General features: G+C 44.1%; 1 protein-coding gene across 1 annotated transcript; it reads right to left on the reverse strand.

The window, feature by feature from the left end:
• Positions 1-25,202: 25,202 nt before the first annotated feature.
• On the reverse strand, positions 25,203-57,292 carry ERGIC3 (ERGIC and golgi 3). Its single transcript, XM_044298831.1, has 13 exons — positions 57,170-57,292; positions 51,945-52,015; positions 43,745-43,832; positions 41,113-41,232; positions 38,417-38,513; positions 38,174-38,339; positions 38,033-38,090; positions 32,240-32,271; positions 31,285-31,381; positions 27,438-27,502; positions 26,586-26,722; positions 26,446-26,501; positions 25,203-25,826 (listed from the first exon to the last, which is right to left on the reverse strand). Exons 1-13 carry the CDS (start codon positions 57,255-57,257, stop codon positions 25,747-25,749), a joined length of 1,155 nt encoding a protein of 384 aa, XP_044154766.1. The 5' UTR covers positions 57,258-57,292; the 3' UTR covers positions 25,203-25,746.
• Positions 57,293-60,948: the final 3,656 nt, after the last annotated feature.

Consider the following 60,948-nt stretch of genomic DNA (forward strand, 5'->3'; position numbering starts at 1 on the left):
CTTCTACGTTGACCGCTGCCACTGCTGAGTAATCTTTTTCACATTTTAAACCTTTAAGGGGGTTCTACAGTACCATTGTGATATTTTTCTCTGTACCAAATAGCTCAAACAATGCATATTTATTCCCCAATTACCTCTTTTTAATGTCTGTGCTTTCCTTCCCCTGTTCTCAGCATCAGTGCACGATATTTACATGGCTGTACCACGTCTGTTTCTCCAGCTTCCTGCTGGGTTTGCTAACCAAACCCAGAATGCTTTGCTCTGTAATGTTTCTCAGGGCTTGCTCCAAATACCACACTGTTCCCTCTGCATTAGTCTTGCACGATACATCTCTGTTGACCATGCAAGTACCCTCATGCATTGATTCGGCTGGTCCCTCTTATTAGACTGCTAGATCACATCTCAGTCCACAGAAGCTTACCTCCAAATCTGTTACACAATTTCTCTTACAGTACAGAAATACCCTATATGTGGTTGTAAAGAGTCATTTGTAGTGTTGGGCACGAATATTCGAATCGTGAATATTAATCGCGAATATTGGCTATTCGAGAATTCGCGAATATTTAGAATATAGTGATATGTATTCGTATTTTCTAATATTCTAGATTTTTTTTTCATCTGAACCCATGATCCCTCCCTGCTTCTTACTTGTGGGCCAATGAGAAGGCTGCAATGTCTTTGTCTGAGCTTAGCAACATCCCTAGCAACCAATAGGAAAGTTGCCTACCCTTTACTATATAAGAAACTCCCCAGCAGCCATTTTTAACAGTTTTTTAAAGTTCTGAGAGAGAGAGAGAGCAGTGTCATTGCTGTGCTCTGTACTTTACACTCATTACATTAGATAGATAGCAAGATAGCTTATATATATTACAGATAGTGGGAGATAGTGTAGGTTAGATAATAATATAGTGTAGCTGTTGCAGTGCAGGGTGTTAGGTAGTGTGATGCTGTCCATACATGCACGCTACAGACATAGTGCTGTGATGTCACAACAATACGTGCACCAGTCAGTAATATGTAGTCAGACCTGCTAAAATGTGGAGTTTCATGCATTGGGCCAAAATATTAGCATCATTAGTGCCGATTAGCGCAATCGCGAATATATTGGAGCACTCCATCTGCATATAAAGCCATTTTTAATGTTCTGCCGTGCCAATCATCTTCTCCAGTCTCAGGAAACTTCGAGCTGCTTGGAAAATTTAGCAAAAGTGACCCACCCCTGTATTGCGCGCACATTATGCGAATATTACATTTAAAATTTTTGCAATCAAGAAAATAATCGTGACTTCTTGAATTCGTGAATATATGACGAATATTCTACGAAATATTCGTGAAATATTGCGAATTCGAATATTGCCCCTGCCGCTCATCACTAATAATTTGGAGTTTGCAGGGCAAATTTTTCTGAAATGGTTTTCGGGACTATGTTGCATTTGCAGAGCCCCTGAGGTTCCAGTGCAATAGACAACCCCCAAAAAAGACCCCCCCCCCCCATTTTGCAAACTACACCACTAAAGAAATGTATGAAGGAGTGTAGAGTTAGCATTTTGACCTACCTATTTTTTTTTTTCAAAATTTATTAAAATGGGGCTGAAAAATTTGCAATTTTTCCAATAATATATTTTTGCAAGAAGTTATAGAAGAAAATGCACCTCACGATTTGTTCTCCCAAGTACAGAAACTTCCCATATGTGTTTGTGTAGTGCAATTTAAGCACACAGCAGGGCTCAGAAGGGAAGGACCTCCATTTGGCTCTTGTAGCACAGATTTTGTTGGAATAGTTTTGGGGTTAATTGTCACATTTGCAAAGTCCCTGAGGTACCAGTATGGTAGAAATCCCCATGAAGTTAACGTCTGAGATGGCATCTGCAGGAAAATGCAGACAAATTTATACATTTGAAGAACAGTAACATTCACCGATTACACGCCATACTTGAGGGTCCTGTGCCAGTAGTTGAGACTATAGTAATCTTTGCTAGTAGCCGTAGCTCATGTGTAGTAATATCAAGAACTTGTTTCTCTTGGGCCAGAACAATGTGATAACTATTGCACAGACCTTGTATACCTTGATTTTTCGACAGCACTTCCATGGGCATCCTCTGAAAGATATACTGGCCCAGGCTCTGTTTCTCTCGAAGACACTGCCCCCTTCTGAGCTATTAAGCAGCACTGGCGTAGCTATAGGTGTCGCAGTTGCGCCCGGGCCCCTAAGCCAGGGGCGCCCAGAGTTGCAGTATATTTCCCTTTATAAGATGCACTGTATCATATAAAGGGAATGCTAGTGAGTGCTTCCATTATGGAACCGCTCACTAGTATGCAGGAGGCTGGGAAGAGAAGCGCTGTGAGCGCTGTACTCACCCCTCCTCCTGCTCGGTCTTCTTGAGTCCTGCGCTGCTGTGTCCTGGCTGCCTGCAGCATCAGGGCATACAGAGCGCACTGTGACCCGATGCTGCAGGCAGTCAGGCGACTGCAGCGGGGGCCCTGAGAAGAGATGAGAGCCGGGAGAACAGGAGAGGTAAGTTTATTTATTTATTTAATCTGATCTGAGGTCTAATAGTGGTCTGATATGGAGGTCTTGTCTGAGGTCTGATAAGGGGGTCTGAAAGTCTACTGGGGGTCTGATATGGGAGTCTGGAGGTCTAATGGGGGGTCTGCAGGTCTACTGGGGATTTGGAGGACTGGTCTGAGGTCTGATATGGGGGTCTGGAGGTCTAGTCTGATATGGGGGTCTTTAGGTCTAATGGGGGGTCTAATATGAGGTCTGATATTGGGGGGGTCTGATATAGAGGTCTAATGGGGTCTGATCTGGGGTCTGACACAGAGGTCTAAAGGAGATGGGGGGGTCTCATCTGAGGTATGATATGGGGGTCTGATCTGAAAGTTAAGGGGGTATTTTTGTTCTGTCGCACTGCATCTGTGTGGTACCAGTATTTTCAGGGGGACTGTTTCTACAGGATAGTATTAGGGGGGCACAGCTGTCACAGTAATGGGAGTGGCATGATGGGGTGTTCAGAAGGTGAGGAGAATGATGGAAAAGTAGGAAACTAAGGTGTCTGTTTGTCAAACTCTGCAGAGAGAAGAGATGGCTGAAAGAAATCATCATGGTGGTCTGGTGTGAATAGAGAAGATGAGGACAGAGAATATCTACATCAAAGGAGAAATCACTGGATGTATGAGGTACATATGTGGGGCTGTATTATCCTGTATGATCAGTAGCGCTGTATGTAATGTTTTCCAAGTACGGTATGTCTTTAAAGGAGTTGTCCGCTTTTTTTTTTCCGTACGAGCGCTGCATTCTCTTCTCTGTTTACCTGCTCACCACTACAAATGCTGTGGCGAGCAGGAAAACAGAGCAGAAAAAGCAGCTCTCATATGAGCGCTGCCTTATCTTCAAACAGCTGATCAGAGGGAGTGCCGGACCCCCCGCCAATCTGATATTTATGACCTATCCTGAGGATAGGTCATCAGTAGTAAAGAGGACAACCCCTTTAACAGTAGGACTGGAGAGAATGTATTACGGTCCATTCACACGTCCGTATGTGTTTTGCGATCTGCAAATTGCGGATCCGCAAAACACAGACACTGGCAATGTGCGTTCCGCATTTTGCAGACTGCACATCGCCGGCACTCTCATAGAAATAGGACATGTTCTATTTTTTTGCGGAACGGAAGTACGGATGAGCTAATGCGGATATGGACAGCACATTCACATTTAAAATGAATGGGGTCCGCACCTGTTCCTGCAAAATTGCGGAACAGATGCGGACCCATTTTGTGAACGTGTGAATGGACCCTTAGATTGAGGATTTGGCAAGGGGGCGGAGGTGCATTTCAATTTTTACCTTAGGCAGCAGAAAGGCTAAGTGCACCCCAACCCCTACCAAAAAGGAGGGAGCCCAAGCTGAACTATTGCACCAGGCCCATGAGCCTTAAGCTATGCCCCTGTTTAGCAGTTATGTTTTGTGGACCCATTCACATGAGCTGCTATAAAGGCAGCAAACCGCTGTTGTGCCACAATCATGATGGGAGAAAGTTGACATCGGAAGATATGCAAACCACAGGGGTACATCTGTGTAGATGTTTGCCCACTCCTCCATCCTAAAGGATCTGCCATTGGTTTGAGTCTCCCATCACCTCAGTAATGATTTAGTCTCCTGAGATTGAACCATGGTCCTGTTGCGGGATACATTCTTGTGCTAATAGGAAAAACTTTCTGTTACAGGGGCTTCAGGTGCCTCAATTGAGGCTGACATAAGACCTAGTACCTTTTTCCTATTAGTCTAGTCTCACTATCCTCTTGGGAGTCAGCTGGCTGCTGGAGTTTTTGGGGCTGGAACTCAACTGGATTTCTTCAGATATACAGCACTACCTATACCTCCCAACCACCCTGGATCAATTGGCTGTTATGTCGTCCTGGGAGGGCTACATCCCAACTCTATCTGCATCCTGAGGACACAACTACAGTTGAATACAATGGTGAAGCTGGGAGGTGTCAGCCCACATTCCCCTGATGAATGGAGAACATAATGTTTCCCGCAGAAGCAGGCACGATGCAGTGACATCATCATGCCCGCTGATCTGAGCAGGCTCTCTCCTATTCAGCAGGTGTGCTGACATCACGGCATCAAGCCTGTTGCTGGGGATAGTATTACATTTTTTATTTAATTACCACTACAAATGCAGCATTACTGTAAGGGGGCAGCACTGCTGTAAGGATGCAGGAATACTGTAAGGGGGCACTAAGGCATACCTCCCAACTGCCCCAGATCCGACGGGACAGTCCCGGATTTCATTGGCTGTCCTGCAATCCTGGTACGTGGGAGGTATGTCCCGCTTTCAGGCAGCTGTCCTTACTTCTATAGGAAGCAGAGACCGCTGCCTGTAATGATGAAGCAGAGAGCCATCGACTCCCTGCTCCATGATTCCTCCCCCTGCAGTCTGTGCACGGGGCGGGGCCAGCCGGCAGTCAGCCTCTGCTCCTCCTCCTACACAGACCAGAGAAGCCGATATGGATGCTGCTGCTGAAGGAGAGTATGACATTTTTTTATTTCTTACTTTCTTTGAAGCGGCACAGTCCTGGGCATATTTCTGAGGGGGCATAGTCCTGGACAAATTTCTGAGGGGGACACAGCTTGGAATATTTCTGTGGGGGGCACATCTGGGCATATTACTGTGAGGCGGCACATAACTGGGCATAATCTGTGAAGGGGACACAATGCTCAGATAAATACTATGTGGTGGCATAAAGGGGGAATAATTACTATGTGGTGGCATTCATGGGACTGGGAGGGATTGGGTGTTTAGTTATGTTTTGGGAGGAGTTAGAGGCGTGGCCTAGTGCAGAAAAACCTGTGTCCCTTCCTTCTTTTCAAAAGTTGGGAGGTATACTAAAGGGGAGAGAACTACTGTGTAGGGGCTGTAAAGGGGCCTTTTTACTGTGTGGGGGCATAACTACTGTTTAGGGCACTGAAAGAGCATAAACCACTATGTGAGGCCACCAGGGCGTTTTTGACTGTCAAGGGGAACTAATGGGGAATAACGACATAATGACCGAGTGGGGCACAAAGGGGACTGGGGGATTGCGCATTTATAGATGGGCATTGGACGTGGCCTAGTGTAAAAAAATATTTGCTCTCTCCTTGGGCTTTTCATAAATTGGGAGGAATCATATTACCTATACCAGATCTTCCAGGGTTCTCAACACTAATTTCATTGCTTTATTGTTATTATTCTGTTTATTGCTTTATTGTTCTCCATGCCGGTGTCTGTGGTGCAGGCTATAGGCCTTCTCCTCCTCTGGCCTTGCATCCCAGGCTGGTCACAATGTTGTCATTGCTTTGTGACCACCTGCACCATTTTACTGCCTCATTGGCATTAGGCCTAGTAGCCTAAGAGGGTGAAAAGCAGAGCAGGGAGCCATCATCTACTGTGCCCTTCACAGAATTCAACTGTATTGCAACCCACAAGCAAAAAAGCAAAAGTGTCAAGCATGAATACACCAGAAAACAGTCGCAACAACCTTGGTAAATGTGTCTTAATTTATTTATTTTACCCCCATATACAGCGCTTTACAGACATTACCACAGTTTGCTGTCCCCAATGGCGCTCACAATCTAAGCTCCCTATCAGTATGTCTATGAAGTGCGGGAGGAAACCCACACAAACTGGGGAGAACATACAAACTCCATGCAGATGTTCCGTGTCTTAATGTCCCAATAACAAAACATGAATTGTGGTCTGGAGAACACAGAGTTATAAATGCATGAAGTGGCAACTCTAAGAACCTTTAATATTTTTTTTTTTTTTTTTTTTAGATTTGACACAATCAATATTCATTGCCTCGAAAATCAGTACATGTATATATTTGTTTGATTATAGGTTTCACTGATGCTCCCAGGAGTATTTCAAGAGAAGTATGTTCGTGTCTACTGTACAAAAACTGATCAGAAGGATCTGGACGCTGCTGAGAATTGTTTTAAGGAGTGGTGCAAAGAAAAAGGGTTCGAAATATCAGGTATGTGATTGCATGCTCCAGACCTTCTGATTCACAAAGAAGCAGTAAATAACACTGATCCCAACATGTTCACAGAGAATAGTTGGGATCCGTGTTTTATTTTGTTTTTGGTTTTTTTTTGTAAGAATAGTTAAACTAAGATTGGTGTTCTGAGGTTTCAAAATTGAAAAAAAAAATTATAATAAAATCTTAAAGATCCAGTCCTTTATATATATAAAAAAAAAAAAAAAAAAAAAAAAAAAAAAGAGAGAAGGTAAAAACAGCTTTGTCAGTTCTTATTTGCAATCAATTTGTTCAAAATACTGTGGTTATTAATATTTATATTGGTCGGAGTGCCATTACTTGATACACAGCTCAAAATAAGCATAACTGTAACCCCTTTAGGACCAACCAAGTTTTGGTGGAGACATTTTAATTTTCCTCCCCACTATAAAGTTCTTATTTTTATTTCAATCAACATAGCTGTATGTGGGCTTGTTTTTCAAGGGTTGTATTTTTTTACAGCACCAATTAGGGTTCCATAATATATTGTAAAACTGTAAAGAAAAATAAATTCTATGAGGGGTGGGATGGGATAAAAACACAATTCTGCCAGTTTTTTTAGTTTAGTTTTAGTGCATTGTATATGCTGTAATAATGACATCATAACCTTATTCAGTGGGTCAGTACGATTATGGTGAAAGCTAAATGTTACTGTTTGTTTTTATTTAAAACTTTGCTTTGTGTCACTATCTTCTGATTAGCAAACTTTATAAAATCTTTCCATCTACTGAAATGTGTGAGAGCAGGGCCCGTTTCTTTTTTATGTGTTTGTGTGTTGGGGGGGGGGGGTAGGTGTAGACTTTATTGGTAGTATGCCTCAAATTGCAGGGACCCTGGCGATCTTGGACAGCAGGGGACTGACGAGAGGACGGAAGCTGGAGCACTATGCAAACAACAGTTGCAGTGGAGATGACTTTCTTGGTGATCATGTGACTGGTCAGACCCTGCACAGACCTAACAGTGACAACTAGGGCAGTTGTGTGGCCACAATTATACTGGAAAAGTATAGTGTAAAAAAATAAATAAAAAAAAAAGGTCTTTGCTGACCTCTTAATTAAGAGCCATAAATAATAAAAAAGTTAAGAAGAATGCACAAAAAATAACCCATACCCCCAAAAAATGTTCCCTGCTCTAATTTATGTTTTATTGCTAGCCAAGTCCAGATTACCCAATATTGGACATGTAATATTTCCAAATTTTGTTTATTCAAATAAAAAATAAATAAAAAAATAAATATATCTACTTTCGAGTAATACTGTATTACTCAAAGGGTGAAATCTGCAAAATGAATTGACATTCTGTGCTTTCAAAATTCATACCACAGGTCAATCTGAATGTGGAGATTTTCAAGTGTAGATGGGATTTTTAAAATCTTATGAATTTAGCTAGTACTGTATTATGCTGCAGATTTTTCACATACAAATCCACATATAATATGCAACGTGTACATGTGGTCCAAGCCAAAATAAAAAGCTTAATTTGTGTATAAAAATAATATGCAAAGAAACCTGCTTTAAAAAATAATAATCTGTTAGGGCTCGTTCACACGAACGTTTTTTGCGTTCTATATACGGAACCATTCATTTTAATGGTTCCACAAAAAAAAAAAAAACGGAATGTACTCTGTAGGCAAAAGATAGAACATGTCCTATTATTGTCTTCCGTATCCGTTCCATTTCTTCTGAACCATCTATTGAAAATGTTATGCCCAGCCCAATTTTTTCTATTACTGTATATGCCATATGGAAAAACGGAACCTGAAACCCTACTGAAAAATAAAAACCGGAACGGATACGGGAAAAACGGCCAGCAAAACACTGAAAAAGCCATACGGTCGTGTGAACGAGCCCTTAAACTAACACCAGGCTGTGTCTGGTCATGAAGACTGAAATGATTCTGGTCCTGAACTAGTTAATATTTTTTATATTCTTAAAAACTTTATTAACCCTTTTTTAAAATACTTTGTCTAGCGGAGTATATGAGTTTAACACACACTCCTTAGTCTAGGTTCACATCACCATTTTGTTCAATAAAAAACAGATCCTTTATTTTGTGCATCCGTTATGCTCAATTATGCTCATTTTGCATCAATTTTAGCCATTTCTGTCTGAGATCGGTTATTTTAGATGAAAAAAAAAATGTACTTCATCCTGGATGTTTTTTTCCTGTCTAAAATAATGGATCTCCTAGGAAATGGGTAAAATGGATGTGAAATGAGCATAACTGATGCACAAAGTTTTTTTTTTCTTTACTGTTTATTGTTCTTCTGAAGGGTCAGAAGATTGGAAAACAAAACTGTGCGGTGAACCCGGCCTAACATACCAGTATATAGTAAGCCCCCATGCTCCCTCTAGTGGAGGCTGCAGGCTTCTAGCATGCTGATTTTGAAATCTACCTTTAGGGCATCAGATATATGAAAGCAACATGAAAAAAATAGTCAACATAGAAATGTGGATCTAGAAAAGCATAATAATAAAAAGTGAAGATTCACTTATAAGGGTTTTGTACTTTTAAAGAACTTCCAGGACTTCAAGGGAATCGGTCACCAGTTTTAGGCCTCTTTCAGACGGGAAATAAAAAATAATTTAACTCACCTTAATCCACTTGATCGCGCAGCCCGACATCTCTTCTGTCTTCTGTGCTGTGTGCAGGAAAAGGACCTGTGGTGACGTCACTCCGGTCATCACATGGTCCATCACATGATCTTTTACCATGGTGATGGATCATGTGATGACCGGAGTGATGTCACCACAGGTCCTTTTCCTGCACACAACACAGAAGACAGACAGAAAAGATGCCTGCTGCGCGAGCAAGTGGATTAAGGGGAGTTAAATTATTTTTAATTATTTTTTAACCCCTCCAGCGCTATTGTACTATGATTCAGAATTCTATTATTTTCCCTTATAACCATGTTAGGCTACTTTCACACCTGCGTTTAGGTGTGGATCGGTCTGGTATCTGCACAGACGGATCCGCACCTATAATGCAAACGCTTAGATCCGTTCAGAACATTTATTTATTTATTTTTGTTCATGATAATGCAAACGGATCCGTTTTGACTTTACATTGAAAGTCAATGGGGGACGGATCTGTTTGAAAATGGAGCCATATTGTGTCAACTTGAAACGGATCCGTCCCCGTTGACTTACATCGTAAGTCTGGACGGATCTGTTTGCCTCCGCACGGCCAGGTGGACATCCGAACAGCGTTCGGGTGTCCGCCTGCTGAGCGGAGCGGAGGACAAACTGTGCCAGACTGATGCATTCTGAGCGGATCCGCATCCACTCAGAATGCATTCGGGCCGTACGGATCCTTTCGGGGCCGCTTGTGAGAGCCTTCAAACGGAACTCACAAGCGGAGCCCCGAACGCTAGTGTGAAAGTAGCCTTATAAGGGAAAATAATAATGATCAGGTCTCCATCCCGATCGTCTCCTAGCAACCGTGCGTGAAAATCGCACCACATCCGCACTTGCTTGCGATTTTCACGCAGCCCTATTCACTTCTATGGGGCCTGCGTGGAAAACGCACAATATAGAGCATGCTGCGATTTTCACACAACGCACAAGTGATGCGTGAAAATCACCGCTCATGTGCACAGCCCCATAGAAATGAATGGGTCCGGATTCAGTGCGGGTGCAATGCGTTCACTTCACGCATTGCACCCGCGCAGAAATATCGCCCGTGTGAAAGGGGCCCTTATGCTGCCCTCACCTTTAAATCCTCCAGCGCATGCCAATGAGTCCCCATATTCATGAGCTCACAGCTCTCTCCTCCCACCTGCCTCTAACAGGTTTTTATTTTTTTGCAGACCCATTGAAATAAATTGTCCATATACGGTCCGTATACGGAACAAAAAAAAAAATGAACTTAAAGGAAAAAAAAACAAAAAACGTTTGTATGCAAGAGGCCTTAATCAGGACATCATAAAACGGGTGACAGGTTTCCTTTAACTATTGATGACCTATACTTTGGATTGAGAACAGGAAAGGACCCGCACTCACAAAATTGTCTGAAAAAGGTTCTTTTTCATTATCACATAATCCTGTGACGCGTTTCGACACTCGAAGGTGTCTTTATCAAACATTGCTGTTTGATAGACACCTGCGAGTGTCGAAACGCGTCACAGGATTATGTGACAATAAACAAGAACCTTTTGCAGACAACTTACAGTGAGTGCCGGTCCTTTCTTGTTCTTGTCTTGTGGGATGCCAATCCTAGAACACGAGCACCATGAATTATTTACCTGCAGTGCCGACCTATTGGACTTACTATACTTTGGATTAATCATCAATATCTGATCAGTTTGGGTCAACTGACAGCAATGTCTGCACATTGCTGTGTAATATATAAGCTCGATATAAGTACTGTAACTATAATAATACCAGACAAAGCATACATGTAGTAAATCTTTGGAAGGGCTGCAATAGGCTATGCATATACAGTAGTAACATTTCTGGGCTACCTTGATTATGACACAACCCCTTTTCCTAGAAATAAAGTCTCCACATTTCTGTTTCAGAACGCTGAGAAGATTCATATTTGACACTGCTGAACTTCACACGGATTGCCTAAAGACGACTGCAGCAGCTTATTATCTTCACTTACTTAATTCCACATATTCAGCACTTGTATCAAGTAGATACTCTACAGTCTACATAGTTTAAAGGGGTTGTCCCTCGAAATATATTCTATAGTTTTAAAACCAGCACCTGGCTCTGAATACTTTTGCATTTAATCACATATAATTAAAAATTTAGCATAGCCAATGAGTTATTCAATAAAATGGATCTGTATAGCGCCACCTGCTGTTTGTTCTTTTTCTTATTTATTTGACCTGCTCACTGAGAAGGCCACATATGTTCAGTTTCCTCCTTCACCTGCCTCCTGAGCTGTGATAGGCAGAGCTGAGACACGCCCCCTTAGCTGCAGCAGGAAAAAACACTCCCGCGGGCCGGCGGGTGACCACGGAGCGCGAGTAATAGCAAGCTCTTCACTTACGCTCTGTCACATGACACAAATTAATCTTTGATGCAAAAAATTTTATTTGATGATTTTTTTTTTGTGTCAAGTTACTCGTTTGAATCGAGTAATTGTTGCAGCCCTAAACATATACTTACACCATATGCATAAAAGCAGGTTGTGATAACTGTACTGTGCTCCCAATTCTCACTCATTCTTAAAGGGTTACTCCAGTTTCATACATTTTTTTTTTCTGTACCCAAACGCTGCATAGTTTTAACCCATACATGTTTTTCATGCCTGCATCCTGGCAGGATATTTAGATTTGGAACTTCCTGTTGGGTTTTCTAACCAACCCTAGCATGCTTTGCTCTGTAATGATTCTGAGGGCTTGCTCCACCTGCCACACTGTTACAACCACCTGCAGTAGTTACAACCTCTATACTCCCCCTCCTTGTTAGTTTGGCAAAGTAAGCCTTTGAAAAATTACAGAGTTTGGTTAGAAAACTCAATAGAAATCTAAAAAAAAAAAAAAAAAAAAGGAAGTTCTGCAAGAAAAAATCCTGAACAGAAGCTGAGAAAAGGGGAAAGAAAGTGCTGACAAGAAGAAGAAAAAAAAGGACAAAAATATGCAGTGCTTGGGGGTACTCTAGGCACATTTAAAAAATAACTATGAAACAGGAGAAGCCCTTTAACCCTTTCCCTACAAAGACAGCAGCAGCCAAGGAAGAATCTCAGACTGTGTAGGCCTGGTTTTAAAGTTGACAAAGCTTTAAAACAAGAGCCAGATAGCAGTGCTTGACAAGATACAATACACAGAGACGTTAGAACCAGCTCTTACTCATGACCTGATTTTTATAGGTTGTATTTCTCGATGTAGGGTAGCTAGCAGCCCTTCCCACTCCAGCCAGCATGGAGAAGGAGAGGGGGTCCAGTCGGGGAGGTTGCAGGAGAGGTACAGATCCTGTATAACAGTACATGGGTGGAGGACAACATGGACTTCTGCTCATGTTATCAATCCCCCTTTCGCTATCAATCAGAAAGCCCCCTATAACATATTTGGGGGAGGGGGGCTATTTTCCCCATAAAAGGAGTGCGTAGATGAGCACCTTATCATCTAATCAACCCTCTGTACGTAGTTTATGGATGCCATGACCCAGACGTTTACCAGCATCTAGATCACAGCACCAAATACCACAGACACACAATCATCAATAAAACTTACAATATACACTGTCCCTATCCCATCCGTACCCGATACTTAGAGTAAAATATGCTGAGAATTTCTCTAGCGATACCGGTTACACACCACAGTAACAGCGATAACTATTACAAGATAACAATATCTCATTTCTGACAGATGGAAATGATTTTCATCAGTCAGAAAATACATTTTTGCTCACGGTCACCATAACCTAATAGTTTCACACAACTAAGCTCTCAAGGGGAACTAGCTTTCCTTATAGAGATTCAGTAGGGGCAGGATGTAGACAGATGAGTGTCTCTCATTTGGCTGATATCTTTCAAGGCTCCTAGATTCCAGATATACCCCAGACCAGACGGATTAATGGGCTGGACATTGATTTATGGCTGTATTACACCAACAGATTATTTGACCAATTTCTGTCCAGTCAGACCAATAGTTGGTGCGTGTATAACAAAAGATCTGTGCGTGTAAACGGTCAGAATATCTGTCAGAGAATGTAATACAGCCCTTACAGGGTAGCTACCTATAGGTGGCACTAGAGCAGGGATCAGCAACCTTCGGCACGCCAGCTGCTGTGAAACTGCAACTCCCAGCATGCATCTGGCTCCCCTGTTCTTCTAACTCATGTGAGCAGAGCATTCTGAGAGTTGTAGTTTTAGATCAGCTGCAGTGCTAGAGGTTGCTGATCCCTGCACTAGAGATAGTTTTCTTCCTTCTGGAGGACAGCTAGCTAATTTGCCCATTATTGATCTGAAATCTAGTGAATGAGCATGAAGCTACATATCAGCAGAAAGGCACGTAAGGAGGAGTTTGTATTAATGGTTATTTTCTTGTACAGGTCATATGACTCAAAACAATGTCGTAATGACATGTAACCGAGAAAGCAGATGCGTGTGTAGTGATGGACACAAAGTCAACACCATTCTTGTAGTTAAATAGAATTTTAATGACATACATCCCATGTTGACATGATCACAATAAAAAAAAAATAATCCCCAGAGCATCAAATTTTTGGCAACGTTCCCGGTCAACCACTATTATATAAAAAGGAACACTCCACATTACAATACACTGCTTAAAAGATTTGTAGGACTTACGGTAACTATAGAAAAAATGATTTTGCAGTTTGTTTGCAGACTCCTTACTAATCCTCTGGAAGGATGGCAAAATGTGTTTTCTTTTAGTTTTCAAATCCTGAACCAGCCCTTTAAAATGTTCAGTTCCTTTGTGACTAGTTATCACACCGTGCCTTAAAAATTGCACTAATTCACAAAAATCAAGGGAATTTATTCACTTAACACCAAATATTTTCTGGCTATGACACCCGGAAAATAGAAATAGAAATGCACAAAACGTGCATGTATACATGTTATGAGATTTCTATGCAAAAGAAGTCAGAAAAGACAGGAGGACAATAACTGCGCACAATGCAACAGGACCTACAGAAACAGCAATGTCTGCACACAGCCCTGCCTTATACAGCTCTAATATTGGAGACGAACTGCTGTCCGTTTCCGAGGTCAACCAGCAGAACATTAAAGGGGTTATCCTGAAAATATTATTTATCCTCAGGATAGGTCATCAATACAGTGGTCTCTCAAGTTACAATATTAAAGGGAACCTGTCACCGGGATTTTGTGTATAGACCTGAGGACATGGGTTGCTAGATGGCCGCTAGCACATCCACAATACCCAGTCCCCATAGCTCTGTGTGCTTTTATTGTGTAAAAAAAAACCGATTTGATACATATGCAAATTAACCTGAGATGTGTCCTGTACGTGAGATGAGTCAGGGACAGGACTCGTCTCAGGTTAATTTGCATATGTATAAAATAGTTTTTTCCCCCCAATAAAAGCACACAGAGCTATGGGGACTGGGTATGCGGATGTGCTAGCAGCCATACACAAAATCCAAGATAATAGAAAATTAAGAGATAAGAAAAATAAGCAGATAACTAAGGCGGATAAAAACAAGTCCTTACACATAACAGTCAGGACTAGCTGTTAACTAGCAACTAATGCAACTATTTCATCAGAGAAGTGGCCTTGATTGGTTGGATCAGAGTCTAGTTTCAACTTACGATGGGTCCTGAAAGATCAATGTATGCTGAGGCCATTGTAATCTTGAGGGATCACTGTATCAGATCGGTGGGTGTCTGACTCCCAGGACCCCCGGCTTCAGCTGCTAGAAGAGGCCAGGCACTCCATGAGCACCACAGTCTCCTCCTAGGCATGCAACGTCACCGTACATCGGTCACATGGACTAGTTGCAGCTCAGCCCCACTGAAGAGAATCTGAGTTCTTGCAGAACTGAGCTGAGCTGCAAAACCAAGAACAGCCGCTACACCATGTACGGTGCTGCGTTTGGTGAGATGATGGGAGTCTGCAGAGCTACAGCGAGCGTGGCGACTCCCTAAAGCAGCTGATAGATGGCATTTAAAGGGGTTATCCAGGAAATGATAACCTATGTAAATGGAGAACGGTTTCATGTACTGTGTTGCTTCTTTAGTTCATAAGCTATTACTTCTTAGCCCAATTTTGTACATCATATTTACATGATCTGGATTTCCTGTGTCCATGGATATAGGGAAGGATATCCTTGAAATGGATATCAAGGATTGTTGTGACCTAACAAAACACACATTACAAGAGCCCGGAACCACAGTATAAAACTTATACAAGGAGCTGCTGGTATCCAGAATAATTAGAGAAATTTGGGTCAAGATTTTTCACTTTAATGGGACTAAGCTGCACCTAGGTGAAGAATTAACATGAGGTTACTGGCCTAGGGTAAGCTGGGAGAAAGCAGCGGAGCTCAATAGAGTGCTGCTGCCTCCTCAAATAGCGTATCAGTGGGCGTCCCGGGTGTCACCTCACCGATCAGAAACTATCCAAAGGATAGGTCATCAATATAAAAAAAGTCTGAAAACTCCTTTAATAATCTTCAAAGAAACCTTCCCAGGACAGGAAGATGGAAGTAATCAACCTTCTGTGTAGTGTTTTATGTACACATTACAAATACCACAATTACCCTGTAAAGAATAAAGATATCACTTTATGCCTCAAAGTTTTTACCAATTTGTGCAATCCCCCATCCTGCCACAAAAAATATTGTGCTGCAATAATTCCCCCCTCTTTCATGCAAGTAATAGGAACCAACTACGCCAACCACAAACATATTTATGAATAAAATCTTGATGGCATATGAGCGAGGACTAGAGGTCATGGGAAACACAGTTAGCTGCGGTTGCCTCGTAGTTTGCACTTTTTATTTGGTGTGTGACAATATCCCTGATAAGGCTTCTTTAGAGTTTTCACTATATTAATAATTCATCAGCAGCCCAGCTATAGAGAATAGGACAGCTTTTACAAAATCATTACACAACCTGGTTAGCGAGCATTCACACGACAATATGTATTTTGTGGTCTGCTAAAACCACAAAAAATACGGATGATGTCCTTATGACAGTGTTGCATCAGTCTTTTGTGGACCCATTGTAATGCCTATTCTTGTCTGCAAAACGGACAAAGATAGAACATGTTCTATCTTTTTTGTGGGACTGCGGAACGGACATACAGATGAGAACAGCACACAGCGTGCTGTCCAGATTTTCTGCAGCCCCATTGAAATGAATGGGTCCAAATAAGATCTGCAGATCGGATGCGGACCAAAAACACGGTCGTGTGAATGGAGCATTAAGGAGAGTAATCAAGGGAAAACTGAACGACCATTCCTGCGATCACTCGTTCCCGTGTAAATGTACTGCTGATCACCTGATGAATGATCGAAACACATGTTCATCGGGAGATCCTGTGGTTTGTGCAGGCCCTCCAACCATGTAGATTACTGAAGTAATTTCTATAAATATTAGAGTATTACGGTAATTTATTTTATAATGTGGCCTCATTAAAGTTATGATATGCATGAGCCCTGACCAGTTACACAGAGACTAGCGGAGACGAGAATTCATATGGGCTGTTGTATTTTATCTAAATACTGTAGTGTACATGCTTTCTTTGTCTTCATTATACCTGAAGAAAGACTAATTCATTGATCTTAAACTTAAAGAGGACCTTTCACTCGTATACAAACTAAAAACGAACTCTATCTGTGGGCAGAGCGGCGCCCAGGGGTCCCCCTGCACTTACTAGTATGTCTGGGCGCCGCTCCGTTCGCCCGGTATAGGCTCCGGTGTCTCAGCTCCGTCTGTTGTATTGGACTGATTTTTTGTAGGAGGCGTGTCCCTTGCTGCAGTGCTGGCCAATCGCAGCACACAGCTCATAGACTGGCTATGAGCTGTGCGCTGCGATTGGCCAGTGCTGCAGCAAGGGACACGCCTCCTACAAAAAAATCAGTCCAGTACAACAGACGGAGCTGAGACACCGGAGCCTATACCGGGCGAACGGAGCGGTGCCCAGGCATACTAGTAAGTGCAGGGGGACCCCTGGGCGCCGCTCTGCCCACAGATAGAGTTCGTTTTTAGTTTGTATACGAGTGAAAGGTCCTCTTTAAGGAAAATAAAACCAATTTTTGGTTGTTTCACCATTTTGCTAAAAGATCACATTAAAGAAACACTATTAGAAACACGGATATTATGGGTTATGACAAGCGTAGGACCTGAACATAGGGATTCCGTATACATTTGTTGTGCACCTCCCCATCAGGCCTTTCAGCAGCCATAACAACCCATTCATTTTGCCTGGAGTGCTCCTTTCAGATTTAATATGGCACAGGGGTTTGCAATTTGCACCATTATTTTAAATGCAAAAATGGGATCTCCAGGCTACAAGATACCTATCCTCAGAACAGGTCATCAATATCATATCAGTGGAGGTCCGACACCAGTACCCCCAACGATCGGCGGTTTTGGTGGCGGCTGCAGCAGTGGAAACTGTACAGTGTACAAGCTGGAAGCAGATATTTCTGTACACTGTGTAGTGGCCTTGCCAGGTGTACTGCAGCTGCGCTCCCATTTATGTAAGAGAGAGTGTACAGAGCCTTCTGCTTCAGCTCATATTCTGTATAGTTTCCATTGCCCTTGATGCCTGAAACAGCTGATCGGTGGGGGTGCCAGGAGTCAGATTGATGAGCTATCTGGAGGCCCAGACAAACCCCTTCTGCCTCATTTCTGTTCCAGCAGAGAGGTTAATAATCAAATCCGGAGTCTGAAAGCACCTATTCTGGCACAGGGGTAATTTTCTGAGCATACAGACCAGCATTAAAACAGGAGCAATGGTTCAAGACATGCAACAAGCACGATATGTGGCCAAAAAAGAAATTTTATGTCTCTGGTAGGTGAATAGGTGGTATAATAATGTCTAACCACCTGAATGTAGAACTACTAGCTGTGAGTTCATCTAATGTACAAGTATGAAAATGGTTCAGTACCTTACAACTTACTTTTACCAGTCTTCGAAGTCTGCAGCTTCTCTGCTCCAGTGTCCCATGACAACACTTCCAGGATGTATTCTCATGGTTCAGTGTCATCACAGGAACAACAAGCTCTCCCTGCAACTGCTGTGTCCTCTCCACTTTGATTGATGAGGCCAGGCAGTGTAAACGTGATCATCCTGGCCCTGACTTCTCCTAAAGTAGAGGGCATAGCAGTTGCAGACAGAGCTGAGCCTCTAGGAGCAAAGGCAAAGCCCCCGTTGCTCCTAGAGGCTCACTTGAACATATTAAAACTTTATTTTTCTCAGCAACAGGTCAGTCATTTTCATAAGTACAAAATCTGCTAAGAGATGCCCTTTAATATTTTTATTCCAATATGTTTTTAAAAGATGACAATTACTGTTACCGGTAATTTGATTTCCCGTACCCTCCACAACGGCACTGGTAGGAGCTTGAACCTGCCTCCCAAGGACAGGAAACAACAGCGGAAGCCAAAATAAAAAGACACCTCCTCCAACCTACTCCAGCTAATAACAGAACCGAAGATAATTATAACAAAAGACCATCATACAAACGGTGAACTGGAGTGTTTTTTTTTTTTTGGTTTTTTTTGGGGGGGGGGGGGCCCCCAAGTGCCGTTGTGGAGGCTACGGCAAATCAAATTACCGTTAGGAGAAATTGTCATCTTTCTCTAACGCCTCCACACGGGCACTGGTAGGAGATTCTCAGAGGAGATATTTTTAGGGAGGGACCACGGCCAAAAGGACTTTTCGTCCAAACGCCAGATCCTGGTTGGCCAAAACATCTAGTTTATAGTGTTTGAAAAAGGTCATGGGGTTAGACCATGTGGCAGCTTTACATATTTGAACTACAGAGGCAGATCACCTCTCAGCCCAAGAGGCGGACAAAACCCTAGTGGAATGAGCCTTCAATCCTAAGGGAGGGGAAACATTCCTTTCCTTGTAACACAGAATGATAGTCATGTTGATCCATCTGGCTATAGAAGCCTTAGAGGCTCCATGACCCTTATTTTTTTCCTGAAATTGGAGAAAGATTATCTGACTTCCTAAAGGATTCTGTGGCCCTAAGGTACCCTATTAGGAAACGTCTGACGTCCAAATGATTAAACAACTTTTCCTGCTCTGAAGAAGGAGAAGCGCAAAAGGATGGTAAGATTATCTCCTGTTGACAATGAAACTCAGAAAATACCTTTGGAAGAAAAGCTGTTGAGAGCTTAAGGATTACTCTATCATCTAAAATAGTGAGAAGGATGATTACATGAAAGGGCCTAGATTTTCGCCACCCTCCTGGCCATGGTGATAGCGATAAGGAAAGTAATTTTTAGGATCAATCATTTTAGGGAGATTTCTGAAAGAGGCTCAAAGGGTATGGACGTTAGGGCTGAGAGAACCAAACTGAGGTCCCAGGGGGAAACCTTAAACAAAGAAGGAGGGACGTAACCTACTAGTAACTTTGAGGAATCTACCAACTAATGGGATTTCAGACACCTTGATATCCAAAAGGGCGCTGAGGGCAGAAACCTGAACTTTTAAAGTGCTGGGTCTGAGCCCCTTGTCATACTCTGCCTGTAAGAAATCTAAAATCAGGCCTACATCCAAATCACCTTGAGGATCCCAGCGATCACCCGCAAATAACAAGAAGGCATTCCAAGTTTTCAGATATATTTTAGAAGTAGTCTGTTTTCTACTATGTAACAAGGTAGAAATGCCCGCCTCAGAAAACCCTCTGTTTCTTAACAGGCCCCTTTCAGTCTCCAAGCTGCTAGGTGAAGATGCTGTACATTGGGATAGAGGGCAGTACTCTGATGTAGTAGGTCTGGTTTTTGGGGTAGGAACTAAGGTTTCTCTGTCGCCAGGTTTTGAAGCAAGGGAAACCAAGACCTTTTCGGCTAAAAAGGAGCAATCATTATCACTTGTGCCCCTTCTCGTTCATCAGGGTCTTTGCAATCAGGGAGAATGTCTGAGAAGGTTCTCATTTATCCAGGTCATGGTATATATATCTGTAAAAGAATAAATCAAGGCAACTGGACGTACTGTAGATTTCTTGAAAACGTTTCACTCGTTCTTCCAACGAGCTTTCTCAATTCTGAGTGATTGTACAAAAATTCTGGGAATAAATATGTAACTGAATCCACATCTGGTAATTATACGCAGCATTGGGTCAAAGGTGTTGATTCCATTATCCTAATTGGAGTCAGTAGGTGATAAAGACTTCCCAGAAAAAGGTGTCAAGACAGCATTGTATGTGGCAGACAATAGAGCTGGTTCACCCCAAAGACCCAACGCCTAAACACAAGATGGACAACATTGTGTACGCAGTCCAGTGCAATGAGGAATGCTCAGAACTGTATATCGGCGAAACAAAACAACAACTACATCAGCGTATGGCTCAGCATAGAAGAGCCAAAACCTCTGGTCAAGATTCAGCCGTGTACTTACATCTAAAAGGAACTTGACACCTTTGAAGACAGTCAAGTACGTGTTTTGGATAAGGAGGCCGATTGGTACAAACGAGGCGTGAAGGAGGCCATCTTCGTAAAAAGGGAGAAGCCAAGCTTGAATAGAGGTGGGGGGGGGGGGGGGGTTAGACATCTATTGTCTGCCACATACAATGCTGTCTTGACACCTTTTTCTGGGAAGTCTTTATCACCTACTGACTCCAATTAGGATAATGGAATCAACACCTTTGACCCAATGCTGCGTATAATTACCAGATGTGGATTCAGTTACATATTTATTCCCAGAATTTTTGTACAATCACTCAGAATTGAGAAAGCTCGTTGGAAGAACGAGTGAAACGTTTTCAAGAAATCTACAGTATGTCCAGTTGCCTTGATTTATTCTTTACAGATATAAATCAGGGAGAATGGTGGAAAAGCGTAGAGAAGTCCCATGGGCCATGTTAGTAAGAGGGCAGCCACCTGATTTTTTTTTTCTCCTTGGGGCAGATGGAGTAGAATTTTTCTATCTTCTCGTTCTGTCTCGATGTGAACAGATCTAAAATATCAGAAGTCCCCACTTTTCTGTGATCTGATGGAAAATCCTCTGATTTAACGACCATTCCCCCTCTCTGAGAGAATGCCTACTGAGAAAGTGCACTTTTTTTTCTCCTCTTAAGTGGACTGTTGAAATGGACTTTAGGTTGTCCTCTCCCCATATAAATATGTTTCTTGAGATGGCCGCTAAGGATTTGCTCCTTGTTTTCCCCTGCCGGTTTAGATATGCCACTGTCGTCGCATTGTCAGACAACACCTTGACGTGGTGGTGTTGGATAGCTGGTTTCAAGGCGTCTGTGGCGACTATAATTAGATCCCTTGGTCGCCACTGTACCCCCGCTTTTAGATGGTTCTCCACCATCCACCAACCTAGGGATTTCTTTACCCGATATGGAATCTTTATTCTCTTTCCTAAGGAACTCTACATCTTGTCCCAGGATGAAAGACTGTGGGATCCTGGTGTGGGCCAAGGCCCAACTCACCGAGGATATTGTTGATGTTAGGAGACCCAGTAAACGCATGACATGTCTTATAGATGCTGTTCTGCCCGAACAAAAGATTCTCACTCGAGCTATCAGGTTGGTTAGCTTTTCCTGCGGTAAAAAGGAAAATAGATTATGGGTGTCCAATAGTACACCCAAAAAAAATGTTTTGCTGACGTGGAATTAGCTTTCACGTCTCTTGATTGATGAACCACCCTAAGGAAGTCAGAGTTTCCTCCACTATTTTGAGGTGATCCAGAAGATGAGATCGTCCAGATAAGGGACAACAATTATTCCCTTTAGATGGAGGAAACATACAACGTCAGCAATAATTTTTGCAAAAAGATGTGGAGCACTGGAGAGGCCGAAGGGCAAGGCCTAATACTGGAAGTGATTAAGCTTTTCTTCTATGTATACAGCGAACCTGAGGGATTGTTAACTCTCGCTGTGGATGGGAACATGATAATAGGCATCCGCCAGATCGACTGTTACCATGTAATAATCTTGAAAAAGGAGGTTCACTGCTGACTTTATAGACTCCATTTTGAACTTTTTGTAAATGACCAGAGGATTTAGTGGTTTTAGATTGTAGATAACACTGAACTTCCCACTTTTTATTTTATTTTTTATAAGGAATAAGGGGGAGTAAACCCCCTGACCCCTCTTGTCTTTGAAAAGGGAAGAAACTTCTGATTCTAGAGCTTCCTGTTTTTGCACGTCAGAATAAACCTTGTTCGTGAGGAATTTTGCTGGTGGAAAGGAGAACTTTATTTTGTGTCCTGAACTGACCTGTTTTAGGACCCAGAGGGAGGCACCTATAGCATCCCAAGCTTAGCTGAATTTTGAAAGCCTGCCCCCTACCGGACTTCTGGCGTCATTGTGACTTCTTAGAGGAGGCGTCGGGGTTGAATAAGAAACCCCTACCCCGGCCCCTGTAGGATTGCCATCTGCCCGAAGACTCCTTATTTTGGTTCGATTGTTTAAATTTGGTTTGAGAAGGAAAACATTTTCTCTTGTGAAAAAAACAGGGCTCAGATGGAAAGCCTTTCTTTTTATCAGATGCTTTCTCTAAGATATAATCTAATGAGGACCCAAAGAGTCTATCCCCTTCACAGGGAATAGCACACAAACAACTCTTTGAGCCCACATCACCCGACCAGGAACGTAACCAAAAAGCTCTACAGGTGGCAACTGATAGAGCTGTAGACCTAGCTGAGAGCCTCACCAAGTCTGTGGAAGCATCCACTAGAAAATTGGAGGCTTGTGTTAAAACCGGGATAGAGGAAAGTATTTCTTCCCTAGAAGTACCGGCTGCCAAATGATTTTCCATTTGACTAATTCCAACCAAAAAGGACCTGGCAGTGCAGGTGGCTGCTATCGCTGGTCTAAACATAGCAGACCCAGTTTCCCAAGACTTTTTAAGGAGACCCTCACATTTTTTGTCCATGGGGTCCTTTAGCAACCCCATATCCTCAAAAGGGAGAGAGGACTTTTTGGATATTTTTGCTATTGGGGCATCAGTCTTGGGGGTTTTATCCCATGTTTCACAGTCAGACTTAGCAAACATGTATTTACACTTGAAGGCTCTAGAAATAACAGGTCTTTTCTCCATCATATCCAGAGAATAGAAGGATCCGCCTTTTATACCATCATGAACAGGGATTACCCGTCTCTTCTTTTCTCCCAACCCTTGAAACATCTGATCTGGGATAGATAAGTGTTCTTTAACATCTTCCAATTTCATTGTTGCCCGTATAGTTTTTAATAAAAAAAAAATCTGTATCTTCAGGGGAGCAGAACATCTGAAGAATCAGAGTCACCCGAAAAAAAGTTCACCTTCATCCAGATCAAATACATCCGACAAAGGATCCACGGATTTTGAGGTAGATGGATAGGGAGCGGGGGGAGTCATACAATGCTCAATCTGAGTTCACCTTGTCCCTAATAAGGGTTTTAAGGTTTTCCATGAATGATGGTGACTCTTCCGCTACCACTTTATCAGTACAGCGTGGACATAGCAGCTTTTTAGTAGTATGGTGAAGACTCTTTCTGCACATCGCACATTTCTTTTTAGTAGACTCACCACCTGTGGGTATTACAGGGCCAGCCTCTTTTACCTAAGGAGCATATACACTAGGTTAGTACTAGACCTAAGGGGAGAACCCACACCTGCACCCTGTGGTGGACCTGGGACAGGAAGAACATCATCCCATAAGCAGAGGAGGTGTCTTACCAGGCTGAGGGCCTTGCAGGGATGAGCAGATCTGCGAGGGACATCATTATCCGCTGAAGACATCCTGGCAGTTTGCAGTTCAGCATATACCGCGATCTCTTGTGGAAGCAGGGTCGTTTTGATTCCAAACCCTTGCTGTGTCTTGGCTCCGCCTCCAAGCCAACGCAGAGAGCACGCTGCCTCTAGCCACACACCCCGGCCGGCCGAAGGGCGCATCGGCGTCACTTCCCTCACCGGAAGCGCGCTTGTACCGGTCAATGAAGCGCAAGGCCTTGGCTCTCAGGAATACTCCTGCACAGAGGATTTCTGTCTGCAGGACTGCGCGATGTGTCGATCCCCTTCTACTCGAGGGTAGGTACAGCCCGGGATGCCCAGCGCAGGACTTACTCCAAGAGACAGAGAACGAGAGCCTCGCTCCACCCGAAACCTCTGTCCCATGCTCAGCCCTCCTTAATACCGGCATTGGTAGGAAGGGGAAGGAGCCTAGGATGAGAAAATATCATCATCATCAGCCAGAGTACTGGCGGAGCTTCCACATCTCCTGAGGGACAAAAAACAACAACTGGAGTAGGTTGGAGGAGATGTGTCTTTTTATTTGGGCTTCCGCTGTTGTTTCCTATCCTTGGGAGGGGGGATCAAGCTCCTACCAGTGCCAGTGTGGAGGCGTTAGGGAAAATAGCATCAATGGCTACAGACAGGCTCGTCTCAGACATGGCCAATTAGCAAATTTCCAAATCAGCAGAATGCTATCTCTATTCCAGAACATGTGGATTCTGCTGCTGAAGTTATCCTTTTCGTCTGGACCTGACCTTACAGTGCATCACCCAGCATTTCTATACTCCTGAATAGTAGTTCTGCACTGATATGGTTGGGAGGGTTGAAATGCTGCATACTTGGGCAAATTTTCCACTCAGAAACCTGAGAAAGCTGGATATAAATTAGGAAATTTAAAAGAGTTGGGTAGAATCAGAAAAAATAATGAATTGATTCATCTGCACAGACGACCTGGTTTCACAGTATCATGATGACCAGTGCTGTGGATCAATCAATGAAACAATCAAGCACAACACTATCTCTGATCACACAGGCGCAGAATGACATCAGGGACTCAAGATAAGCCTGAAATATGTAAGAAATTACATATGGAAGGGCATAGCTGATAACAGGTGAATCAGAAGCAGAGCTCAGGAATTAAATCACATTTATAACTTTTTTGTGTGGATTCCTATTAGCATCTGTACCTGGATTATTTCCCCAAAAAAAGTCACTTGTCAAATACTCAAGAATTAAGAGCCCTGTTGCAAATATTGCACATTAAAGTAAAAAAATAAAATAATAATCAGCTCCGTACGCCAGCTTAAAAGAAACATTCATTCTGTTAATTTAATGGCTGTGCAATAATGAGATCCACAATTACAGTCAACTTCTTGTTGCTAGTCATCGGTTTAAAAAATATGGTACATCTGATTTAATATGAAGAACAGACGCTCCTGGTAACCCACTGAGAAAAGTAGCAGGTGAGCAGAGCCCCAGGCAGAGGTAGCCATTCTCAGAGCGGCTGGATGAGAACAGCAATGGAGTCTTCCAGTTATCCACCAAAGACGCCATATCTCCAGATAACGCTGGAGAGAACTGCAGTCACCATCCCCTCGGTGCAGAACAGGTAAGAAGATATTAAAACAAGAGAAGACCTCACCAGAGATACAGAGTGAATCAGCTGTAAGCTGCCTCCGTACACTGCATGTTATGCGTAAAATATTTCCGTGGGAAACAACGCAGGCTCCAGCTAAATGTACTTAAAATCTGTTTCATGGTGTTGATCCCAGAAAGATCTTCCCGAATTCCACTGTGCAGATATCGTAGTCTCTGGCCTGGAGAGGGTAGCAAGTGTTATCCCCCCATTATGTGGTTTTCCCAAGTTCAATTTTCTTCTGAATGGCACGTGTGGAGTGGTAGATTAGCGAGTCGATAAGTCCTGCAACTGTGTTGTGAAAGCAAAGAGTTTATCAGAGGGATAACATAGCCAGTATAGTATTACATTTCTGGAAGCACAGCGATAAGGGGTATTCCCATCCGGAAATGTATAGCATATTCACAGGATACGCCATTAAATCCTAGAGGTGGGACCTGCACCTATCTGAAGAAGAACGATGCCCTGTTGTGCTTGGCCAGGAATGGAGAGGAGGACGCGCATGGGCGGCGCTCTCAATTCACTGTTATGGGACATCCAAAGATAGCTGAGCTCACTATCTGGCTCTTTTTGGAAGTCCTATAGCAGTGAATAGAAAGAAATGTGCATGGGCAGCCTTCTCTCCAGTCACAGCAGTGTGCAATGTGGCCCCATAGGTGGGACCCACACCCATCAGATATTTATTGGATATTCCATAAATGTTCGGATGGGAATAACCCTTTAAAGGGGGTGTTATCTGCTGGCAGCATGTTATAGAGCAGGAGGAGCTGAGCAGACTGCTATATAGATCAGTTACTCCTGCTCTATAACATGTTCCTTACAGGTGGCACTGCATTTTCATGGTGACAGGTTAACTATAACTAGCAGCCACATTCATCGGCTGTATGATCATAATCTGGGTAGCACTTACCTGTAAACACTCCTCCTATAATGGCACATACTCCGGTTAGAAAGTGGGTAAATGATCTAGAATAAGGAATAAAATATTATACAGGTGTGGATTCTAGACCGTGCACATCATGGAGCAGGCAGGGCCAGAAGGTTTCTCACCTGTGCTTCTCCGTCAGTTTCACCATCATAGGAGAAAGCTCATAGAGGACAAATACCCCTGGAAGACCTTGATCACCAATCAAACCGTTGGCAATCTTTTCATGTCTGGTCACTGAAAACTGATTGGTGCGTAATACCTGGAAAAGAAAATGTGAATATCTAAGTAGACATGTCATCCATTGTAGCAAGAATACATTTCTCCAGGATACTTTACAATGGCAGTATTGGCTGCTACCATTCAAACAGCTGAAGATTACCTGGTCTCCCTCTGATAGGGTCCCCTATGCAGGTATGAACATATCAGTGCCTGCACGTACCCAAGAAGACCCGGTAGTTTTCAGATGTGAAGGTCGAAAAGAAAGGAAGACATCTTTTAAAGTGAAAGCCCACCCTTGAATACCATTTTACGGATTTATTTTAATATAAAAAGCTCCAGACTAGGTAAGGAGGAGTCTTAGATCTTGTTTGCATTCCGAGCTTTGTCTTTTTGACCCAGTGCTTCAAAACCCCAGCATAAGCACAGATCTACAAGATAAAACTCTGGCTATCAGTTCACTCCACCTTAAAAAAAAAAAAAAGAAAACTGCTTTCTGCAATGCAAGGTATACAGAGAAAGCTGTCAATCAGTGGTGGGATTGAAGGGGGAGATGGCAGCTCATGAAGATTAAGGAATCCACTGCATACATGCAGCATTGTGAGGACTCCAGCAGATACACTGTGATTTTAGAGCACTGGAATCTGGTTCTTTACCACTGCTCTAAGATAAAGCAGATTCCCTTTAGAAAACCCAGACAGAATGGTCTGCATGTCGATGTGCAGAACTAGTCTCACCACAGTAACTTCGTATCTTACCTCTCCATCTACTTTCACATATATTGTAGGAACAATTTTCACAAAGTACTGGAACATCATCGATGCTATAAAAAGAAATAAAAAAATAATTAAAAAAAAGACAATGAAAATAGGAAAACACTTGTAGATGCATCTACTCCATTGTTATAAAAGCAGTTCTGGCACCTGGATGAACCCTGCCAGGCATAAAGCCTGAAAAAGTATATGGTCTGTTGGTATCAACCCTATATCATATGTCATTCTAAGAGACCTATATTTTCTGTTTGCTAGCGGCAGCACCCGATACGTTCCATTGTGAACGCACCGGCCAGCCAGCCATCGAACTGGAAATAGGAAGCGCTCATATGCGCTCCACGCCTGGAGCGCATCGGTAGGCACACGATCTACCCAGCCGCAGTGTGTAGGGCTGATTCGCTCCACAGTGGAACGCATTGGCTCCTCTGATTGGAAGGAGCCTGCCCTTTGTGCTGAAGCGCAGGACCAGAGGCACTGTTTTTGGCGGTTCACCAAGTCACTCTCACACCCCATATAAGCAAGGTAAGTTCAATAGAGATTTTATGTAGGTTGTTCCTGATGAAGGTTTTTTAATTTTTTTTTTAAATTTCTTTTTTTTTTTACACCCCCGAAACGCGTTGAGACGGAATTTATAAAGCAATTAAAGAAGTTGGACAGAAGCCCCATTTGGAGTTGGCTGCATTCATCCTCTTACATTCTACAGGCGATTCAGGCAAGGGGGTTCATTGGTAAACCGGTGACTTGAGCTTATCTGGTCGACCCCCCCCCCCCCGCTGAAGTGAGTTAACATCTCTTATATTTTATCCATTATTTTATTTGTTGCTGCCCCCCAAATTTTTTAGATTAATTATTTTAGGTGGCAGAACGCTTTTAATTATCTAACTTTACTGCACTTACTGGGTAATTTAGCCCACAAGGTAAATTTTCACATTACTGGGCACTTCGTATTGTGTTAGAAATTTTTGGGCTAATATTGTGGAGAGGGCTGGTGCTCGAACATTGTATTTTTTTTTTATGGTCTAAGGGTCGTGGGTTGATCCCCACAGACCATAGACTCTTTCACTTGATTGCACAAGTGGATAGGTTATCCACTTGGTTTTTTTCCCCATAAGCTGCCCCCTCTCCACTCGCAATCTCACTCCAATCCCACCCTTCACTAAGGTGTATATAGCCAGTTTTTTTATATCCTTATTGACAGCCACTTTATCAACTCTCCGCACCCTTTGGCGCCTCACGTTGATCCCATCGCCAGGATACTCTTTCCTTAAGATCTGATTAACCCTCACCATTGTTTCTTTTTTATATAGGCATAAAGCCTGGCAGGGTTGAGGACGCAGATTAAAACGATACCTGTCTTATGTCTGTCGGTGGCATCATTGCGGAGAAAACTTTACTTTTAAAATGATGCAAATGAACTATTCGAGCACCAGGAGGCGGGCTTCCCCTGGTGCTCCATAATGACGCCCCTCTGCTTTTCATCACAGCCCCTGGCCTTTAGATTGACAGCGCTAGACTGCATTCGTGTGCAGAACATCTCGTGCACACATCTTCGGCTTCGACCCGACAAGCGAAGATGATGTGCACACGCGCCATTCTGGACACGAGTGCAGTCTAGCGCTGTCAAAAGCAGAGGGGCGTCGCTGGATAAGCCTGCCTTATTTGCATAATTTCAAAAACATGTTTTTCTCCGCAACGATACCACCAACAGACATAAGATGGGTATCTATCAACAGCCACAGCCAACAGTCCCTTAACCACTTACCCCCTTCCTGACAGAGCCTAATTTTGCAAATCTGACACGTGTCACATTATATGGTAATAACCTTGGAACACTTTTACTTATCAGAGCCATTCTGAGACTGTTTTCTCGTGACACATTGTACTTCATGACAGTGGTAAATTTGAGTCGATATATTTCACCTTTATTTATAAAATAATCCAAAATGTACCAAAAGTTTTGAAAAATTAGCACTTTTAAAAATGTCAACTCACGCATTGCACCCGAGCGGAATACTCGCCTGCGTGAAAAGGGGCCTAAATGTGTAGCCGGTAGAGCAGGTGGTCACATCGCCTAGGCAACTGTACAATGCCATACATATCCTTATCATCTAATCTGTTTTTATTTTCCAATTGCAGATTTTTTTGTTCTATTCCTGAACATGATTATGGGGCAGCCATCTTGCCTGAGCTATATTTAACAGCATTTAGAAAGCATTAAGGAAATTGCTTTACGGCAGTCCCATGAGCCATAGACACAATGGTCTGGAGGAGACCCTATTGACTTCTATGGGAGAGTTTTCTAGACATGCTCTGTAACCTGTGCAGAGGTCATTGTACAAGGGAAGACTAGATAAGATTTGACAATCGCCTATTGTGAATGAAGAAGTATCCTGAAATATCTATACATGGAGATGGTATCATTACAGGCAGGATTAGAAAGACAAATAAGCAAATAACTGTGATAAGTGATCTGTACAGACCACGAAAAGGCACCTGTTATTAGGCTTAGTGGCCAGTCCGAAAACTGCAGGATTTTAAGGTTTTTGTTTAAAATATAGATATTGACTCGGAGAATTTAAAATAACAAAAAATTATTAAAAAATATGTTAAAATGCGATTTAAATAGGTTGTTTTCTGTTGACGAATTCCCTTTACGGGAACAGATTTTTTTGCGACTGTCATGTCGCAGCATGTCACATTGCGATACCACCGAAATATATTTCATGAAAAGTCGCCATGTAACAAAACCCTTTTGTGTCGCAGCATGTCAATTTTCTCTACCCTTTGCAATGCAAAGGAAAACTGCAGCAAATCTGTGAAGCAGATTATTTGTGTCCCACGTGGACAGAGCCTAATAGTGGGCTGTCTCTTCACAGACCAACTGTTGGTGAATTGCAGACGTCATCAACTGCAAGCACCATTTAGGTTTTCACTGCGGGCAACGTAGTGGGGGTTTCTCAAAGGCAGGATGTCACACTGCATCTATACTCGATTATTGCCATGTTCAATTAAGTAGACTGGTTGTTTACATCTCTGCTGTTTTTGTGTATTTAATGCCATCATTATAGTAAAGTTTGCGCCATTTTATAGGAATCTGATTCAGTAGTGTTGCTGTAAGGTGTCATACTTTTATGAAATTGAGATTTTCCTACATCTCTATATGATAGAAAAATATAGGACTAGTGATGAGCGGCAGGGGCAATACTCGAGTTTGTGATATTTTGCGAATATTCGCCATATATTCGTGAATTAGAGGATTCATTATCTCAGTCATTATTTTCTTGAAAAATTCGCAGTACGAAAAGTCGCAATCAACACTACTCCTAAAGTCAAAGATATTGCAGCCTTCTCATTGGTCCACAAGCTAGAAGCAGGGAGGGATCAGGTGTACTGTTTAAAAAATAAAAATAAATCTTGAATATTTGAAATTACGAATATATATCACTACTGTATATTCTAAATATTCACGAATTCTCGAAGTGCCGATATTAGCCCAAAAAATTTGCAATTTGAATATTCGTGATCAACACTATATGGGACCTACTTTGTTTTTTAGTTTATGTACCAAGTGGGGAACAGCTTCTACAGTTGCTTGCGTGCTCTTGGAGGCACCAAACCTTACTTAGTACATGGTTGCAATTCACAGTATCGGCAGCTACTCTGTGGAACAGAACCTTCAGTGTGCACTACAGACTTGCTAATGTATAATGTACTGACCGATGTGACAGAAGGTGGACCCATCCCGGCAAGGTCAGTGAGCTGTATTATCAGTCCTATAGGTGCAAACTCAGCACAGCAAAAAATGCCAACGACAAAGAAGCTTTTCACTTACATTGTAAAGTGGACACGCTTGTCCCATCGAGAGGATTCACTAGACCTGGATAGTCTCTTCCAAAGGAGAGATGTTTAATATGATGCGTCATATTAATCTGTGGGGGAAAATTACTTTGGTTTAGGATCTTTTATTTTAAGTGGAATGACTTGGGGTAAAAATCCATAACAGATTACAGTACAAGGAAAGTGGATGAGATTTTACAAACGTTAGCCACATGCTGTGAACAATTTCTGCACAAAAACAGGAACATGCTACAAATTTTTAAATGCTCATCAGGTTGTGGATTTACCGCAGATCTAGCCATGGATTTCACCATTTATCAAGGGAGAAAACCATGGTGAGACCACAGCGAATTTTACAGTAAAGTCTGTCTAACACAATTACAAATATAAAAAGGGACATTTGCTCAAGTAAGCAAAGGACTGTCAGGAGGAAAAAGCTCAATTTTCATGCAGCGATCTCCTCCACAGTATGGGGAGGAGCGTTCATGAATGCCATCGCTCGTCCCCATACAGAATCATTGTTTGCAGGAAGCAGAGGCTGTTTAGACGGCACAATTTCTTACCGTCAAGCGATGATTTAGGTAACCGCACCAACGATCCTACTACCCGATGAATGAGCACTTTGCGTAATCTTTTACACAGGCAGATTATCACTAACAAGAGTTCATCTGAACGCTTATTAATAATCTGTCTGATGGTCGGCCGGGGTAAAGGGGCCTTAACTTACCATTGTGATCCATCTTAATCTGTCTCAGTCTGACACTCAGTTTGGTTTGCTGAATATAATACATGTGTTAGATATATACTTATTGCCAAGGACAGAGTAGGCTCCCTTACTGTCAGGTCATCCAGTCACTGGCAATAAATATACTTCCCTAGTATAATAAGGTTATGTGCATGGAAACTGATATTAGTATCAGCACAGCAGCATATACAAGAACAGAACTTACTGTGTCAAGTCCAAAGCTTTGCAGGTCATGGACTGTTGGAGAGAAAAAGAAGTAAAATTAGCACATTTAAGATTAAATGGGAGTACATTCTGATGACCCAAATCAGTGCTCTTTGTGTAACTTTTCCTAGCAACACGGAGTAAAAAGTTTCTTCATATGTTGGATACAGCAAAATGCTTTTAGCACCTACAGTCTAGAAGCAACACCAGGACCCTCCATCTGAGCCAGACTAAGGTCATCAAAAAGGGTGGGGGGGGGGGGGGGGGGGGGTTCAGCAGCACTGCAGCGATTGTGGTTGTAAACCAGCCACTAACATTTGTTAGTGTTACAGCTGTCTGAACACTGCCCTACTGTATGTACAATGCTGTTTTTGGTGTCGTTTTTTGAAGCTTAAATGGTTTTTTTTTTTTAGAGATTTTTTTAACTGAACACCCATCCTCTGAATAGGTCTTCAGTAGTGTTGAGCGTGCAGTATTAGAATGTATGGGCTCTGATGAGCCAAAGTAAGGTATTCGCAAAGTCGAGCGGGACTTCGTTGAATAATATCGGTAGTTGATTTTTAAAAGTGGAAAACCATTTTAAAACTTGAAACTGAACTCAGCTTTGGTTCCAAGTTTTAAAATGGTTTTCCACTTTAAAAATCAACATCCGATGTTATTCAATGAAGTCACGCGCGACTGAGAATAACTTGCTTCGGCTCATCGGAGCCCATACATTCTAATACTGTACGGAGACTAATCTCTGTACAGTATTATTGCAAAGTTTTGAACAAAGTGACTTTGGATGAAGCATCAGAAGCTCACTTCACTCAACACTAGTCATTAGTATCTGATCGGTGAGGGACTGACACCCAGAATCCCCAATCAGCTGTTTGAGAAGGCACTGGCACATGATGTAGACCCCCGGTCCTCCACAGATCAGATAGTGATGACCTATACAAAAGGATAGTAGAGAGATATATATGAATGAAATATAAGTTTAACTGAACCTTTTTCCATAAAATTATCATCTGCTTAGCTCCTTCTGTTCTATGACCCACTGCCTACAGATAGGACATCATCAGTTCCCTTTAACTAGTATAAGAGCCATGCCACACAGTGCAGTTTTGTAATCGTTCAGATCATCGCTAAGAAGCATTCGTATAAATGCTCGTTAGCGATTATCTGGCAGTGTAAGGCTGAGTTCACACGGGCGAGATTTCCGTGAGGGTGCAATGCGGGAGGTGAACACATTGCACCCGCACTGAATCTGGACCCATTCATTTCTATGGGGCTGTGCACATGAGCTGTAATTTTCATGCATCACTTATGCGTTGCGTGAAAATCGCAGCATGCTCTATATTCTGCGTTTATCACGCAACGCAGGCCCCATAGAAGTGAATGGGGCTGCGTGAAAATCGCATGCATCCGCAAGCAAGTGCGGAGCGATTTTCACGCATGGTTGCTAGGTGACAGTCTATTCACTGTATTATTTTCCCTTATAACATGGGTTAAGGGAAAATAATAGCATTCTGAATACAGAATGCTTAGTAGGTGGTCAATTGAGGGTTAAAAAATAAATAAAAAATTAACTCACCTTCTCCTCTTGAACACGTAGTTGTCGGTCTCTTTACTTCTTTAATGATGAGCTGCCGGGCTAAAGGACCTGTGGTGACGTCAGATCACATGCTCCATCACCACGGTGATGCATCATGTGATTGGAGCATGTGATCTGACGTCACCACAGGTCATTTAGCCCACAGCTCATCATTCAAGAAGTAAAGAGACCGGCAACTATGCGATCACAAGGAAAAGGCGAGTTAATTTAAAAAAAATTAAAAAAAAATTAACCCTCAATTGACCACCTACTAAGCATTCTGTATTCAGAATACTATTATTTTCCCTTATAACCATGTTATAAGGGAAAATAATAACATCTACACAACACCGAACCCAAACCTGAACTTCTGTGAAGAAGTTCGGGTCTGGGTACCACAGTCTGTTTTTTATCACGCGAGTGCAAAACACATTGCACCCGCGCGATAAAAACTGAACATCGGAACGCAATCGCAGTCAAAACTGACTGCAATTGCATACCTACTCGCGCTGGTTTGGCGCAATACACCAGGACGCATCGGGACCCGCTCGTGTGAACCCAGCCTAATACTGCCGCTGATTACCAGGTGGCAGGCAATTGGAATCTTCACAATCTGTTGATGGTAAACAATCATTCATTAGCGATCGCTCCTCCCCATACTAAAGGAGGAGATTGCTGCATGTACGGTAATAACAGCGGTCTCCTCCACTAGAGAGCCAGCAATTGCTTCCCTCCCGACAATCGCCTTAAAGATCTGTCCCTCTAATATAAGCCTCAGACCTATTCAAATGAATTGGGCTCAGCACAAAACACATCCTACTGATAAGAATGGCGGGGTTTCTGAATAAAAGGCCGACTATTTTCTGTAATCTCAGACACTATTTTTTATTTTATGGTTCTGCTCAGTTAGAGGCGCAAAAAAAAAAAAAAAATAACAGAAGCGCTGGGTCCACAAAATGATGGACAGACATTAACAGCGAATGGACCCCACTGACTAATGTGATCCATGGTATTTTACCTAACAGATGTGAACAAAGTCTAATGTCACTTATGGAAAAAAAAAGTCATGACATTTTATATCTTATGACCCTTTTATTCTTCTATACACACACCAACACTATTCAGGAACATTTATTACCGACATGTCACAAATCGATTTTCGCTAACTCCCAAAATCATTGCTTCATACAGGACACTGTAGACTGGAAGACTATGTGGACCGAGAGCATGACAACTATAATACAGCGACACAAGCACGACTGATGGGTGTTGTGATGAAGGATACGAGAGATAGAATAACTTACTCTCAACTGCGTGCACTGCACAGAGGAGAAGGCAGGAAGAGAAGAGAGAAATGGTTTCTTTATTATACAGCTTCTATCACACCGAGCTTTCCCTGCAACCTACTGGTCAAAGCTGGAGCTCCATAATGTATTCCCTTTCACTATAGATTAGTTGCGACCCCCCACCCAAACACTGAAATTGCAGAATGTTGATTGACCGCTTCATTCAGAGAGGGGGCCCCTCATTCTTGATAATGCAAGGGGTCAGAATCCGCCCCAATGATTTTTATTACCTATCCTGGCGATAGGGATAACATCTTTATAAAGGAGTCGTTAGACGTGAAACTTATTGGTTGTTTGGACATTACAGGTAAAATAGCTCAGTAAGAAAGGTTCCATGTGTACTAGTAAACTGCACAATACACTCTGATCATTTCTTTAACCCTATTAATGCAGAATAAATTGTAATTCAGCAACCACATATATTCAGTGTCCTGTACAACTCCTCGGAGGTGCAATATGGCAGCACAGAGGTTATCTACTGCTCTGTAGTACCGAACAGTAGGAACTATGGGGAATATTTACTAACTGATATACAACGGGTTTTCTGGCATATATCTGTTGCAGATTGCGGCGCAAAGGTTTCTTTTCACCACCATCTGCAAAATTTTCCCCACTCATGCCAGGTCTAAAAAAAGGGGGCGGGCGTGGGCACGGAAGGTGGCAGGCTGCCAGGCCCATCTCATGTATCATTTTCTATGCATAAAACATTCTAAGGAATTTGGTGAAGATTTAGACCGGTGGTGGATGTGCCGACGTTATGTAGAGGCCTGTGCCAGGGGCTTATTAAGACCGGAGTCTAAAACGCTGGTCTTCATAAATGACACCCTCGAGTTAGTATCATTAGGGAACAGCTGCTGGAGACTGGGGTACCTCAAATGGAGCGGCCTGCACTTTCTCCAGACCTGAATCTCATTGAAAACCTATGGGATCAGCTGAGTCGCCATGTAGAGGCTCGTAACTGTACCCCAGAACCTTAATGACCTGAGGGCTGCCCTTCAAGAAGACTGGGACACCATGCCTCAGCAGACAATAAGTCGACTTGTGAACAGCAGGAGACGTCGTGGTCGAGCTGTAATTGATGCTCGAGGCCACATGACAAGTTACTGAGACACTGACATTTTGTGGGGGTATACCCACCACTGGTATTGGCTTTTGTTTCAATAAATTATTTGAGATGAGGAAATCCCCATACATGCTTCTACTTAAATGCCTGACTTTCAGGATATAATATCACTGTAGTGTGAACTTTTTACGTTTTCCATAAATTTCACCTGAAAGCCAAATATCCCTAACTTTTTGTGAGTAGTATATATAATGGCCCCAAAGAGTGCCCCAGTGTATATATAATGCCCTATTTCTCCCCCCCCCCCCCCCCCCCCAAGTAAGGGCTCATGTACACAAACGTATTTTCTTTCAGTGTCCGTTCAGTTTTTTGTTTTTTTTTGAAGACCGTATGCTGAACCATTAATTTCAATGGATCCGCAATTAAAAAATTAAAGAAGAACGACATGTCCTATTATTGTCTGCATTACGGACAAGGATAGTACTGTTTTAAGAGACCAGCGGTTCCATTTCTCAAAATAAGGAATGCACACAGATGTCATCCGTATTTTTTGCGGACTGCAAAATACATACGGCCGTGTGCATGAGCCGACAGATCCTTTGTTTAAAAAAAAAAAAAAAAAAAAAAAAAAAAACACACACACAGAACTCCTCCTCTTGGCTGCTATTCACGGAGAGAAACCCCATGGAAGCACGCCGTAGTGCTTCCATGCCTCCGTTCTGCACCGCTCTTTTCAGATTGCGGACCCATTCAAGTGAATGGATCTGCATCCATGACACGTTATGAACACGGCCATTGCCCGTATATTGAAGACAAGCTGTTTGCGGACTGCAATACAGGCATGGCTGGGCAACAGCTGTGTACAGGACGCCTAAAAAGTATGTAAACTCTTGCGTGGCTCAAAGAGAGGCAAAGCAAGGGCCCTCAACATTTCAGAGACTGAGGGAACCCTGACAGACCCCAACACAAGGCAATGGGGGACTTGGGCACATTCTGGATTAGTTGTAAAAGAGACCCAGTAGAGCGTTGTGGTTTGGTGTAGAGAGGAAAAAAAATATATATAATAATAATTTTTTATAGTTTTACTTGCACAATACAGTACAAAATGCACACACTCGACAGAAAATATTAGTCTACAAGTTTAGCAAGTTGCACAGAGAGCAAACAGAAAGCATGCAAACAGACAATGCACATTACGCAGAGTACATCTTCTCTTCAAAGAGAAATTTTAGCAACTGTAAAAGAAAATGTGCTAAAGAAACAGAAGTCCCCATTCTCCCAGCCCACATAGTCTCCTCGTTTATCCTCCTGTTCAGATGCTGTTGTACTGTGCTCTGGGCATTCAACCATGCAAAAAGCTCTGAATGCTCTAAAAAGGGTTGTGGCAAGTTTTCAAGTTATCCCCCTATCCACAGGATAGGGGATAACAAAGTGATCGGTGGGTGTCTGCTCATACCCCCACGGTCCCGCGAACGGGGGGGTATCTGATGGAGCAGCAGGTTGGCCATGCGCCCTGTCACTCTATTCTCTATAGAACCGCCGAAAACAGCGAAGCACTGTACTCGGCTATCTCCAGCAGTCCCATAGAAAATGAATGGAGAAGCAGGTTCTCGGGATCGGTGGGTATCCTAATGTTCAGAACCCCACTGATCAGTTCATTATCCCCTATCCTGTGGATAGGGGATAATCTGTAAATTTGGCATAAGCCCTTTACATCCAAAGTGGGATCCAAAATGATTTTGCGATCACAGTGCCAATGACATGATGAAAGAATCTGATTTCTTACAGTAAAGGACATGCAACACTTACCATGGACATGCGACTGCTGGAAGCTTTTTCCAGGGGCAAAATGAAAGTTTCCAGCCACCTACATCCAAAGAAACAAAGTCAACTGACACCAATACCAATTTGGTCAATGAGAGCAAATCAGAGCATCTCCAAAGACATTACCTTGTTGACTTCTAAGAACCCATACACCTTGCATCCCTCATCCTTTTGCTCCTGCATCTTCTGACTGAACCCTTCCCGTTTGCACTGTTCTATTGAATCTGGAGTCTTGAATGCCCATCCTTTCCTCCGGTAAGCCTCTCGCACATCATCACATGTGTTACAACACCTGCAGGAGATAGAAGAAGAGTTAGGACTGCGCACACACAAAAAACATCTAAATATAAATTATTCTATGTAAAATACCTAAAATCCTCAGTTTCTGCACCATAGCAGCTTTCACAACGGTTTGGATCTAATGTTTTTGGGTCAAAAACTACAGGTTCTTCTGCTTGTCCTAGATCTGAAAACAGAAAATGACGAATAAAACATGGGTTAGAAATGAACATTTGGGAATTTCATAGCAGGATCGCAGTAAGAGCGCGTTTGGATTAAATACCTTGAGAAACACTGGTACAGAAACATACACTGAATGGCCACTTTGTTACGGACAACCGCCAAGTAGCACCTTAGACCTCCATTGGCCCTTAGAGCCGCAGTAATTCACCAGGGCACAGATTCCACTAGGTGTCGAAATCGTTCTACAAGATGATTGGCCCATGCATATCGCAGTCACAGCAATTTATATGGAGGGGCTAACAAACTCTGAATGAACCATTCCACCTAGCCCCCGATATGATCTAGAGGATTAAGATCTGGGGATTGTGAAGGCCAGGGAAACCAGGAAAACTACACATGACTATAAGACCCTTGTCGCAGGATGCATTGTGGTGCTGCCATGAAGGGATGAATTTGGTAGGCCACAATGCTTAGGTTCACCCTACTGTTGAAATTTCCATCCACTGGAGGACACAGGATGTGCCAAGAAATAATTCCCCACACATCACACCTATATCAGAATGAACTGCCGACACTTGAGAGGAAGGGTTCATTATGCTCCTTTCTGAACCTCCCATCAGCATGGTGCAACCAAAATCTGCATTCATCTGACCAGGCAATGTATTTATACACTCTTGCCAACTGGAATCTTGCCTTTTTGTTTCCCTTAAGCCCCTTTCACACGAGCGAGTTTTCCACACGGGTGCAATGCGTGACGTGAACGCATTGCACCCGCACTGAATTCTGACCCATTCATTTCATAAGGTCTGTGTACATGAGCGTTGTTTTTCACGCATCAGTTCTGCGTTGCGTGAAAATTGCAGCATGTTCTATATTCAGCGTTTTTCACGCAGCCCTGGCCTCATAGAAGTGAATGGGGCTGCGTGAAAAACGCATTGCGTCCACAAGCAAGTGCGGGTGCGATGCGTTTTTCACTGATGGTTGCTAAAAGATGTTGTTTGTAAACCTTCAGTTTTTTTTATCATGCGTGTAAAAAACGCATCAAAATGCATTGCACCTGCGCTGAAAAAAACTGAACAACTGAACGCAATCGCAGACAAAACTGACTGAACTTGCTTGCAAAATAGTGCGAGTTTCACTGAACGCACCCTGAACGCATCCGGACCTAATCTGTCACGCTCGTGTGAAAGAGGCTTTAGGGCTTATGCACACGAACGAGTACCGCCCGTTCTATGTACCGGAGACAGCAAATTGCGGTCCACAATGCAAGGGCACCATTCATGGGGTTCCGTGCCTCGGTTCCGCACTGCACTTTCCGGATCCGTGATGCAGCTCACAGACAGCTGGTGCCCGTATATTGCGGACGACATTGGTCATGTGCATGAGCCCTTAGACAGCAATGGCACTTTAACTAGCTGTCTGCTAATAGCTTATCTGTGATAGGAAACAAGTTTTGCATTCAGACATGGTAGTTGGTCATGTGTGCGTGGCAGCTGAAGGCATCTGTGTTGGTCCCATGTTCGTATGTGCCTGCATTGCTGAGAAAAATGAACTTCTGATATATGCAAATGAGCCTCTAGGACCAATGGGGGTGTTGCCGTTTAACCTAGATGCTCAGCTCTCTCTGCAACTGCCACGCCCTCTCCACTTTGATTGACAGGGCCAGGAAAAGAAAAAAAATCAAGCATGGCCCTGTCAATCAAACTGCAGAGGGTACTGCAGTTGCGGAGAGAGCAGAGCATCTAGGTGTAACGGCAACACCCCGTTGCTCCTAGACTCTCATTTGCATATATTAACACTTCATTTTTCTCAGCAATGCGGGCACATATGAACATGGGACCAACACAGATGCCTTCAGCTGCCAAGCGCACATGTAACAGGTCAGCCAGTGTCATAGGTACAAATCTGCTGACAGATGTCCTTTAAGTCCAAGAAACACAAAGACTACAGCTGTCTACAGAGAATGAAGGTCAAGCCGGTTTCTATTTCTGCTCCCATGTTAGATCGGGGTTATATGATAAGTGGTCATTTAAGGAGGTTGTACACTTTTAACCTCAGAGAAAACCCCTACGACTTAGGCCGAATGCACACGGCCGTGTTCCGCGGCCGAGAGCGGTCCGTGGTATGCCGGGCTGGATTCCTGTTCAGAGCAGGAGCGCACGGCGTCATTGGTTGCTATGACGCCGTGCGCTTCCTGCTGCCGCCGCAGTACAGTAATACACTGGTATGATCTATACCAGTGTATTACTGTACTACGGCGGCAGCAGGAAGCGCACGGCGTCATAGCAACCAATGACGCCGTGCGCTCCTGCTCTGAACAGAAATCCAGCCCGGCATACCACAGACCGCTCTCGGCCGCGGAACACGGCCGTGTGCATTCGGCCTTACACTGCAGACATGGGAACATTGTGCAGGTAGCACTATAGTCCATACAACATTACAAAGTTTTGTAACTGCCCCATGATATAGAGCAAATTAATAGAGAAAATAAAGCCTGGAACGTTCTTTCTTTTCAATGATTCATTGATACAGACGGATAATGTTTCATATACTTCAATAATGACAGATTAATAGCCATGCATTTACACCCCTGCCACATTTACCATGCTTCTCGGCTTCTGAAGTCACCGGCTTCCCATCCTTGTCCAGCCTCTTCTTGAATAGATTGTGCTCCACATCCAACTGCTGCTCCCCAGCTACGTCCATAGCATCAATACTCAGATCTGCCGTAAAAGCAAGATGCAAGATCAGGAAAAGAGAAGTCACAGCCAAAATAAATAGCACTCTGCCTGCCTGGATTATATATCACTTACAGTAGTTATGTCACCACTTTTGTAGTTATGTCACATCAACACGGCAATTCACATTCTTCCAAACAGAAACATGTGCAATGATAAATCTGTGCTCTATGTGTGTGCCTATTAAGGCATCTGGATGTCAAAGAGGAGGGTCCCAAGCTTGGGGTCCCACTCTATAAACCAGAGTAGAAAACTGCTCTGTAAGGCCTCTTTCACATGGGCGAGTATCAAGTCCTGAGCTGTAGTTTACTCTCTCCATATGGGGCTGTGCACATGAGCAGTGATTTTCATGCATCACTTGTGCATTGCATGAAAATCACAGCATGCTCTATATTGTGCGTTTTTCACGCAACGCAGGGCCCATAGAAGTGAATGGGGTTGCGTGAAAATCGCAAGCATCTGCAAGCAAGTGCGGATGCGGTGCGATTTTCATGCATGCTTGCTAGGAGACGATCGGGATGGGGACCCGATCATTATTATTTTCCCTTATAACATGGTTATAAGGGAAAATAATAGCATTCTGAATACAGAATGCTTAGTAAAATAGTGATGAAGGGGGTTAAAAAAAATAAAGGAGCACAGTGACGTCATCAAAGGTCCTTTTCCTCCCATGTCAAAGAAGAAGACAGAAGAGAAGCCAAGCTGTGCGAACAAGTGGATGAAGAGAGTTAAATTATTTAATTTATTTTTTTAACCCCCTTCATCCCTATTGTACTAAGCATTCTGTATTAAGAATGCTATTATTTTCCCTTATAACCATGTTATAAGGGAAAATAATAAAATCTACACAACACCGATCCCAAACCCGAACTTCTGTGAAGAAGTCTGGGTACCAAACATGCTGATTTTCCTCACACGCATGCAAAATGCATTAAAATGCTTTGCACTCACGTGGAAAAAAAATTGCGCATTTTCCCGCAACGCACCCGCATCCTATCCGGCCCTCACACGCGACACCTGTGTGAAAGAGGCCTAAGAGAAGTTCCAGTTCTGGTAGATTGAAGCCAGGCTTCTATGACATGCCCAGCGTGACACAGCTGCAGGAACAACCCCAGCCAACAGCTAATTTTGTTGGGGGTTGCTTCTTTAAAAAATAAAAATTAAAACACAACAGTAACCATTTAGCATAAAGCACTTGGGTCTTAAGTGAAGACATTAAATTCAAATGATAGGAAAATTAATGCATCTCATGATTGCGATATTTCATCTAATGATTGTTAATGGGATCTCACAACCTGTTGTATTAGTGGTTAGAAGTCGCATCGAGTTTGACATCAGATTGCAAAGTACGTCGGCTGTGACCTGCTTGAGCAAGTCGTGTACGTGTACATGCTGTTGTGTACCCCTAGCCTTAAAAGGATTTCATTCTTAAAATGCTGATGGGCTGTAATCCGCATGCTGGTTTAGATGCAGTTTATAGAGAATTTAAATTATGTTAGGAGTAGTCTGCTGTTTTGTGCTACACAAAAACATGCACTAGCAGATGCAACCGCAAAACTAGATCCACTGCAATATACTTATACAGTTGGAAGGGGCCACGTACAAAGAAATACCAGTTTTCCACCAAATCAAGGAAAATTAACCACCTAACTGTTTTGCCCCAGTCCAGCTCCAGCAGTGCTGCTTTAGATGCTGCCATCTCCTGAATGGTAGCAGAAAACATGTAACTGGTCTTGTTTGAAAGCTGACATTCCAAGCTTTAAGACAATGACAGCAATATGTTCAGTACAGGGGAAGATATCACTGATAGAAATCAGGATGCTGTAAAAGTAAAAACTGTTTTTTCCCGACTTGATTTCCAACAGTGATTTCTCCCCTGTTGCTTGGACTTCAGCTTTTGTCTAAAAGCCTGGAATGTCAGCTTTTAAACAAGACCAGTATGTTGTTTCTAGCTGCTACCATTTAGGAGATAGCAGCATCTAAAGCAGCCCCCCCCCCCCTCCAGTTAGCTACTTTTCCCACTGTCAGAGCTGGACTTGGGCAAAACAGTTAGGTGGTTAAAGGGGTTGTATCATCTCATACACTGGGGGCATATCACTAGGATTCCAACCTCTGGGACCTGCACCTATCTTTAGAACGGAGTCCGCAAAGAGAAGGAGGGTGCACTGCGTATATGCAGCGGCCCTCCTTCCATTTCTATGGGATTGCCGACAATAGCCAAGCAATGAGCTTGGCTATTTCAGTCAGCCCCATAGAAGTGAATGAAGCGTTGGCTGCGCTTGCCATTCAATTCCAATGCTCGGTACGCCCTCCTTCAGTTTGTGGGTTCTGTTCTAAAGATAGGTGCGGGTCCCAGACGTGGGACCCATACCTATCAGACATTGGGAGCATATCCTAGCGATATGCTCCTAATGTATAAGATGACATAACCCTTTTAAAACATTTGCAAGAACGACCTGTATGATAACCAAAAACAAGTATGGGAGAGTTTACTTACAGGCACAGGGCATATGTGGAAAGATTATATCAATGTTAATCTTTAACTTGTCGCCCCTAGACTTGTCAACAAATAATTCTGGATAGACCTGAAGAGAAGAAGAAATTACAGAGAAAACCCCAAAAATTAATTGTAGTAATCAAACTGAAAACAGATGGCACGTTATTTCAAGTCCTGGCATTTAAACTCCATCTTACATCTTGATTGCTGGGCTGCCCCTTTACTGGATATGGTTTAACCACTTCAACCCCGCTAGCTGAAACCCCCTTCATGACCAGAGCACTTTTTACACTTCGGCACTACACTCCTTTCACTGTTTATTGCTCGGTCATGCAACTTACCACCCAAATGAATTTTACCTCCTTTTCTTCTCACTAAGGGCTCTTTCACATCTGCGTTATTGTCTTCCGGCATAGAGTTCCGTCGTTGGGGCTCTATGCCGGAAGAATACTGATCAGGATTATCCTAATGCATTCTGAATGGACAGTCCGTCCTTCAGGATGCATCAGGATGTCTTCCATTCCGGAACGGAACATTTTTTGGCTGCAGCAAATAGCGCAGCATGCTGCGCTTTTTGCTCCGGCCAAAAATCCGGAACACTTCCCGCAAGGCCGGATCCGGAATGAATGCCCATTGAAAGGCATTGATCCGGATCCGGCCTTAAGCTAAACGTCGTTTCGGCGCATTGCCGGATGCGACGTTTAGCTTTTTCTCAATGGTTACCATGGCTGCCGGGACGCTAAAGTCCTGGCAGCCACCATGGTAAAGTGTAGTGGGGAGCGGGGAGCAGCATACTTACCATCCGTGCGGCTCCCGGGGCGCTCCAGAGTGCGCTCAAGCGCATGGATCACGTGATCGCATGGATCATGGGGCGCTCTGACGTCACTCTGGAGCGCCCCGGGAGCCGCACGGACTGTAAGTATACCGCTCCCCACTACTACTATGGCAACCAGGACTTTAATAGCGTCCTGGGTGCCATAGTAACACTGAAAGCATTTTGAAGACGGATCAGTCTTCAAATGCTTTCAGTACACTTGCGGTTTTCCGGATCCGGCGTGTAATTCCGGCAAGTGGAGTACACGCCGGATCCGGACAACGCAAGTGTGAAAGAGGCCTAATAGAGCTTTCATTTGGTGGTATTTTATTGCTGCTGACATTTTTACTTTTTTTGTTATTAATCAAAATGTAACGATTTTTTTTCAAAAAAATGACATTTTTCACTTTCAGCTGTAAAATTTTGCAAAAAAAACGCCATCCATATATAAATTTTTCGCCAAATTTATTGTTCAACATGTCGTTGATAAAAATAAAAATGTTTGGGCAAAAAAAAAAAATGGTTTGGGTAAAAGTTATAGCGTTTATACACTATGGTACAAAAATGTGAATTTCCGCTTATTGAAACAGCTCTGATTTTCTGAGCACCTGTCATGATTCCTGAGGTTCTACAATGCCCAAACAGTAGAAAAACCCCACAAATGACCCCATTTCGGAAAGTAGACACCCTAAGGTATTCGCTGATGGGCATAGTGAGTTCATAGAACTTTTTATTTTTTTTGTCACAAGTTAGCGGAAAATGATGATGATTTATTTTTTATTTTTTTCTTACAAAGTCTCATATTCCACTAACTTGCGACAAAAAATTAAAAATTCTAGGAACTCACCATGCCCCTCACAGAATACCTTGAGGTGTCTTCTTTCCAAAATGGGGTCACTTGTGGCGTAGTTATACTGCCCTGGCAATTTAGGGGCCCATATGTGTGAGAAGTACTTTGCAATCAAAATGTGTAAAAAATGACCAGTGAAATCCGAAAGGTGCACTTTGGAATATGTGCCCCTTTGCCCACCTTGGCTGCAAAAAAGTGTGACACATCTGGTATCGCCGTACTCAGGAGAAGTTGTGGAATGTGTTTTGGGGTGTCATTTTACATATACCCATGCTGGGTGAGAGAAATATCTTGGCAAAAGACAACTTTTCCCATTTTTTTTATACAAAGTTGGCATTTGACCAAGATATTTTTCTCACCCAGCATGGGTATATGTAAAATGACACCCCAAAACACATTCCCCAACTTCTCCTGAGTACGGCGATACCAGATGTGTCACACTTTTTTGCAGCCTAGATGCGCAAAGGGGCCCAAATTCCTTTTAGGAGGGCATTTTTAGACATTTGGATCCCAGACTTCTTCTCTCGCTTTCGGGCCCCTAAAAAGGCAGGGCAGTATAAATACCCCACATGTGACCCCACTTTGGAAAGAAGACACCCCAAGGTATCCAATGAGGGGCCTGGCAAGTTCATAGAAATTTTTTTTTTCGCATAAGTTAGCGGAAATTGATTTTTTTTTTTTTTTTTCTCACAAAGTCTCACTTTCCGCTAACTTAGGACAAAAATTTAAATCTTTCATGGACTCAATATGCCCCTCAGCGAATACCTTGGGGTGTCTTCTTTCCAAAATGGGGTCATTTGTGGGGTGTTTGTACTGCCCTGGCATTTGAGGGTCTCTGCAATCATTACATGTATGGCCAGCATTAGGAGTTTCTGCTATTCTCCTTATATTGAGCATACAGGTAATGAGATTTTTTTTTCCGTTCAGCCTCTGGGCTGAAAGAAAAAAATGAACAGCACAGATTTCTTCATTCGCATTGATCAATGTGGATGAAAAAATCTCTGCCAAAAAAAAAAAAGGAGGGGAAAGGCGTCTGCCAGGACATAGGAGCTCCGCCCAACATCCATACCCACTTAGCTCGTATGCCCTGGCAAACCAGATTTCTCCATTCGCATCAATCGATGTGGATGAATAAATCATTGCCGGGATTGTTTTTTTTTTTATATATATATATATATATACAAAGTGTTTGCCAAAGCATAGGAACGCCGCCTCCTCCTCAGCTCGTATGCCTCGGCAAACGTATCTGTCACTGCAGAGGAGAAAATCCCGTCTTGCAGCGCCGCATACACTGACTTGCGTGTAATCTGACAGCAGCGCAATGCTTCTGTCAGAATGCACATCGGTGCTGCAGCTAGTCGATCGGTTGGTCCACCTGGAAGGTAAAAAAACAAAGAAAAAACCAGGCCGCAACGCAATAATTTTATTAACTTTGGAACAGAATATATAAACTTTAACTTTTTAAACTGAACATTAACCTTTTTGCTTACTGGTGTTTTTTTTTTACCTTTATAGAACAAACCTCTCCTTCCCCATGGGTCAATGTGCAAAGCGCAAATCGCCCAAAGATGTGGCGAAGTGCGTTATGCACTTTGTCCCAGGTGAAAGGAGAGGTTTGCAGCAGCTGTGAGTGAATGGGCCCTAATAGCCCTGTGTGCCTGTCCTGGTGAGATGTGATCCCTATGCTAGGTGTAACTGTGTGTGGTACTTCCGGAAACACTCTCCAAAGCATAGGGCAGGGTGGTCAGGACAGTCAGGACAGAAATAGTGGGTGTCACGCCTTATTCCACTCCTTCTACAGACACGACATCTTTTTCGGGGTGACGGTTGGGTTGAGGTACCAGGAACGACATTGGGGAAATGTCGCTCGTGTAGACGGCTAACTACACTGGTGGATGGGGCCACGGAACCTCCTGGGTACAGGAGGTTCTCGATGATCTCTTCCTGAAATTTGAGGAAGGATCGTGTTCTCCCAGCCTTACTGTAGAGAACAAAACTATTATACAGAGCCAATTGAATTAAATATACAGACACCTTCTTATACCAGCGTCTGGTTCTGCGGGAAACTAAATACGGAGACAACATCTGGTCATTGAAGTCCACCCCTCCCATGAGCAAATTATAGTCGTGGACTGAGAGGGGCTTTTCAATGACACGGGTTGCTCGCTCAATTTGTATTGTCGTGTCTGCGTGAATGGAGGAGAGCATGTAAACGTCACGCTTGTCTCTCCATTTCACCGCGAGCAGTTCTTCGTTACACAGTGCGGCCCTCTGCCCCCTTGCAAGACGGGTGGTAACGAGCCGTTGGGGGAAGCCCGCGCGACTAGTTCGCGCGGTACCACAGGCGCCAATCCGTTCTAGAAACAAATGCCTAAAGAGGGCCACACTTGTGTAAAAATTGTCCACATAAAGATGGTACCCCTTGCCGAATAAGGGTGACACCAAGTCCCAAACTGTCTTCCCACTGCTCCCCAGGTAGTCAGGGCAACCGACCGGCTCCAGGGTCTGATCTTTTCCCTCATAGATCCGAAATTTGTGGGTATAGCCTGTGGCCCTTTCACAGAGCTTATACAATTTGACCCCATACTGGGCGCGCTTGCTTGGGATGTATTGTTTGAAGCCAAGGCGCCCGGTAAAATGTATCAGGGACTCGTCTGCGCAGATGTTTTGCTCTGGGGTATACAAATCTGCAAATTTCAGGTTGAAATGGTCTATGAGGGTCCGAATTTTGTGGAGCCGGTCAAAAGCAGGGTGGCCTCTGGGACGGGAGGCGGTGTTGTCGCTAGAGTGCAGGAAACGCAGGATGGCCTCAAAACGTGCCCTGGACATAGCAGCAGAGAACATGGGCATGTGATAAATTGGGTTCGTGGACCAATATGACCGCAATTCATGCTTTTTAGTTAGACCCATGTTGAGGAGGAGGCCCAGAAAAGTTTTAATTTCGGAAACTTGGACTGGTTTCCACCGGAAAGGCTGGGCATACAAGCTTCCCGGGTTAGCGGTTATAAATTGTGTGGCATACCTGTTTGTGTTGGCCACAACTATGTCTAAGATCTCCGCAGTCAAGAACAGCTAAAAAAATCCCAGGGCCGAACCGATCTGAGCTGTCTCAACCCGAACTCCAGACTGGGCAGTGAAAGGGAAAACTACAGGTGCGGCTGAAGTTGGGGACTGCCAATCAGGGTTTGCCAGCACCTCAGGGATTCTAGGGGCTCTACGGGCACGTCTTTGCGGTGGCTGCGACGGGGTCACTACTGCTCGTGCCACCGTACCAGCTTCAACTGCCCTTCTGGTGCTCGCTACTTCACCAGGTTGTACGGCAGTGCTGGTACTAGGTCCAGGGAGGGCTGGGCTGCTGGTGTATGCCTCACCACGTAATCCGACAGCACCAGCCCCACTCTGCTGCTCTTGAAGCGGATCCTGCGCAACCTGTGGTCTAGCGACACAGGGCCGGGTACGCCTGGTGCTATCAGGGACCTCAGCCTCCTCGTCCGAACTTTGGGTCAGAGAGCCACTGCTTTCTACAGGTTCGTATTCTGACCCGCTGGATTCATCAGATGAGGGTTCCCATTCCTCATCCGACTGGGTCAGAAGCCTGTAGGCCTCTTCAGAAGAATACCCCCCGTTTGACATTTTGGGCAACTAAATTTAGGGGTATTCCCTGAGACTACCCAAGAAAAAAAAGCAAGCCTGTCTTACAAAGGGGAGGCTAGCGAAGTACCGGAGGCCGCTGCGGTTGATAAAAAAAATATCAAAACTGATTTTTTTTATCGCCGCAGTGCGTGTAAAGTGATTGTGCAGTGATCAAAAAAAATTTTTTTTGTCACTGCGGTGGGGCGGGTGTGGGCGAACGCACGTGTGGGCGACCGATCAGGCCTGATCGGGCAAACACTGCGTTTTGGGTGGAGGGCGAACTAAAGTGACACTAATACAATTATAGATCTGACCGTGATCAGTTTTGATCACTTCCAGATACTATAAAAGTACAAACGTACAAATGCTGATTAGCGATACGCTAATCAGCGAATAACGGACTGCGGTGCGGTGGGCTGGGCGCTAACTGATCGCTAACTACCTAACCAAGGGGCCTAAACTATACCTAAAACCTGACGGTCAATACCAGTGAAAAAAAAAAGTTACAGTTTACACTGATCACTTTTTTCCTTTCACTAGTGATTGACAAAGGGGTGATCAAAGGGTTAATTGGGGTTCAGGGGGGTGATCTGGGGCTAGTATGTGGTGTTTGGTGTACTCACTGTGTAGCCTGCTCCTCTGCTGGATCCAACCGACGAAAAGAACCAGCAGAGGAGCAGGCAGCCATATAACAGATCATATTTACAAATATGATCTGTTATCTGGCTCTCTGATTGGATTTTTTGAAAATCATCAGCTTGCCAGCCGCGATCATTGGCTGGCAAGCTGATAACGAAATGGTCCTCTACGAAATGCCGGCCCGAACTGCGCATGCGCGGGCCGCATAGCGCGTCATCTCGCGTCTCGCCCACATAACTGCGCAGATGTGCGGTCCGGAGGCGGCAGCGCTGCGCACATCTGCGTTAGGCGGTCCGGAGGCGGTTAAAGGGAACCCGTCACCATGAAAATACAATGCAATCTGCAGGCAGCAAGTTATAGAGCAGGAGGAGCTGAGCACATTAATATACAGTTTTACAGGAAAAGATTCAGTAAAACTTGTCAAACTGAAGTTATGTGGGCAGAGCCACTCAGTGACTGACAGCTAACTATGCATGACTAAAGATACAGGGAAAGCTGTCAATCACTGGGAAGGAACACCCACAGGATTCCAATGCGTAAAGAGAGCAGAGGTTAAAATGTATAAATTACTAGTTTTAGGGGGAGCTCACATCATTATCTTTCCGTCCTTCTGTCAGAAGAACAAAAAAAAAAATAAAGAAAATAAAAAATAAAAAAAATGATCCTGAAAAAAAAAAAAAAAAAAAAAGGATCCTGTGCACATTTGCCCTCCATTTGAGATGGAAATTTTTTTTTGGGTTCAGGTACAAAAAAATAAATAAATAAATAAATAAATAAATCACAAATAGCAGGCACATATTGACTGCCCCTCAAACTATTCAAAATTCGCCAAATTTATTAAGAAGACGCTTTTTAGAAAATTGTCGTTATGGACACTATAGGGGAGATTTCTCCAAACCGGCGTTACTCTAGCCTACGATATCCCCTGCTCTATCGAAGGATGGAGAGGCTCTGGCAGTCCATGCCCCTAGACTGAAATCTATGGCAGCTTGGCAGTCTTCATTTACACCAGAAAACGGCAGTAGACCTGCGATAGATATACACTATAGACCGGTGTCTGCGGATCACACAGAAATTACAGCCCAGGACATGATAGTGAAATTAAAAACAAAGTCCAATATCCCGACAACTTTGCTGTGTAAACAGCATTATCAAGGGTAATTGTCCTTGACCCCCTGGATAACACTGTTTACAGGCAGAAACTTGTCGGGATAGTGGACTCTTACCTTTTAATTTCAGTATCACGTCCTGAGCTGTAGTTTACTCTCTCCATACTCCCCTTCTGCTGTTATGATGTAGGGAGGTTCGATCCCATCGCCGGATGTTTTCATCCGTGCAACGGGGAGATGCGGCGGCGGTGCCAGTATGAGAAGCGGCGTGGGTGAAGGGGAGCGAGGTAAGTGCAACCTCTGTGAGGGGCCCGGGCATATGACGTGGGGGGGAAAACATTATAGAAGTTGGATAACCCTTTTAACAAAGTAAACTTAAAGGAGTTATCACATAAAAAGTATTACTATGCAATTAATAGGGCATTTTAAATAAAGTATAATTGCAAGATTCATGTATAAATTACTACAATATACAATACCCTCTGGTGGTGCACCCTGCTGTTTATCCTTCTAGTCCACCCTTTCCTGCATTCAGAGGTGGACTGACATGCTCAGTAGCTTCCCGCCTCTCAGTGCTGGTGAAGCTGTCCAGACACCTTTCATTCAGGCAGCCCTACTTCTAAATTCATAGAAATATATAGCTATACCTCCCTCTAGACAGTGGAGAAGGGAATTGTGGGTGCATTACATACTATATGTATATCTGGGGCTATACGTGAGGAACTATTTTCCCATGCAGTGGAGGAAAGCTGCTGCTCACCCACAGAAAAAGTAGACAGTCATTCAAATATGTGAGTAAAAAAAATAAAATAAAAAAAATACACATTTTTAAATGTGTGGATAACCCCTTTAAAAGCATAAAGTGGCCGTGCTTGTACACTGTATGAAAAAGCGCCGGCCAATGCGAACTTCCACAATCCCGGCCACCAGAGAGGCTGATGCCTTCTCCTATAGTGTGCAAGCATGACCACCACTGATGGACTGCAGGGTGGAAACGAGCAGTGTATAATGTGATGGAAAAATGAATCCAGCCAGCAAAGGAGGCATTATGGATAACAACAATACATTAGGAAGTGCCTTGTATTATTAACTTTCTCTACGTGATAAATGCCAGCTGCTAAAGTGAGACAACCCCTTTAAAAGGTTCGTACTTACCTCTTTAGTGAGAAAGTACTGGAGCTCAGAGAAAAATAATATCAGCATTATAAGCCCGCTGATCACAGTGACTAGAAGAAAAAGAAAACAGGAAGAAAATCACAGTTAACTCAACAAAATACATAGAATTTGTGGCTACAAACACAGTTAAAATGCTGTGCTTGATGAGCATATCCATAGGCCATCTTCACCCATTGCAGGCCAAAACTGTGTTTTTAAAGGGGTATTCCCATCTGAGACAATGGGGGCATATTGCTAGGAGGTGGGACCCACACCTATACCGAGAACAGAGAGGGGAAGGTGGTGGCCAGAGGACCCCGGGTTTCCCCACGTCCAGCCACCACCAAGTGCTCTCCCTATAGTAGTGAATGGGAGCGCACCACGCTTGCGTGACCATCGCTCCCATTCTCTGTGTACGTGTGGGAACCACTGGTGGGATATCCTAATGATATGCCCCCATTGTCTGAGATGGGAAAACCCCTTTAAAGAGGCTGTCCAGTTTCAGTAAGAAACCAGTCAAAAGTGGAGAATGGCCTACAATACATGATAGATGGTCACTTACCTTGCAGATCCTGCGCCATCACTTCGGTTCTCCAGGACAGGCTCCGTTTACCCAGTTGCAGCGATGACATCACATTCACAGCACGTTACAGCCAATCGCTGGCCTTTTCGGTTAATTACTGAGACCAATGATTGGCCGCAATGGTCACGTGTTGTCAACATGACGTCATCGCTGCACCTGGGTAAACAGAGCCCGTCCATGGGGATCAAAGTGACTGCGCCGGAGTTGAAAGGTAAGTGGTCATCTATTATTTATTGTAGGCCATTCCCCAGTGTTGACTGTTGTTTTTACTGAAAGCCCTTTAAGGCTTGGTATATCATGGTATGAACAGTGCCCAGACTTCTACAGCACGGTATACGTTTTTCCTGTGGGCAGCCTATGCAGAGGCACACCCTGCAGTCTTCTGGCGGAGGTATACGTCAGGAAATCCTCCCAACATATAGCTCCAATGGAAGCTCAAAGAAATGGTGAGAGGGATTTCAGTATTTTCTCTCTTTTTTTTATCCAGAGTAATCTGAAAATTCCCCAAGCACAATTGGAAGGATGGTAAGCCGTGGGGCGGCCGCGCAGACTCTGCTTCCATTTGGTTCTTTATAACGGACAGCAAACATTTTACACGATCTTGATGTTAAGTCCCATTTGCTGATCCTGACACTTATTCTGCCTTTAGAATGAAATGAATAGTCTGAATGCACACGCAGGGTTAAACGCCACGAGTACAGCAGCTTCACGCTTCACCAATGTGTGTTTGCGGTCTGTAAAGCAATTATGTACCCGACCCCTCTTTCCAACACAATGGAGTTTACCGGTGGTTTTTTTTTTAGCCGTGAACAACACGTGGACGAGTTACCCAAAGCACCCAATCAGATCTCGGAATTCACCTTCTAAACTGCACTACAAAAATGAAAGCTAGAATCCGATTGGTTGTTCTGAGCAAGCAAGCGACCTTCTTGTCGCCATAAACCATAAGGTCTGGCGAGCGCAGCAGCACTTGTTACCAGGCAGCAACTTGTAGGGCTCACCTAACGCACTGCACCCACACGGAAGACTCGCCCGTCTAAAATAGGCCATCACAGTTTCACAGCAGCCGAAGTGCCGAAGCTTGCCGATCCCTGTTATAACATTTAAAAGGGGTTCCCAGATACTGAAAATGCCTTTTCATCTTTCCTCTGGTTACAGTGCCGAGTCCCCAATCAATAGCCTCAGTGGTCACGTGCCGTGACTGCACACTTCACTGCTGACTCCAAAGTTGCTTTGCTCATCTCTACTGATGACCTTCTCGCAGCTCACCAACCACAGTGCGGTACATTGTATAGCGGCTGTGCTTGGTATCATGGTCAGCCCCATTTACGTCAATGGGGCTAAGCGCAATACCAAGCACAGCCGCTAAACAATGTACCGAACTGTGCTTGGAGAGCTGCGAGAAGGCCGTGGCTGATCGACAGGTTTCCAGGGTGTCGGCCACCACCGATCAATACTGAGGACCTATCTCGGGATCCCCTTTAATTGGTCGGACAATCCTTTTATTGTACTACCAACTACGTGTTGCATCTGTATTTTGCAGACCCACTGACTATCTTTTTGCAGAACAGACCTATGTATACGGAAAGCACATGTACTTTCTGCATCCATATGTCCATTCTGCAAAATAAAAATACTAAAATGTCCGCAAAATGCGGACCCTGGACACATTGGGTCCACAAAAAAAATGTGGTCGGCACACGAGCTGCATCGGCATTTTGAGGACACGGTCTTGAGATACAAAAAAGTTACAGAAGCTGAATTGTCTAAATGTTGTAAATATAGTTAAATATTTGCTTAGGTAAAATGAGAGAAAGTTGGCAGCTAGCGCTGTACATGTACATGGTGTTCCGGGCTTCCTTCTACTTGAATTAAACAAAAAAGCTCTGCCCGTTGTGCAGTGGACGCAGCTGGGTACTATTCACGTGAATGGAGTGGACAGAGATTTGTCGTTTGGCACCTGAGTAAGGCCTCCTGCACACGACCGTAGATGTCCCGTTGCCGCATTGCAGACCGCATTTGCGGATCCACAATACACGGGCACCGTTCCGTGTGCATTCCGCATCACGGATGCGGACCCATTTATTTCAATGGGTCCGCAAATCCGGACATGCAGAATAGCGCGGAACGGAAGTACTACGGAGTGCTTCCGTGGGGTTTCGTCCCGTACTTCCATTCCGCAAAAAGATAGAAAATGTTCCATCTTTTTGCGGAACGGCCGGATTGCGGACCCATTAAAGTAATCGGGTCTGCAATCTTCTGCGGCTGCCCCACGGTCAGTGTTCGTGCATGGCCACGGGGCACACATGTTCGTATGCAGGAGGCCTAAGGGGAGGTTCACATCACCGTTATTTTTCCGTTGCATCAGGATTCTGTGCATCAGCTTTGCACATTTTGCGTCTGTTTCAGCCATTTCCTTTTGAGACCCGTACTGCGCACGCACACACACACAGAATGATTAGTAGTCCACAATGTAGTTGTCCGTGGTAACGGTACATGCTACTATTCTCGCTGACAACCACAGTTTATGGAATACAAACATTAGTCCCTACACTGTCGTTGTCAGTGAGCACCATAATAGCAGTAGTCCATAAACTGAATTAGTCAGTGAGGAGAGTAGGATTAGTAATCCATAAAGCAGTGCTGGCCAACCTGCGGCTCTCCAGCTGTTGCAAAACTACAACTCCCAGCATGCCTAGAGTTCTCACAGCTATCAGCCTACAGCAGGGCATGGTGGGAATTGTAGTTTTACAACAGCTGAAGAGCCGCAGGTTGGCCATCCCTGCCATAAAGTATGGGGAGGACGCTGGGAGTGGCAGTGCAATAGTCTGGGAGCTGTACTACATTCCGAGCAGTTGTCAGTGTCACTTTATGAATGCTAGTCTAAAGGAAGTGTAAGCGGAATAATCCATAATTTCAGGATTCACCCAACACGGAGCCCTTCCATAAGCACTCTGCATTATTCTCACTCACTTCTAAAGAAATGACTATTCTCACTCGCAAAGCAGACAATAAGAGGACTTGTTCTAGAACGGCGAACAGCCCCAAGGATCTTCAAAAAAATACAGATGCGTGCACGGCCACGTAGAAATGAATGGGTCATTTTGCTATCTGCAAAAAATGCAGACAGCACACGGTTGAGAAATACGGTCATGTGCATGATGTCTAAGGCCTCATGCACACGACCGAATATATTTTGTGATCCGCAAAAAACGGATCTTCAAAAAATACGGATGACATCTGTGTGCATGCCGTATTCTGCAGAACGGAACAGCTGGCCCCTAATAGAGCAGTACTGTCCTTGTCCGTAATGCGGACAATAGGACATGTTCTATTTTTTTTTTTTTCGGAACAGAAATACAGACACAGAAAGAAAATAAGTTTGTGTGCATGAGCCCCAAGGCTGCATTCACATGGTCATGTGCGGTCCACGAAATGCAGTCCGTGTGATGGCCACATTTTCCAAACCAACGTGGGGGTGAACTCACTGCATCTTAGTGACCTATGATACTGTGAGTTCTAGCCCAACCGTGGGTCTACCTGCCAGTATTCAAATGACACTGAGTGCAGCATAGTGGACACCATCACAGATCACTCAGGTCACAAGCGCCACATTTCATGTACTGCATACTATACTTCCCTACAGGGCATTTGCGAGAATACCGGGTACACAGCTATTACAGCGCACCTGTCAGTGGGTATACCAGGTACACAGCTATTACAGCGCACCTGTCAGAGGTTATACCAGGTACACAGATACTACAGGGCACCTGACAGTGGGTATACCGGGAACACAGATACTACAGGGCACCTGACAGTGGGTATACCGGGAACACAGATACTACAGGGCACCTGACAGTGGGTATACCGGGAACACAGCTACTACAGGGCACCTGACAGTGGGTATACCGGGTACACAGCTACTACAGGGCACCTGACAGTGGGTATACCGGGTACACAGCTACTACAGGGCACCTGACAGTGGGTATACCGGGTACACAGCTACTACAGGGCACCTGACAGTGGGTATACCGGGTACACAGCTACTACAGGGCACCTGACAGTGGGTATACCGGATACACAGTTACTACAGGGCACCTGACAGTGGGTATACCGGATACACAGCTACTACAGGGCACCTGACAGTGGGTATACCGGATACACAGCTACTACAGGGCACCAGACAGTGGGTATACCGGATACACAGCTACTACAGGGCACCTGACAGTGGGTATACCGGATACACAGCTACTACAGGGCACCTGACAGTGGGTATACCGGATACACAGCTACTACAGGGCACCAGACAGTGGGTATACCGGATACACAGCTACTACAGGGCACCTGACAGTGGGTATACCGGATACACAGCTACTACAGGGCACCTGACAGTGGGTATACCGGATACACAGCTATTACAGGGCACCTGACAGTGGGTATACCGGATACACAGCTACTACAGGGCACCTGACAGTGGGTATACCGGATACACAGCTACTACAGGGCACCTGACAGTGGGTATACCGGTACACTACTATTACAAGGAGCCCGTCAGTAGGCAGGAGTGACATCTGTCTGCTGAGGGCTGCTCCCTGTGTACCGCAGGCCGTGAACCCCTTTATGTACTAAGCCCCGTCCTTACCCACTGCTCCGCCGCACGTCTTCACTCTGAAATCTTCCAACGTTTTGGGATAAGCATCAAATTGCCGGAGCCGGTGAAAAGCCTCCATCTTCTCAACCGGAAGCAGACAGCCAGCACAACACTTCCGGGTCCATTTACTATACGTCCTAATTCTATTGGTCAGACTGACAGCCAATAACGCAGCTGCTTTCTTTTGACGCATGCGCAGTTGACTAGAACCAGTGGGCCAGCTCGAGATTGGAAACGTCAATGGGTCTGCCCGTACGTCGAGAAGCCGGAGTGAGGCGCACGCGCGTTTCTGTTTCATAGACCAAGGATCGCTGCTATGGTGCCATCTAGCGGCATTTTTTTTATTATTAGTGTCTGTGATATTTAGAAACAATTTCGCAATGTATTTATTTCTGCAGTTCTTATTGCAGTAGTTTCAGGACCAGTTTAGGTGATTTTGTGTATGCACAGCCACATTCCCCTGAGAAAAAGACCCTGGTGGCAAGTAATGGACTCGATAGTCAGCACCAAATTGTGTTGTTTTCTGAGTAACAGTCTAGAGCAGGGATGGCCAACCTGAGGCTCTCCAGATGTTTCAAAACTACAACTCCCAGCATGCCCAGACTGCCAACAGCTATCAGCCTACAGCAGGGCATGGTGGGAATTGTAGTTTTACAACAGCTGGAGAGCCACAAGTTGGCCATGCCTGGTCTAGAGCAGTCATGGTGAACCTTTTAGAGACCGAGTGCCCAAATTGCAACCCAAAACCCACTTATTTATCGTAAAGTGCCAACATGGCAATTTAACCTGAATACTACAGTCCAATATAGTATATATGTACTTTATCATTTAGCTATAATATCCTGCCTACATTCAGTGTGCTGCCTGTGCTGTCCATAGAGCGCCCAGCGCTGATGAATGACAGGAAAAGTCTAAGGCATATTGGTACATCCCTTTTTCCAGGGTGCGGGTGCCCACAGAGAGGGCTCTGAGTGCCACCTCTGGCACCCGTGCCATAGGTTCGCAACCACTGGTCTAGGGTGACCATAGGGCCTCTCTAGCGGGTGGACACTGTTACTAATGAGCACTTCCTGGTCCAAATGTACTCTTGTTTTAAAGGTAGCCTGTCATCAACTATAGGCTGACCTCAGGGGTGGACATATCACCTGTGCAGCCGGTTCAGCTGCACAGGGGCCCGGTGTGTGAGGGGGCCCATTCATACTAGTGAGCGCATCCAAAAGCGCTCACTAGTATGAATAGGCCCCCCTCTAGTATGCAAGAGAGAGGCGGTGGCGGACGGGGAGAAGCGCTTACTTACCCCTCCGGCTCCGCTTCCTCCCTGGTCTCCTCCAGCCTGACTGCGTACAGCGCGCACTATGACCTGACGCTGTACGCAGTCAGGTAACCTGACTTTGCAGCGCGGGCTGTTGGAGACCAGCAGGGCAGGCACTCACTTCAGGACACCCCGGCGGACATGGAGAGCAGCGGAGCAGGAGAGGTAAGTTTTAATTATTTATTTTTAGTCTGATTGGGGTCTGTCACATCGATATGGGGGGCCTGAATGAACACATGGGGGTGCCTGAATAAATAATTAATAACTGATATTAGGGGGGGTGTACTCCTGACTCTGGGGGTTCTAAGCAAGTGACATATGAGGCGGCTGAGCAATTGACATATGGGGGGGCCTGCCTATTTTATATACTGGCCGACATGAGGGCACTATAGAGGGGAGGAGCAATATGGGGGTCCCTATCTTATATACTGGCACATATGGGGGGCACTATGTAGAAGGTGGGAAAGGAGCACTATGGGGGCATTTTCTGGGGCCCTATCTTATATACTGGCACACATGGGGGGCACTATGGAGAAGGGGGGAGACAAGCACTATTGGGGTCATTATATAGGAGAATTATACTGGCACACATTATGGGGGCATTTTATACTGGCACATTGTCAGGCACCATGGGGATAAAGGGAGGCGCACTATTGGGGCACGATATAGGAGTATTTTATACTGCCGCAAATTATAGGGCACTATGGGGACTTTGTCTCAACTGGGGGCCTTAGGAGGGTTTTTTGGGCACACAGTAGGGGGCACTGGCACACATTATGAGGGCACTATGGGGATATTGGCTCTACAGGGGACACTAAGAGGAGGAATTTTTTATACTGCCACACAACAGGGCATTTTTATTTTTACTGTAACACATTATAAAGAGTATTATTACTACTGGGGGCATTATGCTGGGCTTTATTACAGTTGAGGGACTATGAGGAACATGAATACTAGTATGAGCACTATGGGAGCATTATTACTTCTGGGACACAGTGGGAAATTATTACTGTGGGGCACTATTACTACTATGTGTTGTCTGGTAGATAATTATTTCTATTGGTGGGATTTTGGGGAGCAGTATTACTGTGGGGGGCACCCTGGAACGGTATCAGCTTAGCACAATTATTTTTGGGGAACATTATGTTTACACTTTTAGTGTCAGGGACATTGTTTACTGGGCACAGTTATTTTTTAGGACACTGTGTGCCAATAATTATTGAAGGGGAACTATCTGTGTGTAACTTGTATAGGGAGCACAGCAGGCACAGTATTGGGGGTGGCAGGATGGGGTGTTCAGAAGGTGCGAGGATGATGGAAAAGTAGGAAACTAAGATGTCTGTCAAACTCTGCAGAGAGAATTCTGGCAGCCTTCTGGAATTCACTGGATCCAGCACTGCTGGATGCAGACAGAATGCCCGCCGGTCCTATTGACTATAATGGGGTAAGGCAGAGATCCGGTCACAATCTGGCAAAAATGCAGATAATCAGAGGAACACAAACCGCTGCATGCTGCGGTTTGTGTCCGGCCGATTCCTTGCATTTTCTGCCGGATCAGGTGGCCGGAGCGTAGTGCCGCAGGTGTGAAAGTAGCCTTAATCTGTATGTTTTGTATTGCTATAACTAATGTTAGGACGGAATAGGTTAGGTTGCGAATTTGGCTTGGGGGGGGGGGGGTCAGGCACATTCTTTGCACAGGGGCCCTCTGCGGTCTGTGTCCGCCCCTGGCGGATGAGCGCAGCATAAAATAGTGACAGAAATGCTGATCTCAGCGGTGTGTCACTCATTAGGCCTGGAAAAGAGTCACATCTACCTGAGAAGAGTCCTGGTTATCCATAATCTCCTGCTCTCTCACCCATCTGCTGATGATAGAGAAAGGGAGAAAACTCGGTAGAAGACTGCCAGTCATCAGCAGGTGGGCAGGAAGAGCAGGAATTCATGAATAACCAGGACTCTTCTCAGGCGGCCGGGACTCTTTGACAGGCCCGGTCTGCAATGATTGTGATGTTGGTTCTCAGCAACCACTTACTTTTAACTTCTAGTATGGGCAGCATAAAGTTGATGACAGGTTCCCTTTAAAGGCTATGGACACCTTTGTGCATTAAAAACGCCCCAGAGGTGCATTACCACCTTTTACACCTCTCCACTATATCCTATGGTTGATTCAATGTCATCCCCATTTATTTCCAGGTCCTGCACATTGTGTATTTGTATTTTCTATTTTGTGACTGTTAACATGTAATGTCCCTGGTTCACCAGCAGATGGCGGCATCAATGGCAGAGCTATTTTGCCTAGAATGGAGCCCTTCTTTCTATTCTAGCCCTTGACCAGAGAGGGAGGAGTTTTACTTAGTGAAAGTCAGTCTAGAGTGCCCCCTCCTAGGGGAAGGCTGTGTTCCAGCCAGAAGAGCACCTTCAGCTCTGCTGGATCAGGAGGCCAAAGCAAAGGGCCTCAACA

Source organism: Bufo gargarizans, chromosome 6, assembly GCF_014858855.1.
Source record: "Bufo gargarizans isolate SCDJY-AF-19 chromosome 6, ASM1485885v1, whole genome shotgun sequence".
Lineage (NCBI taxonomy): Eukaryota > Metazoa > Chordata > Amphibia > Anura > Bufonidae > Bufo > Bufo gargarizans.

Bases quoted from the DNA above. Each gene is read 5' to 3' on its own strand.
- ERGIC3 (XM_044298831.1), bottom strand. From the start codon at position 57,257: ATGGAGGCTTTTCACCGGCTCCGGCAATTTGATGCTTATCCCAAAACG. The intron at 43,833-51,944 runs GTAAGTACGAAC...TCTTCTCTTCAG, and splicing joins AGTACTTTCTCACTAAAGAG to GTCTATCCAGAATTATTTGT. The intron at 41,233-43,744 runs GTAAGTAAACTC...CTTTTACGGCAG, and splicing joins TCCACATATGCCCTGTGCCT to ATCTGAGTATTGATGCTATG.